General features: G+C 46.8%; 1 protein-coding gene, 1 long non-coding RNA gene and 1 pseudogene across 2 annotated transcripts; 1 reads left to right on the top strand and 2 right to left on the bottom strand.

Moving 5' to 3' along the window:
* The first annotated feature begins 22,083 nt into the window (after positions 1-22,083).
* On the top strand, positions 22,084-28,729 carry LOC123110089 (ankyrin-3). Its single transcript, XM_044530518.1, has 12 exons — positions 22,084-22,246; positions 22,331-22,402; positions 22,881-23,054; positions 23,255-23,383; positions 24,879-25,018; positions 25,690-25,773; positions 25,912-26,025; positions 26,327-26,479; positions 27,010-27,111; positions 27,922-28,092; positions 28,186-28,265; positions 28,403-28,729. Exons 1-12 carry the CDS (start codon positions 22,192-22,194, stop codon positions 28,422-28,424), a joined length of 1,296 nt encoding a protein of 431 aa, XP_044386453.1. The 5' UTR covers positions 22,084-22,191; the 3' UTR covers positions 28,425-28,729.
* A 165-nt stretch (positions 28,730-28,894) lies between these two features.
* On the bottom strand, positions 28,895-43,179 carry LOC123114535 (ankyrin-1-like; annotated as a pseudogene).
* Positions 36,830-38,786, bottom strand: LOC123115414 (uncharacterized). Its single transcript, XR_006456607.1, has 4 exons — positions 38,527-38,786; positions 38,195-38,433; positions 37,840-37,920; positions 36,830-37,440 (listed from the first exon to the last, which is right to left on the bottom strand). It is a non-coding gene; the product is annotated as an uncharacterized lncRNA (long non-coding RNA).
* Positions 43,180-72,089: the final 28,910 nt, after the last annotated feature.

Raw genomic sequence — 72,089 nt, 5'->3', positions numbered from 1 at the left:
GAAACGAGCCAGAATTGGCCGAAACTATGAGTGTTGATGACCGACACGTGAGTGCACCTTGGGGTTCAACAACCATGGAAATCGCTCTGGGACCCCAAAACGATGAGTAATAGTGCATGAAACGGACCAGAATCATCAAAAATTGTGAGTGTTGATGACCGACACATAAACGCACCACAGGGTTTGCAAATTCTGGAAATCACTCCGGGACCCCCAAAACTAAGTAATAGTCCAAGAAACGGGCCAGAATCGGCCCAAACTACGATTGTTGATGACCTACACTTAAGTGCACCTTGGGGTTCAACAACCATGGAAATCGCTTTGGGACCCCAAAACGGTGAGTAATATTTCACGAAACGGGTCAGAATCGACAAACACCACGAGCATTGATCACCGACAAGTAAGCGCACCCCGGGGTTCGTTAATCGTGAAAATCACTCTGGGGCCCCAAAACAGTGAGTAGTAGTCCATGAAACAGGAAAGAATCGGCCAAAACTGTGAGTGTTGATGACTGACACGTAAACGCACCACAGGGTTCGTAAATCATGGAAATCACTCCGGGAACCCCAAAACTAAGTAATAGTCCAAGAAATGGGCCAGAATCGGCCCAAACTGCGATTGTTGATGACCTACACGTAAGCGCACCTTGGGGTTCAACAACCATGGAAATCGCTCTGGGACCCAAAAGGTTGAGTAATAGTCCACGAAACGGGTCAGCATCGACAAAAACCGTGAGTGTTTATGACCTACACGTAAACGCACCCCCGGGTTCATTAATCGTGAAAATCACTTCGGGACCCCAAAATAGTGAGTATTAGTCCACGAAACGGGCCAGAATCGGCCGAAACTGCGAGTGCTGATGACCGAAACAAAAACGCAGCCCGCGGTTCGTTAATCGTGGATATCACTCTGGGACCCCAAAACAGTGAGTAACAATCCACGAAACGGGCCAGAATCGGCCAAAACTGTGAGTGTTCATGACCGACTCGTAAACGCACCTTGGGGTTCAAAAACTATGGAAATCGCTTCGGGACCCCAAAATGGTGAGTAATAGTCCACGAAACGCGTCAGAAATGGCCAAAAATGTGACTGTTGACAACGGATGCCAAAACGTAAACGCATCCCGGGGATTTACAGTCGTTGAAATCGCTCTGGGATGCCAAAACGGTGAGTAAAAGTGCACAAAACGGACTAGAATCGGCCAAAATTGTGAGTGTTGATGACCGACACGTAAATGCACCCCGGAGTTCATCAATCATTGAAATCACTCTGGGACCTCCAAAACTAAGTAATAGTGCAAGAAACGGGCCAAAATCGACCCAAACTGCGATTGTTGATGATCGACACGTAAGCGCACCTTGGGGTTCAACAACCATGGAAATCGCTCTGGGCCCCAAAAGGTTGAGTAATAGTCCACGAAACGGGTCAGCATCGACAAAAACCATGAGTGTTTATGACCTACACGTAAACAAACCCCAGGGTTCATTAATCGCGGAAATCACTCCGGGACCCCAAAATAGTGAGTATTAGTCCATGAAACGGGCCAGAATCGGCTGAAACTGCGAGTGCTGATGACCGAAACATAAACGCAGCCCGGGGTTCGTTAATCGTGGATATCACTCTGGGACCCCAAAACAGTGAGTAATAGTCCACGAAACGGGCGAGAATCGGCCAAAACTGTGAGTTGATGACCGGCATGTAAACGCACCTCGCGGTTCGCTAACCGTGAAAATCACTCCGGGACCCCAAAACAGTGAGTAATAGTCCACGAAACGGGTCAGAATTGGCCAAAATTATGAGTGTTGATGACCGACACGTAAGCGCACCTTGGGGTTCAACAATTATGGAAATCACTTTGGGACCCCAAAACGGTGAGTAAAAGTCCTCGAACCATGTCAGACTTGGCCAAAAATGTGAGTGTTGATGACCGACACGTAAACGCACACGAGGGTTCGTAAATCATGGAAATCACTCCGGGACCCCCAACTAAGTAATAGTCCAAGAAACAGGCCAGAATCAGCCCAAACTGTGATTGTTGATGACCTACACTTAAGCGCACCTTGGGGTTTAACAACGATGGAAATCGCTTTCGGACCCCAAAACGGTGAGTAATATTCCATGAAACGGGTCAGAATCGACAAAACCGCGAGTGTTGATAACCGACAGGTATGCGCACCCCGGGGTTCGTTAATCATGGAAATTACTACGGGGCTCCAAAATAGTGAGTAATAGTCCATGAAACGGGCCAGGATCGGCCAAAATCGTGAGTGTTGATAACCGACAGGTAAACGCACCCCGCGGTTCGTTAACCGTGGAAGTCACTCCGGGACCCCAAAACAGTGAGTTATAGTCCACGAAACGAGCCAGAATTGGCCGAAACTGTGAGTGTTGATGACCGACACGTGAGTGCACCTTGGGGTTCAACAACCATGGAAATCGCTCTGGGACCCCAAAACGATGAGTAATAGTGCATGAAACGGACCAGAATCATCCAAAATTGTGAGTGTTGATGACCGACACATAAACGCACCACAGGGTTCGCAAATTCTGGAAATCACTCCGGGACCCCCAAAACTAACTAATAGTCCAAGAAACGGGCCAGAATCGGCCCAAACTGCGATTGTTGATGACCTACACTTAAGTGCACCTTGGGGTTCAACAACCATGGAAATCGCTTTGGGACCCCAAAACGGTGAGTAATATTTCACGAAACGGGTCAGAATCGACAAAAACCGCGAGCGTTGATCACCGACAAGTAAGCGCACCCCGGGGTTCGTTAATCGTGGAAATCACTCTGGGGCCCCAAAACAGTGAGTAGTAGTCCATGAAACAGGAAAGAATCGGCCAAAACTGTGAGTGTTGATGACTGACACGTAAATGCACCACAGGGTTCGTAAATCATGGAAATCACTCCGGGAACCCCAAAACTAAGTAATAGTCCAAGAAATGGGCCAGAATCGGCCCAAACTGCGATTGTTGATGACCTACACGTAAGCGCACCTTGGGGTTCAACAACCATGGAAATCGCTCTGGGACCCAAAAGGTTGAGTAATAGTCCACGAAACGGGTCAGCATCGACAAAAACCGTGAGTGTTTATGACCTACACGTAAACGCACCCCCGGGTTCATTAATCGTGAAAATCACTTCGGGACCCCAAAATAGTGAGTATTAGTCCACGAAACGGGCCAGAATCGGCCGAAACTGCGAGTGCTGGTGACCGAAACAAAAACGCAGCCCGCGGTTCGTTAATCGTGGATATCACTCTGGGACCCCAAAACAGTGAGAAACGCGTCAGAAACGGTCCACGAAACGCGTCAGAAATGGCCAAAAATGTGACTGTTGACAACGGACACGTAAACGCATCCCGGGGATTTACAGTCGTTGAAATCGCTCTGGGATGCCAAAACGGTGAGTAAAAGTGCACAAAACGGACTAGAATCGGCCAAAATTGTGAGTGTTGATGACCGACACGTAAATGCACCCCGGAGTTCATCAATCATTGAAATCACTCTGGGACCTCCAAAACTAAGCAATAGTGCAAGAAACGGGCCAAAATCGACCCAAACTGCGATTGTTGATGATCGACACGTAAGCGCACCTTGGGGTTCAACAACCATGGAAATCGCTCTGGGCCCCAAAAGGTTGAGTAATAGTCCACGAAACGGGTCAGCATCGACAAAAACCATGAGTGTTTATGACCTACACGTAAACGCACCCCAAGGATCATTAATCGCGGAAATCACTCCGGGACCCCAAAATAGTGAGTATTAGTCCATGAAACGGGCCAGAATCGGCTGACACTGCGAGTGCTGATGACCGAAACATAAACGCAGCCCGGGGATCGTTAATCGTGGATATCACTCTGGGACCCCAAAACAGTGAGTAATATTCCACGAAACGGGCCAGAATCGGCCAAAACTGTGAGTTGATGACCGACACGTAAACGCACCTCGCGGTTCGTTAACCATGAAAATCACTCTGGGACCCCAAAATAGTGAGTAATAGTCCACGAAACGGGTCAGAATTGGCCAAAACTATGAGTGTTGATGACCGACACGTAAGCGCACCTTGGGGTTTAACAATTATGGAAATCACTTTGGGACCCCAAAACGGTGAGTAAAAGTCCTCGAAACACGTCAGAATTGGCCAAAACTGTGAGTGTTGATGACCGACACGTAAACGCACACGAGGGTTCGTAAATCATGGAAATCACTCCGGGACCCCCAAACTAAGTAATAGTCCAAGAAACAGGCCAGAATCAGCCCAAACTATGATGGTTGATGACCTACACTTAAGCGCACCTTGGGGTTTAACAACGATGGAAATCGCTTTCGGACCCCAAAACGGTGAGTAATATTCCATGAAACGGGTCAGAATCGACAAAACCGCGAGTGTTGATAACCGACAGGTATGCGCACCCCGGGGTTCGTTAATCATGGAAATTACAACGGGGCTCCAAAACAGTGAGTAATAGTCCATGAAACGGGCCAGGATCGGCCAAAATCGTGAGTGTTGATAACCGACACGTAAACGCACCCCGCGGTTCGTTAACCGTGGAAATCACTCCGGGACCCCAAAACAGTGAGTTATAGTCCACGAAACGAGCCAGAATTGGCCGAAACTATGAGTGTTGATGACCGACACGTGAGTGCACCTTGGGGTTCAACAACCATGGAAATCGCTCTGGGACCCCAAAACGATGAGTAATAGTGCATGAAACGGACCAGAATCATCCAAAATTGTGAGTGTTGATGACCGACACATAAACGCACCACAGGGTTCGCAAATTCTGGAAATCACTCCGGGACCCCCAAAACTAAGTAATAGTCCAAGAAACGGGCCAGAATCGGCCCAAACTGCGATTGTTGATGACCTACACTTAAGTGCACCTTGGGGTTCAACAACCATGGAAATCGCTTTGGGACCCCAAAACGGTGAGTAATATTTCACGAAACGGGTCAGAATCGACAAAAACCGCGAGCGTTGATCACCGACAAGTAAGCGCACCCCGGGGTTCGTTAATCGTGAAAATCACTCTGGGGCCCCAAAACAGTGAGTAGTAGTCCATGAAACAGGAAAGAATCGGCCAAAACTGTGAGTGTTGATGACTGACACGTAAACGCACCCCGCGGTTCGTTAATCGTGGAAATCTCTTCGGGACACCAAAACAGAGATTAATAGTCCACAAAACGGGCCAGAATCGGCCAAAACTATGGGGTTGATGGCCGGCACGTAAGTGCACCTTGGGGTTGAACAACCATGGAAATCGCTCTGGGAGCCCAAAACGGTGAGTAATTGTGCACGAAACGGACCAGAATCGGCCAAAATTGTGATTATTGATGACCGACACATTAACGCACCACAGGGTTCGTAAATCATGGAAATCACTCCGGGAACCCAAAAACGAAGTAATAGTCCAAGAAATGGGCCAGAATCGGCCAAACTGCGATTGTTGATGACCTACACGTAAGCGCACCTTGGGGTTCAACAACCATGGAAATCGCTCTGGGACCCAAAAGGTTGAGTAATAGTCCACGAAACGGGTCAGCATCGACAAAAACCGTGAGTGTTTATGACCTACACGTAAACGCACCCCCGGGTTGATTAATCGTGAAAATCACTTCGGGACCCCAAAATAGTGAGTATTAGTCCACGAAACGGGCCAGAATCGGCCGAAACTGCGAGTGCTGGTGACCGAAACAAAAACGCAGCCCGCGGTTCGTTAATCGTGGATATCACTCTAGGAACCCAAAACAGTGAGTAATAGTCCACGAAACGGGCCAGAATCGGCCAAAACTGTGAGTGTTCATGACCGACTCGTAAACGGACCTTGGGGTTCAAAAACTATGGAAATCGTTTCGGGACCCCAAAATGGTGAGTAATAGTCCACGAAACGCGTCAGAAATGGCCAAAAATGTGACTGTTGACAACGGACACGTAAACGCATCCCGGGGATTTACAGTCGTTGAAATCGCTCTGGGATGCCAAAACGGTGAGTAAAAGTGCACAAAACGGACTAGAATCGGCCAAAATTGTGAGTGTTGATGACCGACACGTAAATGCACCCCGGAGTTCATCAATCATTGAAATCACTCTGGGACCTCCAAAACTAAGTAATAGTGCAAGAAACGGGCCAAAATTGACCCAAACTACGATTGTTGATGATCGACACATAAGCGCACCTTGGGGTTCAACAACCATGGAAATCGCTCTGGGCCCCAAAAGGTTGAGTAATAGTCCACGAAACGGGTCAGCAACGACAAAAACCGTGAGTGTTTATGACCTACACGTAAACGCACCCCAGGGTTCATTAATCGCGGAAATCACTCCAGGACCCCAAAATAGTGAGTATTAGTCCATGAAACGGGCCAGAATCGGCTGAAACTGCGAGTGCTGATGACCGAAACATAAACGCAGCCCGGGCTTCGTTAATCGTGGATATCACTCTGGGACCCCAAAACAGTGAGTAATAGTCCACGAAACGGGCCAGAATCGGCCAAAACTGTGAGTTGATTTCCGACACGTAAACGCACCTCGCGGTTCGTTAACCGTGAAAATCACTCCGGGACCCCAAAACAGTGAGTAATAGTCCACGAAACGGGTCAGAATTGGCCAAAACTATGAGTGTTGATGACCGACACGTAAGCGCACCTTGGGGTTCAACAATTATGGAAATCACTTTGGGACCCCAAAACGGTGAGTAAAAGTCCTCGAAACACGTCAGAATTGGCCAAAACTGTGAGTCTTGATGACCGACACGTAAACGCACACGAGGGTTCGTAAATCATGGAAATCACTCCGGGACCCCCAAACTAAGTAATAGTCCAAGAAACAGGCCAGAATCAGCCCAAACTGTGATTGTTGATGACCTACACTTAAGCGCACCTTGGGGTTTAACAACGATGGAAATCGCTTTCGGACCCCAAAACGGTGAGTAATATTCCATGAAACGGGTCAGAATCAACAAAACCGCGAGTGTTGATAACCGACAGGTATGCGCACCCCGGGGTTCGTTAATCATGGAAATTACTACGGGGCTCCAAAACAGTGAGTAATAGTCCATGAAACGGGCCAGGATCGGCCAAAATCGTGAGTGTTGATAACCGACACGTAAACGCACCCCGCGGTTCGTTAACCGTGGAAATCACTCCGGGACCCCAAAACAGTGAGTTATAGTCCACGAAACGAGCCAGAATTGGCCGAAACTATGAGTGTTGATGACCTACACGTGAGTGCACCTTGGGGTTCAACAACCATGGAAATCGCTCTGGGACCCCAAAACGATGAGTAATAGTGCATGAAACGGACCAGAATCATCCAAAATTGTGAGTGTTGATGACCGACACATAAACGCACCACAAGGTTCGCAAATTCTGGAAATCACTCCGGGACCCCCAAAACTAAGTAATAGTCCAAGAAACGGGCCAGAATCCGCCCAAACTGCGATTGTTGATGACCTACACTTAAGTGCACCTTGGGGTTCAACAACCATGGAAATCGCTTTGGGACCCGAAAACGGTGAGTAATATTTCACGAAACGGGTCAGAATCGACAAAAACCGCGAGCGTTGATCACCGACAAGTAAGCGCACCCCGGGGTTCGTTAATCGTGGAAATTACTCTGGGGCTCCAAAACAGTGAGTAGTAGTCCATGAAACAGGAAAGAATCGGCCAAAACTGTGAGTGTTGATGACTGACACGTAAACGCACCCCGCGGTTCGTTAATCGTGGAAATCTCTTCGGGACACCAAAACAGAGAGTAATAGTCCACAAAACGGGCCAGAATCGGCCAAAACTATGAGTGTTGATGGCCGGCACGTAAGTGCACCTCGGGGTTGAACAACCATGGAAATCGCTCGGGGAGCCCAAAACGGTGAGTAATTGTGCACGAAACGGACCAGAATCGGCCAAAATTGTGATTATTGATGACCGACACATTAACACACCACAGGGTTCGTAAATCATGGAAATCACTCCGGGAACCCCAAAACTAAGTAATAGTCCACGAAATGGGCCAGAATCGGCCCAAACTGCGATTGTTGATGACCTACACGTAAGCGCACCTTGGGGTTCAACAACCATGGAAATCGCTCTGGGACCCAAAAGGTTGAGTAATAGTCCACGAAACGGGTCAGCATCGACAAAAACCGTGAGTGTTTATGACCTACACGTAAACGCACCCCCGGGTTGATTAATCGTGAAAATCACTTCGGGACCCCAAAATAGTGAGTATTAGTCCACGAAACGGGCCAGAATCGGCCGAAACTGCGAGTGGTGGTGACCGAAACAAAAACGCAGCCCGCGGTTCGTTAATCGTGGATATCACTCTGGGACCCCAAAACAGTGAGTAATAGTCCACGAAACGGGCCAGAATCGGCCAAAACTGTGAGTGTTCATGACCGACTCGTAAACGCACCTTGGGGTTCAAAAACTATGGAAATCGCTCCGGGACCCCAAAATGGTAGGTAATAGTCCACGAAACGCGTCAGAAATGGCCAAAAATGTGACTGTTGACAACGGACAAGTAAACGCATCCCGGGGATTTACAGTCGTTGAAATCGCTCTGGGATGCCAAAACGGTGAGTAAAAGTGCACAAAACGGACTAGAATCGGCCAAAATTGTGAGTGTTGATGACCGACACGTAAATGCACCCCGGAGTTCATCAATCATTGAAATCACTCTGGGACCTCCAAAACTAAGTAATAGTGCAAGAAACGGGCCAAAATTGACCCAAACTGCGATTGTTGATGATCGACACGTAAGCGTACCTTGGGGTTCAACAACCATGGAAATCGCTCTGGGCCCCAAAAGGTTGAGTAATAGTCCACGAAACGGGTCAGCATCGACAAAAACCGTGAGTGTTTATGACCTACACGTAAACGCACCCCAGGGTTCATTAATCGCGGAAATCACTCCAGGACCCTAAAATAGTGAGTATTAGTCCATGAAACGGGCCAGAATCGGCTGAAACTGCGAGTGCTGATGACCGAAACATAAACACAGCCCGGGGTTCGTTAATCGTGGATATCACTCTGGGACCCCAAAACAGTGATAATAGTCCACGAAACGGGCCAGAATCGGCCAAAACTGTGAGTTGATGACCGACACGTAAACGCACCTCGCGGTTCGTTAACCGTGAAAATCACTCCGGGACCCCAAAACAGTGAGTAATAGTCCACGAAACGGGTCAGAATTGGCCAAAACTATGAGTGTTGATGACCGACACGTAAGCGCACCTTGGGGTTCAACAATTATGGAAATCACTTTGGGACCCCAAAACGGTGAGTAGAAGTCCTCGAAACACGTCAGAATTGGCCAAAACTGTGAGTGTTGATGACCGACACGTAAACGCACACGAGGGTTCGTAAATCATGGAAATCACTCCGGGACCCCCAAACTAAGTAATAGTCCAAGAAACAGGCCAGAATCAGCCCAAACTGTGATTGTTGATGACCTACACTTAAGCGCACCTTGGGGTTTAACAACGATGGAAATCGCTTTCGGACCCCAAAATGGTGAGTAATATTCCATGAAACGGGTCAGAATCGACAAAACCGCGAGTGTTGATAACCGACAGGTATGCGCACCCCGGGGTTCGTTAATCATGGAAATTACTACGGGGCTCCAAAACAGTGAGTAATAGTCCATGAAACGGGCCAGGATCGGCCAAAATCATGAGTGTTGATAACCGACACGTAAACGCACCCCGCGGTTCGTTAACCGTGGAAATCACTCCGGGACCCCAAAACAGTGAGTTATAGTCCACGAAACGAGCCAGAATTGGGCCAAACTGTGAGTGTTGATGACCGACACGTGAGTGCACCTTGGGGTTCAACAACCATGGAAATCGCTCTGGGACCCCAAAACGATGAGTAATAGTGCATGAAACGGACCAGAATCATCCAAAATTGTGAGTGTTGATGACCGACACATAAACGCACCACAGGGTTCGCAAATTCTGGAAATCACTCCGGGACCCCCAAAACTAAGTAATAGTCCAAGAAACGGGCCAGAATCCGCCCAAACTGCGATTGCTGATGACCTACACTTAAGTGCACCTTGGGGTTCAACAACCATGGAAATCGCTTTGGGACCCGAAAACGGTGAGTAATATTTCACGAAACGGGTCAGAATCGACAAAAACCGCGAGAGTTGATCACCGACAAGTAAGCGCACCCCGGGGTTCGTTAATCGTGGAAATCACTCTGGGGCCCCAAAACAGTGAGTAGTAGTCCATGAAACAGGAAAGAATCGGCCAAAACTGTGAGTGTTGATGACTGACACGTAAACGCACCCCGCGGTTCGTTAATCGTGGAAATCTCTTCGGGACACCAAAACAGAGAGTAATAGTCCACAAAACGGGCCAGAATCGGCCAAAACTATGAGTGTTGATGGCCGGCACGTAAGTGCACCTTGGGGTTGAACAACCATGGAAATCGCTATGGGAGCCCAAAACGGTGAGTAATTGTGCACGAAACGGACCAGAATCGGCCAAAATTGTGATTATTGATGACCGACACATTAACGCACCACAGGGTTCGTAAATCATGGAAATCACTCCGGGAACCCCAAAACTAAGTAATAGTCCAAGAAATGGGCCAGAATCGGCCCAAACTGCGATTGTTGATGACCTACACGTAAGCGCACCTTGGGGTTCAACAACCATGGAAATCGCTCTGGGACCCAAAAGGTTGAGTAATAGTCCACGAAACGGGTCAGCATCGACAAAAACCGTGAGTGTTTATGACCTACACGTAAACGCACCCCCGGGTTCATTAATCGTGAAAATCACTTCGGGACCCCAAAATAGTGAGTATTAGTCCACGAAACGGGCCAGAATCGGCCGAAACTGCGAGTGCTGGTGACCGAAACAAAAACGCAGCCCGCGGTTCGTTAATCGTGGATATCACTCTGGGACCCCAAAACAGTGAGTAATAGTCCACGAAACGGGCCAGAATCGGCCAAAACTGTGAGTGTTCATGACCGACTCGTAAACGCACCTTGGGGTTCAAAAACTATGAAAATCGCTTTGGGACCCCAAAATGGTGAGTAATAGTCCACGAAACGCGTCAGAAATGGCCAAAAATGTGACTGTTGACAACGGACACATAAACGCATCCCGGGGATTTACAGTCGTGGAAATCGCTCTGGGATGCCAAAACGGTGAGTAAAAGTGCACAAAACGGACTAGAATCGGCCAAAATTGTGAGTGTTGATGACCGACTCGTAAATGCACCCCGGAGTTCATCAATCATTGAAATCACTCTGGGACCTCCAAAACTAAGTAATAGTGCAAGAAACAGGCCAAAATCGACCCAAACTGCGATTGTTGATGATTGACACGTAAGCGCACCTTGGGGTTCAACAACCATGGAAATCGCTCTGGGCCCCAAAAGGTTGAGTAATAGTCCACGAAACGGGTCAGCATCGACAAGAACCGTGAGTGTTTATGACCTACACGTAAACGCACCCCAGGGTTCATTAATCGCGGACATCACTCCGGGACCCCAAAATAGTGAGTATTAGTCCACGAAACGGGCCAGAATCGGCTGAAACTGCGAGTGCTGATGACCGAAACGTAAACGCAGCCCGGGGTTCGTTAATCGTGGATATCACTCTGGGACCCCAAAACAGTGAGTAATAGTCCACGAAACGGGCCAGAATCGGCCAAAACTGTGAGTTGATGACCGACACGTAAACGCGCCTCGCGGTTCGTTAACCGTGAAAATCACTTCGGGACCCCAAAACAGTGAGTAATAGTCCACGAATCGGGTCAGAATTGGCCAAAACTATGAGTGTTGATGACCGACACGTAAGCGCACCTTGGGGTTCAACAATTATGGAAATCACTTCGGGACCCCAAAACGCTGAGTAAAAGTCCACGAAACGCGTCAGAATTGGCCAAAACTATGAGTGTTGATGACCGACACGTAAACGCACACGAGTGTTCGTAAATCGTGGAACTCACTCCAGGACCCCCAAAACTAAGTAATAGTCCAAGAAACGGGCTAGAATCGGCCCAAACTGTGATTGTTAATGACCTACACTTAAGCGCACCTTGGGGTTCAACAACGATGGAAATCACTTTCGGACCCCAAAACGGTGAGTAATATTCCTCGAAACGGGTGAGAATCGACAAAAACCGCGAGGGTTGATAACCGACAGGTAAGCGCACCCCAGGGTTCGTTATTCGTGGAAATCTCTCCGAGGCTGCAAAACAGTTAGTAATAGTCCATGAAACGGGCCAGAATAGGCCAAAACCGTGAGTGTTGATGACCGACACGTAAACGCAGCCCGTGGCTCCTCAATCATGGAAATCACCCCGGGACCCCAAAGCAGTGAGTAATACTCCACAAAACGGGCCAGAATCGGCCAAAACTGTGATTGTTGATGACCGACACGTAAACAAACCCCATAGTTCGTTAACCATGAAAATCACTCCGGGACCCCAAAACAGTGAGTAATAGTCCACGAAACGGGCCAGAATCGGCCAAAACTATGAGTGTTGATGACCGACACGTGAGTGTACCTTGGGGTTCAACAACCATTGAAATCGCTCTAGGACCCCAAAACGGTGAGTAATAGTGCACGAAACGGACCAGAATCGGCCAAAATTATGAGTGTTGATGACTGACACATAAACAAACCACGGGTTTCGCAAATTGTGGAAATCACTTCGGGACCCCCAAAACTAAGTAAAAGTCCAATAAACGGGCTAGAATCGGCCCAAACTGCGATTGTTGATCTTAAGTGCACCTTGGGGTTCAACAACCATGGAAATCGCTTTGGGTCCCCAAAACGGTGAGTAATATTCCACGAAACGGGTCAGAACCGACAAAAACCGCAAGGGTTCATAACCGGCAGGTAAGCGCACCCCGGGGTTCGTTAATCGTGGAAATTACTCCGGGGCACCAAAACAGTGAGTAATAATCCACAAAACGGGAAAGAATCGGCCAAAACTGTGAGTGTTGATGACCAACACGTAAACGCACCTCGCGGTTCATTAACCGTGAAAATCACTCCGGGACCCCAAAACAGTGAGTAATAGTCATCGAAACGGGTCAGAATTGGCCAAAACTATGAGTGTTGATGGCCAAAACTATGAGTGTTGATAACCAACACGTAAGCGCACCCCGGGGTTCGCTAATCGTGGAAATCACTCCGGGGCCCCAAAACAGTGAGTAATAGTCCATGAAACGGGCCAGACTCGGCCAAAACCATGAATGTTGATGACCGACACGTAAATGCACCCTGCGGTTCGTTAATCGTGGAAATTACCCCGGGACCCCAAAACAGTGAGTAATACTCCACAAAACGGGCCAGAATCGTCCAAAACTGTGAGTGTTGACGACCGACACGTAAACGCACCCCGCGGTTCGTTAATCGTGGAAATCACTCCGGGACCCCAAAACAGTGAGTAATAGTCCATGAAACGGGCCAGAATCATCCAAAACTGTGAGTGTTGATGACCGACACGTGAGTGCACCTTGGGGTTCAACAACCATGGAAATCGCTCTGGGACCCCAAAACCGTGAGTAATAGTGCACGAAACGGACCAGAATCGGCCAAAATTATGAGTGTTGATGACCGACACATAAAAGCACCACAGGGTTCGCAAATTCTGGAAATCACTCCGGGACCCCCAAAACTAAGTAATAGTCCAGGAAACGGGCCAGAATCCGCCCAAACTGCGATTGTTGATGACCTACACTTAAGTGCACCTTGGGGTTCAACAACCATGGAAATCGCTTTGGGACCCGAAAACGGTGAGTAATATTTCACGAAACGGGTCAGAATCGACAAAAACCGCGAGCGTTGATCACCGACAAGTAAGCGCACCCCGGGGTTCGTTAATCGTGGAAATCACTCCGGGGCCCCAAAACAGTGAGTAGTAGTCCACGAAACGGGAAAGAATCGGCCAAAACTGTGAGTGTTGATGACCGACACATAAACGCACCCCACGGTTCATTAATCGTGGAAATCACTCCGGGACCCCAAATCACTCAGGGACCCCAAACTAGTGAGTAATAGTCCACAAAACGGGCCAGTATCGGCCAAAACTGTGAGTGTTGATGACCGACACGTAAATGCACCCCGCGGTTCATTAACCGTGGAAATCACTCTGGGATCCCAAAAGAGTGAGTAATTGTCCACGAAACGGGCTAGAATCGGCCAAAACTATGGGTGTTGATGGCCGACACGTGAGGGCACCTTGGGGTTTAACCACCATGGAAATCGCTCTGGGACCCCAAAACGATGAGTAATAGTGCACGAAACAGACCAGAATCGGCCAAAATTATGATTATTGATGACCGACACGTAGACGCACCACGGGGTCCGTAAATCATAGAAATCACTCCGGCACCCCCGAAACTAAGTAATAGTCCAAGAAATGGGCCAGAATCGGCCCAAACTGCGATTGTTGATGACCTACACGTAGGCGCACCTTGGGGTTCACCTTGGAGTTTGTTAATCGTGGAAATCACACCGGGATCCCAAAACAGTGAGTAATAATCCACGAAACGGGCCAGAATCGGCCAAAACTGTGAGTGTTCATGACAGACACGTAAACGCACCCCAGGGTTCGTTAATCGTGGAAATCACTCTCGGACCCCAAGACAGTGAGTAATAGTCCACGAAACGGGCCAGAATCGGCCAAAACTGTGAGTGTTGATGACCCACACGTAAACGCACCCCGCGGTTCGTTAATCGTGAAATCACTCCGGGACCCCAAAACAGTGAGTAATAGTCCACGAAACGGGTCAGAATTGGCCAAAACTATGAGTGTTGATGACCGACACGTAAGCGCACCTTGGGGTTCAACAATTATGGAAATCACTTTGGGACCCCAAAACGGTGAGTAAAAGTCCGCGAAACGCGTCAGAATTGGCCAAAACTATGAGTGTTGATGACCGACACGTAAACGCACACGAGGGTTCGTAAATCACGGAAATCACTCCGGGACCCCCAAACTAAGTAATAGTCCAAGAAACAGGCCAGAATCAGCCCAAACTGTGATTGTTGATGACCTACACTTAAGCGCACCTTGGGGTTTAACAACGATGGAAATCGCTTTCGGACCCCAAAACGGTGAGTAATATTCCATGAAACGGGTCAGAATCGAGAAAACCGCGAGTGCTGATAACCGACAGGTATGCGCACCCCGGGGTTCGTTAATCATGGAAATTACTCCGGGGCTCCAAAACAGTGAGTAATAGTCCATGAAACGGGCCAGGATCGGCCAAAATCGTGAGTGTTGATAACCGACACGTAAACGCACCCCGCGGTTCGTTGATCGTGGAAATCACCTCAGGACCCCAAAACAATGAGTAATACACCACAAAACAGGCCAGAATCGGCCAAAACTGTGAGTGTTGATGACCGAAACGTAAACGCACCCCGCGGTTCGTTAATCGTGGAAATCACTCCGGGACCCCAAAACAGTGAGTTATAGTCCACGAAACGAGCCAGAATTGGGCGAAACTGTGAGTGTTGATGACCGACACGTGAGTGCACCTTGGGGTTCAACAACCATGGAAATCGCTCTGGGACCCCACAACGGTGAGTAATAGTGCATGAAACGGACCAGAATCCGCCAAAATTGTGAGTGTTGATGACCGACACATAAACGCACCACGGGGTTCGCAAATTGTGGAAATCACTCCGGGACCCCCAAAACTAAGTAATAGTCCAAGAAACGGGCCAGAATCGGCCCAAACTGCGATTGTTGATGACCTACACTTAAGTGCACCTTGGGGTTCAACAACCATGGAAATCGCTTTGGGACCCCGAAACGGTGAGTAATATTTCACGAAACGGGTCAGAATCGACAAAAACCGCGAGTATTGATCACCGACAAGTAAGCGCACCCCGGGGTTCGTTAATCGTGGAAATCACTCCGGGGCCCCAAAACAATGAGTAGTAGTCCATGAAACAGGAAAGAATTGGCCAAAACTGCGAGTGTTGATGACTGACACGTAAATGCACCCCGCGGTTCGTTAATCGTGGAATTCTCTTCGGGACGCCAAAACACTGAGTAATAGTCCACAAAACGGGCCAGAATCGGCCAAAACTATGAGTGTTGATGGCTGGCACGTGAGTGCACCTTGGGGCTGAACAACCATGGAAATCGCTCTGGGACCCCAAAACGGTGAGTAATTGTGCACGAAATGGACCAGAATCGGCCAAAATTGTGATTATTGATGACCGACAAATTAACGCACCACGGGGTTCGTAAATCATGAAAATCACTCCGGAAACCCCAAAACTAAGTAATAGTCCAAGAAATGGGCCAGAATCGGCCCAAACTGCGATTGTTGATGACCTACACGTAAGCGCACCTTGGGGTTCGACAACCATGGAAATCACTCTGGGCCGCAAAAGGTTGAGTAATAGTGCACGAAACGGGTCAGCGTCGACAAAAACCATGAGTGTTTATGACCTACACGTAAACGCACCCCCGGGTTCATTAATCGTGGAAATCACTTCGGGACCCCAGTGAGTATTAGTCCACGAAACGGGCCAGAATCGGCCGAAACTGCGAGTGCTGGTGACCGAAACGTAAACGCAGCCCGGGGTTCGTTAATCGTGGATACCACTCTGGGACCCCAAAACAGTGAGTAATAGTCCACGAAACGGGCCAGAATCGGCCAAAACTGTGAGTGTTCATGACCGACTCGTAAACGCACCTTGGGGTTCAAAAACTATGGAAATCGCTTCGGGACCCCAAAATGGTGAGTAATAGTCCACGAAACGCGTCAGAAATGGCCAAAAATGTGACTGTTGACAACGGACACGTAAACGCACCCCGGGGATTTACAGTCGTGGAAATCGCTCTGGGACGCCAAAACGGTGAGTAAAAGTGCACGAAATGGACTAGAATCGGCCAAAATTGTGAGTGTTGATGACCAACACGTAAACGCACCCGGGAGCTCATCAATCGTTGAAATCTCTCCGGGACCTCCAAAACTAAGTAATAGTGCAAGAAACGGGCCAAAATCGACCCAAACTGCGATTGTTGATGATCAACACGTAAGCGCACCTTGGGGTTCAACAACCATGGAAATCGCTCTGGGCCCCAAAAGGTTGAGTAATAGTCCACGAAACGGGTCAGCATCGACAAAAACCGTGAGTGTTTATGACCTACACGTAAACGCACCCCGGGGTTCATTAATCGTGGAAATCACTCCGGGACCCCAAAATAGTGAGTATTAGTCCACGAAACGGGCCAGAATCGGCCGAAACTGCGAGTGCTGATGACCGAAACGTAAACGCAGCCCGTGGTTCGTTAATCAGTGATATCACTCTGGGACCCCAAAACAGTGAGTAATAGTCCACGAAACGGGCCAGAATCGGCCAAAACTGTGAGTTGATGACCGACACGTAAACGCACCTCGCGGTTCGTTAACTGTGAAAATCACTCCGGGACCCTAAAATAGTGAGTAATAGTCCACGAATCGGGTCAGAATTGTCCAAAACTGTGAGTGTTGATGACCGACACGTAAGCGCACCTTGGGGTTCAACAATTATGGAAATCACTTTGGGACCCCAAAACGGTGAGTAAAAGTCCACAAAACGCGTCAGAATTGGCCAAAACTGTGAGTGTTGATGACCGACACGTAAACGCACACGAGTGTTCGTAAATCGTGGAAGTCACTCCGGGACCCCCAAAACTAAGTAATAGTCCAAGAAACGGGCTAGAATCAGCCCAAACTGCGATTGTTAATGACCTACACTTAAGCGCACCTTGGGGTTCAACAACGATGGAAATCGCTTTCGGACCCCAAAACGGTGAGTAATATTCCTCGAAACGGGTCAGAATCGACAAAAACCACGAGGGTTGATAACCGACAGGTTAGCGCACCCCAGGGTTCGTTAATCGTGGAAATCACTCCGGGGCTCCAAAACAGTGAGTAATAGTCCATGAAACGGACCAGAATAGGCCAAAACCGTGAGTGTTGATGACCGACACGTAAACGTACCCCGCGGCTCGTCAATCGTGGAAATCAACCCGGGTCCCCAAAGCAGTGAGTAATACTCCACAAAACGGGCCAGAATCGGCCAAAACTGTGAGTGTTGATGACCGACACGTAAACGCACCCCACAGTTCGTTAACCCTGGAAATCACTCCGGGACCCCAAAACAGTGAGTAATAGTCCACGAAACAGGCCAGAATCGGCCAAAACTGTGAGTGTTGATGACCGACACGTGAGTGTACCTTGCGGTTCAACAACCATTGAAATCGCTCTGGGACCCCAAAACGGTGTGTAATAGTGCACGAAACGGACCAGAATCGGCCAAATTTATGAGTGTTGATGACCGACACATAATCGCACCACGGGTTTCACAAATTGTGGAAATCACTTGGGGACCCCCAAAACTAAGTAATAGTCCAATAAACGGGCTAGAATCGGCCCAAACTGCGATTATTGATGACCTACACTTAAGTGCACCTTGGGGTTCAACAACCATGGAAATCGCTTTGGGACCCCAAAACGGTGAGTAATATTCCACGAAACGGGTCAGAACCGACAAAAACCGCAAGGGTTGATAACCGGCAGGTAAGCGCACCCCGGGGTTCGTTAATCATGGAAATTACTCCGGGGCACCAATACAGTGAGTAATAGTCCACAAAACGGGAAAGAATCGGCCAAAACTGTGAGTGTTGATGACCGACACGTAAACGCACCTCGCGGTTCGTTAACCGTGAAAATCACTCCGGGACCCCAAAACAGTGAGTAATAGTCATCGAAACGGGTCAGAAATGGCCAAAACTGTGAGTGTTGATGACCGACACGTAAGCGCACCTTGGGGTTCAACAATTATGGAAATCACTTTGGGACCCCAAAACGGTGAGTAAAAGTCCACAAAACGCGTCAGAATTTGCCAAAACTGTGAGTGTTGATGACCGACACGTAAACGCACACGAGTGTTCGTAAATCGTGGAAGTCACTCCGGGACCCCCAAAACTAAGTAATAGTCCAAGAAACGGGCCAGAATCAGCCCAAACTGTGATTGTTGATGACCTACACTTAAGCGCTCCTTGGGGTTCAACAACGATGGAAATCGCTTTCGGACCCCAAAACGGTGAGTAATATTCCACGAAACGGGTCAGAATCGACAAAAACCGTGAGTGTTGATAACCGAGACGTAAGGGCACCCCGGGGTTCGTTAATCGTGGAAATCACTCCGTGGGCCAGACTCGGCCAAAACCATGAGTGTTGATGACCGACAAGTAAATTCACCCCGTGGTTCGTTAATCGTGGAAATTACCCCGAGACACCAAAACAGTGAGTAATCCTCCACAAAACGGGGCAGAATCGGCCAAAACTTTGAGTGTTGATGACCGACACATAAACGCAACCCGCGGTTCGTTAACCGTGGAAATCACTCCGGGACCACAAAACAGTGAATAATAGTTCACGAAACGGGCCAGAATCGGCTAAAATTGTGATTATTGATGACCGACACGTAAATGTACCACGGGGTTTGTAAATCGTGGAAATCACTCCGGGACCCCCAAAACTAAGTAATAGTACAAGAAATGGGCCAGAATCGGCCCAAATTGCGATTGTTGATGACCTACACATAAATGCAACTTGGGGTTCGACAACCATGGAAATCGCTTTGGGACTCCAAAACGGTGAGTAATAGTCCACGAAATAGGTCAGAATCGACAAAAACCGCGTGTGTTGATGACCGACACGTAAACGCACCCTAGGGTTCGTTAATCGTGGAAATCACTCCAGGACCCCAAAACAGTGAGTAATAGTCACAAAACGAGTCAGAATCGGCCGAAACTGTGAGTGTTCATGACAGACACGTAAACGCACCCCAGGGTTCGTTAATCGTGGAAATCACTCTCGGACCCCAAGACAGTGAGTAATAGTCCACGAAACGGGTCAGAATCGGCCAAAACTGCGAGTGTTGATGACCGACACGTAAACGCACCCCAGGGTTCGTTACTCGTGGAAATCACTCCGGGACCCCAAAACAGTGAGTAATAGTCCACGAAACGGATCAGAATTGACCAAAATTGTGAGTGTTGATGACCGACACGTAAGCACACCTTGGGGTTCAGCAATTATGGAAATCACTACGGGACCCCAAAACGGTGAGTAAAAGTCCACGAAACGCGTCAGAATTGGACAAAACTGTGAGTGTTGATGACCGACACGTAAACGCACACGAGGGTTCGTAAATCGTGGAAATCACTCCGGGACCCCAAAACTAAGTAATAGTCCAAGAAACGGGCCAGAATCGGCCCAAACTGCGATTGTTGATGACCTACACTTAAGCGCTCCTTGGGGTTCAACAACGATGGAAATCGCTTTCGGACACCAAAACGGTGAGTAATATTCCACGAAACGGGTCAGAATCGACAAAAACCGCGAATGTTGATGACTGACACGTAAACGCACACGAGGGTTCGTAAATCGTGGAAATCACTCCGGGACCCCCAAAACTAAGTAATAGTACAAGAAATGGGCCAGAATCAGCCCAAACTACGATTGTTGATGACCTACACGTAAACGCAACTTGGGGTTCGACAACCATGGAAATCGCTTTGGGACCCCAAAACGGTGAGTAATAGTCCACGAAACGGGTCAGAATCGACAAAAACCATGAGCGTTGATGACCGACACGTAAACGCACCCCGGGGTTCGTTAATCGTGGAAATCACCGGGATCCCAAAACAGTGAGTAATAGTCCACGAAACGGGCCAGAATCGGCCAAAGCTGTGAGTGTTTATGACCAACACGTAAACACATCTTGGGGTTCAACAACTGTGGAAATCGCTTCGGCACCCCAAAACAGTGAGTTTTAATTTGCTCAAGAAAACTTAAAAATTGTTAGTTGCCTATTCAGCCCCCCCCTCTAGTCAACCATATCGATCCTTTCATCCGAAACGAACCCCGTCTTACATTATTGGGGATACGACGATCCATAGCACAAAAGTGATCATGCAAGATCAGAAGGGAGGTCCAGCTGTCGGCCACGAAACCCTCTCAAGCAGTGGTCGAGACATGCCTAGGGCAGCTATGGCTATAGCCATGGGCCTAGTAACAACACCCCTTATAATTCCTTCTTAAAAAGTACAAAAAATCACGGAAGTTCATCGCTCAAGCTGGCTCAACCCCAGGAGTAATCCACTGCCAGCTCAGCGACTACTCCGAGACTCCAGACTATGCACACGAGAAGAAACAGGCCCTAAACTCAACTCTTTACAATTCGGAAAGAGCAAATAATGTTAATGGCATTTTAATGTTCACCTCACTGTTTCCTTGTCACAAGTTTGATATAAGAGCATTTGCAGTCGGCATCGTCAAATCCTCCCCAAACATACACAGATGCGCTCAGTCGGTGACCAGACAGGAGAAAGAAGGAAAGAAAAAGTGACCCAATTGGAACCCTCATACCATCTTTATACGTCCGGGCTCTCCGCGAACCCTCACATTGAGTACAAATGTAGGGAGGATACGAGGGCTCGCGGATGCATCTGTTCAGTCCGCCATGTAGGACCGGCCCATCCTAGACCACCTTTTCTCTTTCTTTATTCATTTTTTTTCTTTCTCTCTCTTCATCTCCATCAATCACATGCAAGTGACCGAACATATAAGGGACAAAAAAGTGAAGTGGGGATGTATGAACGAATAAATATAGGTGCTTAAAACGGACACGCCCGGCCACTGTCCGGGCGCGTCCGCGAATGTTTAGGGGGTCGGACTTGCTAAGTCCCATTGTAGATGCTCTTATATAGTATTCCTCCTTTCGTGTGGAATATATAAGACGCTTTTCGGTACAAGTATTGAACCATCAATCTCTAAAAAAAAAGTATTGAACCATCAAAGCCAACGTGTTTTCTCTCCCAACCGCCGTCCAAGAAGTAAGTGGTGGCGAGAGGGAGGTTCAAATTTCGAAATTTGAATCGAGGAGGCGGAGCAAAAGTGAGGGGTGGGCGCGCCCGTGGCTTCTGCTGTCACGAGTGTCAGATCGTGCGGTCAGCGGGAGGGCACGTGTCGACCCCCCATTGCGTCCCCCACCCACTCCCTGCCCCGTTTCCCGCCCTTTTTATCTCCCAGCCCACCCCACTCTCTCCCCGACTCCAGAAGCTTCCTCAGTTCCTCGCCTGGCTCCGCCGCCCGCCGCCATCTTCATCGCCGGCGAAGAGAGAGAGAGAGGGAGGGGGGATGGGGACCCGGGAGCTGCCGCTGCCGACGTGCTTCGAGCTCCTCCTCGGCAAAGGTGAATCCATCGCTCTGTCCATGCCTCCCTTCGCCGGCCGGCCGCACGTCTCACCGTTCGATTGATTTTCTTGTTTTTTCGCAGAGCGTGACCGGTGGCCGCTGGAGGCCAGGCTCATCTGCGCCGCCCACGACGGCAGCGTCCGCAAAATCAAGAGTAAGCCGCGTCCGTCTGCTCTAGATCTGACCGGGCCGGGCGCTTAGGGTCGATTCAGCCACCATACGTGCGCGCGCCGGCCGCTGCCTTCCGATTTCGTAGGCCGGTTTGCAGCGGCTCCGGGGTGCCTGATGCTGCTGGGGTTTTCTAGCTGCAGACAAGGGACGATTTCTTAAGTAGCACGGGACGGGACGTGATTCTTGCTACGATTTCTAATATTAGCAGCGAAGCTGGGAATTTGGGGGCTTTTCTAGTTACAGTCTTGTTGCAGATCAGTGACATTTCTTAATTAGTACTCCCTCCGTTCCATATTACTTGTCGCTTGTACTAAATGAGCGACGAGTAATATGGAACTGAGGCAGTAGCACTGTAGCAGTGATGATTTCTTTCCAATTTGATGGAATTGCAGTATGCCATGGGATTCATTCTACGATTCGTAGCTAAAAGTGTCCCCCTTTTTCATGTCTGTGAACTGCAGAGATTGCGAAGGAGCTGGATGTGCATGGGCACGGCATCCCGGCGACGGTGGCCAACACCACCTACATGGGAATGAACGTGCTGGACGCCGCCGGCGGCTGTGGCAGCCTGCCAGTCTACCGGTACCTCGTCGAGGAGGTCAAGATGGACGTCGGAAATCCCGACACTGCTCAGGGTAATCTGTGCTAATGAACACGCGCATTTCTTTCTGATCTTAGATAAAATGTACTACCTCTGTACCAAAATATAAGATCGTTTAGATCACTACTTTAGTGATCTAAATGATCTTATATTTCTTTACAGAGAGGGAGTACTTACTACTACAATGTGAGACAATGGGTTTAATTTATGAGTTAACCATCAACTCGCTGCTAGGTTTTACGCCCATGGAGTATGCTGTCCAGAATGGACACCTCCCTGCCATCAGGTACCTTCTTGACCACGGCGCCGATCTACACCAGAAACGTTCCAGCCTCACTCTTCTTCATACAGCTGCAGTTCATGGTACAGACAAGAGGATCTTTTCCCCTTTAATTTGTTGTTATGTATCTGGCCTTCCTTCAGTGCTAGGATTGGTTTCTGAGATATATGTCCCAGCTGTTTGCTTCAGGCTGTTATAAAAGCAGTTTACACCTACCTAAACGACTACCAACTTATGGTAACTGATCATATATAGTAATCCTTCGCGTTCCGTATGTTTATTTAGTAAAATGTGAACCAACAAAGCTGCTTCCCCCCCTCTAGCTACTGAAACTTTGTTGCCTCAAAACAGTCGTACAACTCCACCATGTTGGTTGAATGTGGAGACGAATGGTGTGGCGATGAAGTGAAATCATTTTACAAGGGCTAAGCTAACCTAAGATAAACAATTTTCCTACTGCTGTAAACCGAACAGTTTTTCTTTTCTTGTTGCTCTAAATTAAAACAACTCTGATCTTATTGGCTTCGCATGTTTATCAGCATCCGCATAAGGGCCGGCCAATCTTGTAAAAAAATTCTGCTGCTCTCAGATATGCAAAAATGAAAATCCATGTGCCATCATATTGCTACCAGTTTTTGAAGGCAGTATATTTACCACATTTGTCGGTATATATACTTATATGCCATACCTTATTTTGTTCTAGCGGCAACTGGAACTTGCTAATGTCTGTTTTCTTCTTATATATATATATATGTCATATTTCATTTTGTTCTAGCCATTGAAACTAGTAAATGTCTGTTTACTTATTCTGTTTCTTATCGATGTTATGAAAACCTGGTTACCCAAAAACAGTTGTAGAATTCTACCATGTACCAGCAGGCGTTATGTCGGAGAGCCTTCTGTTGAATGTGGAGATAAATGCTGCGGGGATACACTTGAATTTACTTTACCAAGAGCTAAGCTATCCTAAGATACAAAAAAAATGCTGCTGTAAAAGAATAGTTTCCTTGTTGCCATAAATTAAAACAACTCTGATCTTATTTGCTTCTCATGTTCATCAGCATCTGCATATTGAGTCTTTTTAGCCGTAAACTTTTAACATAGTTGTCACATTAATTTGGGTTTCTATCTCTCACAAATGTAAAATACTCCATTGTCATCATGGTGGTACCAATTTCTTTAGGCATTGTATATATACCTTATTTGTCTGTGGATCTTCTTGCGGAATATCTATTTCACATACTATTTTGTTCTAGCAGGTGAAACAAGTTCCCAAAAAATGTCTGTTTACTTAGTATGTTAACTGTCTATTTATGCAAGTCTTTCCAGATAACTATTTGATACAGTATCTTGTTCTAGCTGTTAGAAGTAGTTTTCCCTCAGATGACTGTTTATTTACTATGACTATGTCTTATGGTAACCGATGATGGTAATTCTTTGTTTTCCATATGCTTATTCAGGGAATTGTGCACCAGCAATATTGCTTTTCCCTTCTACATACTGAAACTTTCTTGCCCAAAAACGTTTTCATGTACTATTATTAGTGGTATAATCTTTGTTTTCCTTCTTTTTCTCCAGGGCGGTCTGAAATAGTAAAGTTTCTTCTTTCTAAAGGAGCTGATGTTGATGCACAATCAGATCTTGGGACACCACTCACTCTTGCTTCTCTTAGAGGACATGCTAGTATTCTGAAGATCCTTTTGCAGCACAATGCAGATGTACTTTTCAAATCTTTTGTTATGTCATCTTTTAACTCCTGTTCTCTTTGTTGCTGGCTTTTTGCTACGTTGTTCAATTGCACCGCCTGTATTTGAGGCCTTTTTGGGTTGGTGGCTTAGTTATTTACATGTTTGTTTGATATCTGTGCTTGCCGCAATGTTCTTTTCCTGCAACATGGGTCCCATATGTCCCCGACTCAAAAAAGTGTGGTAGGCTTCCCTTAGGCTTGGCAAAGTATGACACTCATTTTCATCCAAAGTTTTAAATAGCGCGCTAAGCATCTTAGCGGCGGACCTCTTTCAAATGCTATAGCGTGCTATAGCGGAGCTATAGCGCGCTATTTAAAATGTTTGTTCATTTGTTTGGACCAAAGTCTCTTAGCGCAAGACCTTTTGTAAACGCTATAGCGTGCTATAGCGGAGCTATAGCGGGCTATTTAAAACAGTGTTTTCATCATCGTCATGCTTAGAAAAAACTGTGGCAAATATCAGCTACCTTCGCAAACTAGTCAAGCAGGCTCTGCTCTTTGAAAAATCACTGGCGACCCACACTATATAAGCTATGCTTGTAGAAAAGAAGTATCAACTCAGCTTTTTTCCCCTTACAAGTTCCATATTTCTCTTGGGTCATATTTTGGCATGAAATTGATTTATTTAATTTATTTTTCCAGCCCAGCAAGGGTAATGGTGCGTTTGTACCTTTAGACATGGCATTACACAAATCCTTTGTGTCATGTGTGAAGCTATTGGTTCAGGTACTGTATCCCCTGTTTATTAATTAGATTTCAGTAGCAATATAGGATTTCTATAAACCGATGTTTGATTTAGTTATCTCTGTATTAGCAACTAGACAATTGTTTGATGGGCTTGTCTTCTATGTTTGCATCTGATAGGGTGGGACTAATGTGAACGGCGATAATCCTTTGGCAAAGGCTGCAGAGAAGGGCCTAACTGAAGCTATTAAGTGTTTGGTGGAAGCTGGTGCAAACCCAAATGTTATTGACAGGGTGAGAATGCTCTCTTTTTGTCACATATTCTTGTGTCTTGCTTGGCTTTGTAGTTTCAGTACACATGTCTTAAATTAATATGTAACATCCTTACCAGTTATAACGTAAGTACAGCAACATTATGCTAAGTTGCATTTTTTCTACATAAGCTTGTCGCTGTTTCGCCTTTCCCCCTCTGTGCCATGTATTTTGTTAATTTGGTCAGTTGAGTAATATGGTTTTAAGTAGTAGTGTCGACAACATTGCTTATTTCCTAAATGTTGAATATCGCTTTGCTAAAGCTTCGCTTGTCCCTCACCAGTTTGGTAGATTGCCAATAGAGTTGGCTGCTGAGTATGGTACACGAGAAGATGTCGAGATTCTCTTTCCTTTCACCTCTCCCATTTCAACTGTGGCCAATTGGACTGTTGATGGAATCATTAAGCATGTGGAGATGGAAATCAAGCAACTCGAGGTACGTAGTTGTAGAAATTTTCTTGCATGCCCATGGCAATTTTGTCCACCTTAACTCTCTGAACAATGTTGGCATCGAGTAGGGGTTTAACTAAAACTTCATAGAACAACAATCTGAATTTCCTGAAGCTGTTTCCTATTCCTGCTCGTCAAACGCACATGTATTTTCTTGCATCTGCATCACTCTTTAAGCTCTGTTCTGAAAACTTATTTTATTGGAATGATGTTTATTGGAAAGCTTGTTTTGCTCATATGTCACTGTGCTCAAATTGTAATTCATGAAATCTGTTTTTTTTTTCAAAAAATAACAAGGAGGCAGATTCATTTTCTTAAATAGTTCTCTCCATTTCCAGTCTGCTTAGCAAGTGAGAACTGATTTTTTAAACCTTGCATTGATTAGAACTATTTCTTGGATTCATTCACTTCACCTTAACATCTTAGTAGAGTAATGATTCTTCCTCACACACATCTGACCTCCCAAGTTGAATATGTATATAAGAGGTCTGACTCAAGTTATTGTGAGTTGTCCAGGATGGTAGTTTTGTGAAAAAGAAGATGTCTGACTTAAAACAACAAGGGGATGAAGCATTTAAGAAGCAGGATTATCAAAATGCATCAGTGTTGTACACACAGGTATATTGTCAGGCTATTTTTTTCTTTCTAGACTGGAGGTACAGCCATGAAACATGTTCCTCCATTACAATTTGGCTGATCCATATTATAAAAATTGATTGACCTTTGCAGTGTGTAAAAAATGACCAGTTAGCTTGTAATGCTATCACATGAACTTGTTGAGAGATTAGTCACTGGTGTGTGCATCTTGTCACAATATGGAGTATTGGCTGGACAGCATAGTCTTGATAAGTTCCATTCTAGAGCTAGTGGTAAAAAACAATGGGGACACTTTCATTGAAAATAAAACAAGAATGCATTGATGTCGGTCTTCCATTTCGTCGGGATGAATTTTGTCAGAATTAAACCTGACTCATACTATGTGTCGATTAGAACTCCTAACCGAATAGGTAAAGAGCTAGACGAGCCTGTGGCAATAAGCCAAGCCTCCGTGTGCGTGAGTACTAGTGCTACTGCTAGATCATACTTCAATCGATCAGTTAGCTATACGTACGTGAGCTTCTGCCGGACTAATCAATCTGGTGCGTTGCTTTTCCTGTTTACGTGCACGACCAGCAGCGAGGTTGATTGGTACCGGAATAAAGCTCAGCGTTCGTTGTCTTTCGTGTCGGTCGTCGCGTGTCATCGGAAAGTACTCGGTGGCATTGTCTGGGCCAATAAATTTCAGGTGGCAGATGGTCTTCTATCACTGTTTTCGTTTCTTGGTCATTGTACGGAGGACAAATGACAAATGATTGGTCGTGTAAAGTGATCCAAGCATTTCTGGAATGTGGCAACCAGAGCAAGTTTTCACCGTCTCGTCTGGTGTAGGCACTGAAGATGGATAACTTCGACGCCAAGCTGTTATCAAACAGGAGCCTCTGCTTGCTTCGCATGGGTGAAGGGCGAAGGGCTTCCGAGGATGCCGCTGAATGCACAAAGCTGCGCCCGAAGTGGGCAAAGGCGCACTATCGGAAAGGGGCAGCTCTAATGTTCATGAAGGTGCATGCAATGGGAGGGTCGAAACTGACGATTTCGTTGCTGCTTTCACATGCACCATGTCATTTGATTCCACCGTGCTCTTGCGTTGCGCAGGAGTATGATGCTGCGTATTCCTCACTCTCGTGGGCTCTGGAGTTGGACCCGGAAAGCGAAGAGATCGAGAAACTGTTCTGGTAAGGAATCCATCTTCCATCTTCCATCTTAGTGCTTTTTTGAGGTTAACATTCCTAGCTGCTGCAGATTCTTGGTGTTGCTGTAACCGGTAGAATCTGTTCCTTGCTTAAATGTTTTGGTCAACCGAATTTTGCAGGGAGGCGATGGAGCTGAAGTGATCATCGTGCATCTGCGGAGGGAAGCTCAGGCAGAATGGGAGCTCTTTCGTGTGTGTGTGTGTGTGTGTTTTCAGACAAAAAGCTGAACTTTAAATTATGGCGCCTATCTGTGCGTGATTCATGGAGGACCACTGCAGATGCTTAGAGCAAACCATGTTGCTGGTTACTTATTTTTGAGTTCTCTGAAACCTGCATCCTGTTAGTATGTGGAGGTGTGGCAGCAGCGGATGATGAAATTCCTAACTGTGCTAGAGTGAAATGTTTGGCAGAAGATGAGTATATTCAGACCTTATTGTGTTCCGTTATCTTCTGATCCATTTTGGTTCGCATGGAAAAAGTTCAGACCTTTTGCTCTAAGCTGCTGCTACGGTGCATGGATCACGCACCATATTTTGAAGTTCAATGCTTTTATCCGAGAACACGCACCCACAAAAAAAGAGCTTCTCTCCGCAATTGGCATGCAGGGTTGATCATACCATTTCCACCTCAATAGTCTCCCTGCAAGAATCAGTTGATCAAAACATGTAAAATACCGGTCAAGAATCTGAAGCACCTAACAATGTTATCGGTCAAGAAAAAAACAAGATGGAAGATGAATCTCTTACAAGAGTAATCTCGCAATCTCTTGACTTCCTGGGTCCAACTCCAAAGCACGCAAGAGTGAGTGATAAGCATCATCATAATCCTATGGAACGCAAGTGCATAGTGAAATCAAATGACATGACACATGTGAAAGGAGCAACGAAATTGTCAGTTTGAACCCTCCCACTGCACCTCCATTAAAATTTGAGCTGCTCCTAGCCGATAGTACGCCTTTGCCCACTTTGGCTGCAGCTTTCTGCATTCAGTTGCATCCTCGTAAGACCTTTCTCAATCACCCATGCGAAGCCAGCAGAGGTTATCCATCCTCGTTTGATAACCACTTTGCGTCGAAGTTATCCATCTTCAGTGCCTGCAACAGACAAAACAGAGGAAAATTGTTGTTGTTGCCACATTCGAGAAACACTGACCAGTTTACACATTCCAGACTAGACACTAGTATGTGTAACAGGATACACACACTAGTGACTAGTCTTTCAACAAGTACATGTGATAGCATTACAAAGTAATTGGTCATTTCTTACACATTGTTAAGGCCAATAAATTTAATAATAAATCAACTAATTTGTAATGGAGGAGCATGTTTCATGACTGTGCCTCCAGTCTAGAAATAAAAAATAGTTCGGCAGCGTACCTGTGTGTAGAACACTGACGCATTTAGGTAATCTTGCTTCTTAAATGCTTCTTCTGCTTGTTGCTTTAGGTCAGAAATCCTCTTCTCCACAAAATTATCATCCTGGGCAACTCACAATAACATGAGTCAGAAGCGTCTGCGGGAGAATCAGTACTCAAGCAAGATGTTAAGGTGAAGTGAATAAATACAAGAAACAAATGCTTTAATCAATGCAAGATTTGAAAATCCAGTTTTCATTTGCTACTCAAACTCCTTTTCGAAAAACTTGCTACTCAAACTGGAAAAGGTGATTGCTATTTAAGAAAATGAATGTCTCCTAGTTATTTTTAAAAGAATCAGCTTTAATGAAATATTATTCAAACAAATCTTATTTAATAAAGAGCCATCCAAATAAAAATGACTTTTCAGAGTTAATGAATTACCATTTGAGCAAAATAACCTATCCAAAAAACATCGTTCAAATAAAATGAGTTTTCAGAACAGAGCTTTAACAGGTATGCATAATTGCATATGCAAGAAAATACTTGTGCATTAGACTAGCAGGAAGAGCAAGCTAAGCTTGGGCTATTCTTGATCTATGAAGTTTAGTTAAACATCGACTTGATGCCAAAACTGCTCGGAGAATTAACATGGAATCAAAATCGACGTGGGTGTGCAAGAAAATTGCTGCAGTGACATACCTCAAGTTGCTTGATTTCCATCTGCACATGACTAATGATTCCATCAACGCTCCAATTGGCCACAGTTGAAATGGGAGAGGTGAAAGGAAAGAGAATCTCGACATCTTCCCACGTCCCATACTCAACAGCCAACTCTATTGGCAATCTACCAAACTGTTGATGTAAAAGGGAAATAAGCAATGTTGTAGACACGATTAATGCAAACCATATTATTCACCTGACCAAATTAACAAAGACACGACACCAAGGGGAAAAGGCGAAACAAGTTATGCAAAAAAAGGTACTCCCTCTGTAAACTAATATAAAAGCGTTTAGATCACTATTTTAGTATTCTAAACGCTCTTATATTAGTTTATGGAGGGAGTAACTTAGCACCGAAAGTGTTAATGTGATCTCGAGCACAGGTACGTCCGGTATCTATGCCCTTGGCTTCCCTCGAGATGTCCACCGCTGCTAGTATAGGCACAGGTATAAGTTGCGTATTTGTTTTTTTATTCTGACCGGTGGCCCACATCTGACCCGCAGCAGACGTTACCCCGTCAGTCACGCACACGCCGGCTCGGATGGAAGCAGACGATACAGTTCGTCTCACCGTAGATTGTGGACTAACGCCGTCACCCAGCAAATTTATGGCATCTAGCGTCTAGCCCCGCCATTGGAGCTACCAATCCTCCCTACAGTACACGACTCGTCTTAGACCAGCGGGCCTCGGCCTTCTAAAACCACCGCACGCTCACTACATCAACATCTCCAGCATCGATCCCCTGCAAAATTTGGCTCCTAAGTACTCCGGTGTTCATTCACGAACTGCATCAAGATTACAGACGCTTACGTCGTCAGGCACAGAAGAAAGACTAGATGATGAACTCCTCGCCACCTCAGATGGCTTCCCTTGATTCACGGACGCCTCAGAAGCTTCACCGTCCTGGACATGGTAATTGTTGGATAGATAGCAACAGTATTCTCAGGAGGGCCAAAGGCCAATACATATACACGTGTGTGGTAAAGTGCAAGAGACCCCTTATACAATGGGGATAAACCGAAAAGGGCTATACACATCTAACACCCCCCTCGAACTCATGGTGGATCGACAACACTGAGTTTGGAGAGAAGAAAACTATGCTGCGGTCGAGTCTGTGCCTTCGTGAAGAAGTCTGCCAACTGTAACTCAGAGGGCACATAGTGAAGAGCGAGAGTCTGATCCTGCACAGTAGCACGCACAAAGTGGGCATCCACACCGATGTGTTTGGTGAGCTCATGCTTCACCGGGTCACGCGCAATGCTGATAGCACCAGTACTGTCTGACAATAAAGGAGTCGATGTAGTAGCAGACACACCAAAATCCTCAAGTAGCCATCGTAACCAGATCACCTCAGCCGTCAGCATAGCCATGGCTCGCAACTCAGCCTCTGTACTCGAGCGAGAAACTGCAGTCTGTTTCTTTGTCTTCCAGGCAATAAGAGAGCCACCAAGAAAGACACAATAAGCAGACAGTGAGCGTCAATCAGAGGGATCACTAGCCAGGTAGCATCAGAATAGGCCTGGAGCGCAAGGGAGCTGGAGCAGGGAAAAAAGGCGCTGAGAGATCGTGCCACGAAGATATCATAGAACACGGAGGAGATGACTATAGTGGACAGAGGTGGGGGCTGAAACGAACTGACTCAAAATGTGGACAGGATAGGAGATGTCAGGACGCGTAACAGCAAGATAGACAAGACTGCCAACAAGGTGACGGTAGCGAGTGGGATTAGGAAGAGGGTCACCATCAGAGGCACGAAGCTGAACGTTGAGCTCCATGGGAGTGACAACAGTGTGCTCATCACCGAGAGCAGCGCGAGCAAGAAGATCCTGAATACATTTTTCTTGGGAGATGTAGAAGCCATCAGAGGTCGAGGAGATCTCAATCCCAAGAAAATAGCGAAGTGGACCAAGATCAGTCATGAGAAACTGGTCGCGAAGACGAGCCTTAACAAAGGCAATGTAATCAGAGTCGTCACCAGTGATGATCATGTCATCAACATAGAGAAGGAGAAGAGTCCGACCACGAGGATACGTGTGAACAAACAATGCTGGATCATGATTACTGGGCAAGAAACCAGCGGCAGTCACCACTGAGGCAAAGCGCTCAAACCAGGCGCGAGGGGCCTGTTTGAGACCATATAGGGAGCAGCGAAGTCGACAGACCATACCATCAGGAGCATAGTACCCCGGTGGTGGCTGCATATAAACCTCCTCACGCAATTCACCATTGAGAAAAGCGTTCTGAACATCAAGTTGAGAGATGGACCACTGACGAACAGAAGCCACAGCAAGAAGAGTGCGGACAGTGGTCATGTGGGCCACAGGAGTGAATGTCTCATCATAACCGCGCCCCTGCTCCTGCTGAAAACCACGGGCCACAAGACGAGCTTTGTAGCGCTCAAGAGAACCATCGGAGCGAGTCTTAATCTTGTAGACCCACTTGCAGGTGATGGGACGGACACCGGAAGGAAGGGGAACCAGATCCCATGTGCGAGAGCGCTCAAGAGCAGCAAGCTCTTCGGCCATCGCAAGTTGCCATTCAGGTTGAGGCATGGCAGTCTGATAGGAAGTGGGCTCAGCAATAACAGAAAGACCGTACCGAGTAGGGGAGTAGCGATCAGGTGGGGGGCGAGGCCGAGCACGGAGATTGTGAATCGGGGGAGGCGTGAGAGGTGCAGTAGAGGTGGAAGGCTCGTCAGAGGAGACATCCTCAGTACGAGATCGACGAGTATAGTGAAGAGGAAACAGGGAGAGAGGACGACGACTGGAGATGATGGTGGAGAGGTAGAGGAGGAGGATGGAGAAGACGGGGTCGATGGTGAATGAAAAGGAATGAAAGGTGTCGGAGGAAGAGGTGACACAGGAGGCACGTAGCAGGGTGTATCGGGAAGGAGAAGGAAAGAAAGGTCATCGACAGAGAAACTCGAGGAAGAAGAACGTGGGTAGTAAGAACGAGACTCGTCAAAAGTCACATCACGCGAGATGCGCAAGCGACGACCTACAGGATCCCAACATCGATAGTCCTTGTGCCCATCGCTGTAGCCAAGGAAAACACACTCAACCGACTGAGTAGTCAGTTTGGTGCGTTCTCGGGGGGCAAGAAGAACATAGCACAAACATCCAAACATACGAAGAGCTGAGTAGTCAGGAGAGAGACCAGTGAGACACTCCATAGGAATACCACCCTAGAGAGCAGTCGATGGCTGAATGTTGATGAGATAGGTGGATGCGGAAACAGCCTCAGCCCAAAAATGGGGTGGAAGGGAAGCAGCAATCATTAGCGCACGAGCCGTCTCAAGCAAATGACGATGCTTGCGTTCGGCAACGCCATTCTGAGCATGAGCCCCAGGACATGAAAACTGGGCAAGAGTACCCTGTTCCGCTAGAAAACCACGCAACAGCTGAGAGATATACTCCCCAGCAGAGTCAGCACGAAAAGTACGAATGGACGTGGCAAACTGAGTGTGAACCATGGCAGCAAAACGTTTGTATATAGAGAGAACCTCGCTACGAGATTTCATGAAGTAGAGCCAAGTGTAGCGAGAGAAATCATCAATAAACAAAACATAGTAGCGATGACCACCTTTCGAATCAAAAGGAGCAGGACCCCAGACATTAGAATGAACTAAGTCAAACGGATGCTGAGATACTGACGCACTAGTAGGATAAGGTAACTGAGTCTGTTTGCCAAGTCTGCAACCATTACAATGTAAGGAGACATCTCCAGATACAGACCCTAAGAGGCCCTGATGAACTAAAGAAGACAAGCGAGAGCCACAGATGTGACCAAGGCGATGATGCCACTGCTGGAAGGACGCAAATGAAGAGGCAGCAAGAGCATGGGAGCTGGCAGAAGTGGTGGCAGCGGAAGGAACACAAATCCAGTCAACCTCCCAAAGGCCCTCTGACTCACGGCGCCGAGGGCCAGCTGCAACCAAAGCCTTGGTGTGACGATCCTGAATGGAGCAAGAGTCGGTATCAAGAATGACACGACAACCAGAATCAGTAAGTTGGGCAGCGGAAAAAAGATTCATGGTAAGACGAGGAACATGTGAAACACTCAGAACAGAAAAAGACGGAGTGGAAAGAATACCATGACTAGCAACAGAAAGAGATGTGCCATCGGCAGTAAGAACATTAATAGGCGAATCAAGAGGTCAAAGAGAAGACAATACGGAAGAATCAGAAGACATATGGAAGGAGGCTCCAGAATCCAAAACCCACGAAGATGTACCTGACTGTGTAGATGCGTGCGGTGGTGGAGACGTGGCTGCAGTCACAGCAGCAGCTGAACCAGGCGAGGAAGAGCCTGAGGAAGCCAAGAGACGTTTGAGCCTCACAATATCCTGGTCAGTGAGTGATGGAGTCGAGGAAGATCCAGGAGTCCCACTGGAAGAGGAGCGCCGCTGGTCTCGCTTCTTCTCACGGCAATCAGACTCTGGGTGACCTGGCCGAGAGCAGTAGCCACAGAAGGTGTCACGACGCGACCGACCCCTCTCAGTGTAAGCAGGTCGACTCACCCCCCTTAAGGTGTGGGGAGGAGCGGTGGAGCGGTGAGCCGAGCAGACGACACAGGAGCATTAGCAGCCAGCACAGACAGGACCACCAGCAATCCAGCAGAGCGAAGGCGGGTCTCCTCAGCACGAAGCTCGGCAAGCACCTCTGAGATAGGAACACGACCACGAGCAAGCAGGTGAGCACGTCTGGGTTCAAACTCAGAGCGGAGACGAGATAAGAACTCGTGAACCCGCTGAAACTCCAGATCAGACCGAGTAGTCTGACAGCAACGACAGGTGCCATAAACGACGGTCCTTAGTGAGTCAAGCTGACGCCAGATGGCAGAGCACTGTGAATAGAACTCATCAACAGATGAGTCACCCTGCTGAAGAGCATGCTCCTGACGCACCACAGACAGGTAGAGAGCATCACCAGAGAGTTGATAGCGCTGACAAAGATAGGACCACATAGCTGCAACAGTGCCGAGACCCATGAACTCGGAAGCAAACTGAGGGAGCACACTCGCAGTGAGAACAACAGTAGCCCGAGCATCATCATTGCACCACTGAGTGTAAGCAGACAAGTCATCCCGGTAGACAGAGAGAGCATCAGAATATGTAGAGACCTGCTGATCATAAGCATCGACGGCAGCATCATCAAGGGCCTTAGCTGCATCCCGATCAGCCTGAGAAGCATCAGCAGCAAGTACCGGCGGAACTGGCGGCACAGGAGCAACCGGAGCAATAGGGCAGGACGGACAGGGTACCTCACCAGAGAGAACGCCCCACAGCAGAAGGCCGCGCATATGGATACGCATGAAGCCCACAAACTCAGCATAGTTGGTGCCATCAAAGATCACCGAGCAGCGAGGAACAACCACATAGCCCGAAGATGACATACTGAGGGATCTCGCTCTTTTTTCTTCTTCTTCTTTTTTTTTGGTCAACGAGTACAGGAAAGCCCGATCTGGATCGAGAGGAAACGAACCCCGCTCACGCGCCCGTACGCACGCTCGCTCAAGGAGCGCCGAGCAGAGGGGAGAAGCATCACCCTCCCAACCTCAGATCCGCCCTGGAAGAGCTGGCCTGGCCGGACAGCAGCTGGGGCGCAGGAGACGGACGGGGACTCACGGCCGTACTCGAGGAGGTTGGGGCGGAGTACAACAAGACCAGCAGCGGGGCGGCGGCCGGAGCTGAGCCAGGCCGCAACGACAACCGAGCGGGGGCGGCGGCTGGATCCGGGCCAGGCCGCAACGGCGACCGAGCAGGTCAAAGGAGGCGGCGGCCAGATAAGGTGACGACCGGGCAGGCCGAGGAGGCAGGGGAGCAGCAGAATGGGTGGGTGGCGGCTGCGGCCAGAGAGGGAGATGGCCGGAGAGAGAGCGACGGCCGGCGATGGGCAGACTAGGTTCAGGACGCACGGAGTTGCATCGTGCTGAAGGGAGGAGCTAGCTGGCATCTGATACCATGTTGGATAGATAGCAACCGTATTCTCAGGAGGGCCAAAGGCCAATACATATACACGTGTGTGGTAAAGTGCAAGAGACCCCTTATACAATGGTGATAAACCGAAAAGGGCTATACACATCTAACAGTAATCATCTCAAACTGAAGAAGATCACAGTAAGGTAAAACAGAGCCACACACAGATCGAATCAAAAGTACCTTCACTGAAAGCACACCTCCCCTAGAGCATTATTCAGTTCGCGTGACTGCCGATCCAGCGCTGGAGAGGACAGATGGAGCCATAGCGTCTCCTTGTAAACAGCTGCACAAAAACCTCGCTTCAGCTACGCGAACCATGGTACAGCCTTCACAGTCCTCCCACTCATTGAGTTCAAAATTTGAATGCATGGCTAGGGCCGTCTCCACATATACAAAAGGATGGATACAGCCGTATAAATGCAGCCCTCTTGATTGACTGCTGTATTAAATTTTTTTTTGGCTCATTCATCTAGCAAAAGTAAGCAGGACTGAATTATTATGTTGTCTTTAAGTACCAGATCAGGCAACACAGGTAAGTGTTTCTCTATACAACGACTCAAACGCCTGAGATCAGAAGTAGCCCTAAAACACCATCAGTACAGGCTCATGATGAAATGACTTAATTGAACTAAGTTTTTTACCTCATACTTTACACACCAACCAACTAATTAAAATACTAGTACAACACAACTGAAAAATTGTTCAAACATAGAGCGTTGGAATTATCTTAAACAGTTTCACTGACTACTTTGTCTGCTCATCATGCTTTATTGAGTCTAATAAGTTCCGCTGCTTTGTGGCAGTTGTTGCGACTTGCGACGGTGACCTTCAACTCCACAATTCTTGCAGCGTGCTGGTCTCCGAACTTGCTTTGGGACATCTCGGCGATCTGGGCAGGTTGCCTGCTTATGCCCCTGACGCCCACAAATGGTGCTGAATCTTGTCCTTATGCTCAAACCCTCGTACAACGCCTTCTCTCTGCTTGTAGGCCTTCCCATCTCCTTCCTCTTTGCTGGAGGCAATAATCCCACTAGGCTATTCCCTGACTCATTAGCTGAACTGTCATCATTTGTTAGCTGTGGCACCATGCACTCTGTCTCCTGCAACAACCATAGCACATCCTGGTTGAATCTGGTTGTCAATACAGAACCAGGGCGTACAAATGATTTTCAGCACAGTTTTTTCACAAATCATGCATACATAAACCCAATAAAACTACAGTGCCACTTTTACTACTGTGGCATGAACACTCTCATAATTTCCTAATTTTTCTTGGTGCGGCCTTGTGTGCTTTTATCATACATGAATAATCCCTCCTGACTAACAATTCAGCATGGCTGAAGTACCACCCAGGCACAAGCAACATACAGAAAAAATCAATTGTTTTTTCAAATCCCCATAAGCGTACTACCAGCTACACTTTCTCCTCTAAACACACATCACCAACTATGTCAAATCATTCTTCCAAACTACTCCCTCCATCTCAAAATAAGTCTCACCTTTGAACAATTTTCTCCAGCCCTGATATCCTCCTATCAGCACATGGGGCTCTACCTAGCTCAGCTGCCCCAACCCGGACCCTGCATTTGCGAGACAATATGTCAAACTAATCAGTCCCCTTATTACATCCTAATAATTCGCATACACCACGCTATACATATTGAGTAGACTTATTTATCTTTAGCCAAGGCCAAGCTTGGACATACAGTTTTATTGATCTGACAATAGTTTGATTAGCAGAATGTCTCCTAGTCACGTTACATATAAATTTTCAGAGACTTCATAACAAGAACAGACGCAGTGCAAGTCAGTCAATGCAGACAGAAAGCTAGTTTCCATCACTAATTTTCATACCTTTGCGTCCACCCAGGTGTTTTTTGGTCAACCTGCTCGATGGAGTGCTCTGAAGCTTGAGGTTGTCTGCACTGCCTGCCCTTGGAACAGCGCCCTCAGTGCAAATCTGGTCGTTGGCGCTTGATTCCGTGCTGGCCGGCAACTCCACCACCGGCGTCGTCGTCACAGACTCACAGGGTAATGAAGAGGCTCCATGTTCATCTTGTTCTCGTTGACCTCTTCTAGCAGAGTCCTGCTGCCTACAAAAGATAGGAACCAGACCAATCAGATCTCTGTCAATGACCAAAATAAAATCGGTGGCGAATGAGCAGCACTAACAAGCAGATCCGTACCTATTTACGGGCTGCATCAAGAACTCCATGCCTACCCAAGCACGCAGTCGCCTAGTCGCTGCAGGTTTTCCCCACCAGGTCGCCGCTCTCAACAATCGGGTAACCTAGGGCTAAAGGTAGGAGAAAGATGCTCCCAACGCATTTACTGCAGGCAGTGCCGCCATTACCGGAGAGCGCCGGATCTGATCCACGGATCAGGACGCCGGCAACGTGTCGAGCCACGGCTCTGCCTCGCTCCGTCCCCGGCGTCAAACGTCCGTGCATTCAAGGATCCACATGTCTGGTCACTGGTCAGTATAGCTTTATATAAGTGGATTTATCTGTTCCAGATGGGACCCTCAGCATTCAATTCTTCGAATCACGAAGCTATACTGGACGCCTGAGATTCCGAGCTCATGTGAGCTCGGGATCACATACTCCACGTCCACTTAGCACAGCCTTTTATTGTTATTTTGCAGATAGCATGATGTAGTTGTACTTGCATCATAACTCATACGGTTGTTGCACATCAGTATAAAACGTCTGCTGAAACTATAGAGCCAAGCAAGACACGAGAATATGTGACAAAAAGAAGCATTCTTACCCTGTCAACAACATTTGGGTCTGCACCAGCTTCCAACAAGCACTTAATAGCTTCAGTTAAGCCCTTCTCTGCAGCCTTTGCCAAAGGATTATCACCACTCATATTAGCTCCACCCTATCAGACCAAATATAGAAGGCAAGCCCATCATACCGTTGTCTAGTTGTTAATACAGAGATAACTAGATCGGACATAAGTTTATAGATATCATACATTCCTACTGAAGTATAATAAACAAAGGATGCCATACCTGAATCAATAGCTTCACACAGGACACAGAAGATTTGTGTAATGCCACGTCTATAATTCCAAACAGACCACCACCCTTGTTGGGCTGGAAAAATTAGACAAAGTACTTCATTTTCATGCCAAAATATGACAAAGTTTCAAGAGAAAAATGAATTTGGAAGGGAAAATGGGCGGAGCTGATTCTTCTTTTCTAGGAGTATAGCTTATATAGTTATATATCCCTTTGTTCCCAGTGATTTTTCAGAGTTGTTGTGTGGGTCACCGGTCCCACCATGCCTGGTGTGGCTCACACACCAAAAGCCACACTTTTACTAAGCATGTGTATGGTTGGATGATGAAAATGAGTGCCATACTTGCCAAGCCTAAGGAACCCTACTCAATTTTTTGAGTCAGTGACACATGGTACCCATGTTGCAGCAAAGAAACTGCCTAACTTTTGGCGTGGCATGGTTAGTTACCAACCAAAAAGGCCCTCAAATACATGTGCGTACAATTGCAGAACGTAGCAAAGACCCAGCAAAAGAGAGAACTGGACTAAAAAGACGACATATCAACAAATCATTTGAATAGTACATCTGCACCGTGCTGCAAAAGGATCTTGAGAGCACTAGGATGTCCTTTAAGAGCAGCAAGAACGAGCGGTGTCCCGAGATCTGATATTGCATCAACATCAGCTCCTTTAGAAAGGAGAAACTTTACTATTTCAGATTGCCCTGGAGAAAAAGAAGGCAAACAAAGATCATAACACTATTAATAGTACATGAGAAAGCGTTTTTGGCTTTTGGGTAACGAAGTTTCTATAGCTAGGAGGGAAAAGCAATATTGTTGGTCCACATGTCCCTGAATAAACTTATGGCAAACAAAGAATTACCATGATCAGTAACCATAAGACATAGTCATACTAAATAAACAATCATTTAAGGAGAAACTACTTCTAACAGCTAGAACAAGATAGTGTATCAAATAGCTATCCCAAGAGATTTGCATAAAAAGCCAGTTAACATACTAAGAGCATCTCCAGCGGCCGCGCCAAAAGACGCGCGCGCGCGGTAAACCCAGCTTTTAGCGCGCGCGGGACGTTTTGCCGCGCTCCAGCGGTGACGGGAAACTCGCGCGCGGGGGAAACGCTTGCGCGCACGCGCGAAAAGGCGGCATCTCGCGCACCATTTTTGCCGCACCGCTTCCGGCGCGCCTATAAAATGCGGCGCTCGCCACGCGCCTTTTCCACGCCTCCTCTTCCTCTTCCTCTGCCACGTGCGCCTCCACCGCTCCAGCGCCCCGCCACCGACGCGCCACCATGCCGCCGCACCACCGAGGAGCGTCGGGCTACCGCGGCGTCCGCCTGCGCCCCAACGGTGGCTACTACTCCGAGATACGCTCCGGCGATCTCCGGCTCGGCCTCGGCACCTACGGGAGGGCGCATGAGGCCGCCGGCGCGTACGACGCGGCGGCGTGGCGCCTAGGCAGGCCGCGCGGGCAGATGAATTTCCAAGATGTCTACACGCTCCAGCAGGCGCTGGACGTCGCCCCGTCGCCTCGGCTTAACACGACACAAGACCGTGCGGAGCACGCTGCGCGGCAGCGCCGCCTCCTCGTCGCCCAGGAGGACGAGCGGGTCATGGCGGAGTGGCGCCGGCGCCACCCGGAGGACGTCTCCTACGAGCAAGTCTACTGGGCAAGGCGCCGCGAGGAGGACACGCGAAGGCGCCGCGAGGAGCGGTTGAACAGGCGTCGGCGGAAGGCATTGGCGAATGCACAGTCAGATATATTGCAGCAGGCGGGAGGTCGTTCTTCACGGAAAACGATGATCGTTGGTTGGACATATGGCTCTCAACCTCGGACGACACCGACGAGGATGATGATGGTGATGATGGTAGTGACTTGGACTAGTTTTATCTAGTTGCATCGTAGTTTTATCTATGCTTTCGAACTATCTATCTAGTTGCATCGATGTAAAATACCTTTGTATCGTTTTTTATTTATGCAATCTATCTAGTTTATTTATCTATGCCTTCGATTGATCTAAAATAAAAAAATTGTTGTGAGCGCGCGCTGCATTTTAGCGCAGCTGCTGAAGCCAGCGCTGCGCGCCGCGCTAATCCAGGCGATGGGCGCGCGGCGAACCAGTTTTTTGCGCGCGGCGTGTTCGGGCGCCTGTTGGAGATGCTCTAAGTAAGCAGACATGTTTGGGAAATCCGTTTCAATGGCTAGAACAAAACAACATATGAAATAGATATCGTGCAAGAAGATCCATGGACTGAAAGGGTATACAGAATGCCTAAAGAAATTGGTACCAAGCTGACGGCACATGGACTAATTTCACATGTGTGAGACAGAAACCCGAATTAATGTGACAACTATGTTTAAGATTTTCTTAAGACTGAACAATATGCAGATGCTCATGAACATGAGAAACAACTAAGGTCCGTGTTGATTTAAGTAATGGCAACAAAAGAAAAACTGTTTTTTGCAGCAACAGCAAAATTGTGTATCGTAGGTTAGCTTAGTCTTGGTAAAATAAATCCACTTTTATCGCTACGGCATTCCTCTCCACATTCAACAGAAGGCTCTCGGACATAATATCTGCTGCTACCTTGTAGTGTTCTACAACTGTTTTTGGGCAAGGAGGTTTCAATAGCTAGAGGAGGAAAGCAACTCTCTTGGTTCACATTGCACTGAATATAAATATACGAAAAATAAAAATCACTATGATCTGTTAGCATAAGTTGGTAGTCATACTGAATACATACTTTAGGGGGAAACTGCTTTTAACAGCTTGAACAAGATGGTATATTAAATAGTTACAGATATTTATCAGGGCAGCAATTTCTTTTTTGTTTGTACCACGAGCTGCAGCTGAATGAAGAAGAGTGTCATCTCCGCGTTGCAGAGGCAGATCAGCACCATGGTCAAGAAGGTACTTGATGGCAGGGAGGTGGCCATGTTTGACAGCATGCTCCACGGGCGTAAAATCTAGCAGGAAGATCCACACGGCCAGGCCGAAGTGGATGGTCAAGTCATCATAAGTTAAAGCCACACAAATTGTCCAAGTGGAGAGGACAGTACATTTTCATTAGGATCAGGAAGCAAATTACCAATGAGGGTGTCAGGCTTGTGGGTGTCCATCTTGACCTCCTCGACGAGGTACCGGTAGACCGGCAGCCTGCCGAGCCCACCTGCCGCGTGGAGGGCGTTCATGCCCATGTAGGTGGTGTTGGCCACCGTCACCGGGATCCCATGCCCCTGCACGTCCAGCTCCTTTGCAATCTCTTCAGTTCAGACAGACAACAAAGGGGGAACTTTTAGTTACCAATCGGGACAAGAACTCAGTATATAAATACTGGAATCGGAATCAGAAAGAAATCGCCGCTGATTCTTTGGAAGGGGGCCAAGAATTTGGTCTGAAAAGTGAAAACCCCCATTTGTGACGAGAAAAAACCCCAAGCCCCAGCACTCCAACCTAAATCACAGGCAAAATTGAGACCCTGGAACTGTATCTCGCCCAAAATCTTCGCTAAATCGGAAGCGGAGCACACACGCAGCCAAACCCTAAGCCTCCGGCCAGATCTAGCGAGTGAACTGGGGGATTTGGTGAAATGCGGCGCTTACTCTTGATCTCGAGGACGTCGCCGTGGTGGGCGGCTTTGATGAACCTGGCCTCCGGCGGCCACCGGGCGCGCTCTGCACAGCAAGCGAAATCGAACGATGAGACGGCCGGCGGACGGAGGGCAGATCGATCGACGGTCGACTAGGTGAGGGTATCAGTTACCTTTGCCAAGGAAGAGCTCGTACAAGCAAGGCAGCGGCCACTCCCGGGTCCCCATCCTTCGCCGGCGGTGGCGGTGGCGGAGGAACTGGAAGGCAGGGAGGATGGAATCTTCTGGAGTGTGGGGGAATGAAAATGGCGGGAAAAGGGAGGGACCGGGGGTGCGCTCGAGCAATTGGACTCCCTCGCTTTGCTTTTCAACTCAAAATTTGATTTTTGAATATAAACTTGCATTACTGATTTCCTCTTCGGTGGCAATCATGTATACCCCCCCCCTTTTTTTTGAGAAGAAATGCAGCCAAAGAAGTAAATAACCCCCTCCCTCCCGGGCCGCTCGCGCGGGCGGCTCTGGAAGTGAAACCCTAGCCCACGAGCGCACCCCTCTCTTCGTGGCCCCCTGGCCGCCGCCGGCGCCGGCACTGGTGGTGGTGACGGCGCCTGGCCGACAAAGGAGGTGGGCGAGTTCCGCACGCCCTGACGGGCCTTCTTCGCGCGGAGAAGGCCATCTGGCGTTCGGCGTGGTGGCGGGGGGATTCCGGTGAGGCGACACATGGTGGAGAGCGTACTGGAGATGCGGAGCGCGGTTGCGAGGCAGTGCGGGCGGCTGTCTTCTTCGGGCGCCGTGTTGGGAGCCGGAGGTTGCGGTGCAGGGTCCTGGTGGCTGTGGATCTCGTCCAGGTGCGGCGCCTGGGAGCGGTGGCCGGGACGCCCGGAGCGCCTCCTGCTTGCGGCGGGCGTGGCTCGAGGAAGGCGCCCCCTTTTGGGGAGATGGGGGCAGCGTCGTCTGGATCCAACCGGAGGCTGGAGCGGGCCCTCACGCAGGGGTGGGTGCGCGCGGTCGCGACGAGCGGCACGGCGCGCTAGCTTCTTCCAATGCGGGCGCGGATGGCTTCCTCTTCTGCGGCCGCGTGCGCCGCCGCATCCACCGCCGCCATGTTGGCAGCGATACGGGCCTCGGTGGCCTTTATCCTCTCCTTCCCACGGCGGGAAAACCGGTCCCGTTGGGATTCATAGACCGCCCGGCCGGTGATGGGGAAGGAGAGATTTTCCGGATGCCGGGACCGTGATAGTCTAACCCCGGAGGATCCGTGCGCCCGTTGAGCCGACGCAATAGAGTCGCTCCGGACAGATCCTACCGTTGAACGGGCGCTGTCCTCCCGGGAGCGGTCGAGTGCAATGCGGACAGCCATTGCCCCCTCCAACCAGAACGGGATGACACCCCAGTCGACGGATCCGGACTGGTCGGAGTAAGATCCGCTGCCCGCCATGCCGGAGACGGCCGAAGATCGCCGGAGGTGAGCTTCGGTGGTAGAGGCTAGTGGAGTGAAGTGGCTAGAGTTTGGTCTAGCGAGCGGATGGAGAGGAATATATGGGGGGGGGGGGGGTCGGGTGAGCCAGTGTCAGGACCCCGATCCTAAGCCACATCGATCTAGCATGTAACACATCATATCACTTTGTGGCCTCACGCATGGTATTCCCACAGGTGCCACCTTACCTGGCCTGGGACCGTTTGCACCTTTCGGCTCACGTATATGATAGTGTCGCTACATCCATATGACAAAGAACCCGGGCCGACATGACTAGTCGTAAACCCAGAGTGGCACTAACTTACAGGGGCAGGCATACATGACCCAACAATGAACATGTCGTTCATCAGTGAGTGAATTTGGGCTGTAGCAACTGGGCTAGCAGGACTCTTGGAATCTGGGCTGTAGTAGGCTAACAGGACTCTGAAAGACACCGTGTGACATTTCTCCGAAGGGACAGACACAGGATCGAAGAAGGACACATGCCAGCCAATCTAAGTGTTTCGGAGCAGTAGCAACTGGGCTAATAGGAGTCCAGTAAACCGGGCTGTAGCAGACTATCATGGCTCAGTGGAAGCACTAGACTACATTTCCCCATAAGAGAGGCTACCAAGGATAAAAAACTAGGTTGTCGGATCCCACACATACCAAGCATTTCAACAACATACAGGCAATATGCTCGATATGTGCAAATACAACATGGCATCACAACATGACTCTACAACTCAAGTATTTATTCAATAGGCTCCGAGGAGCGAGATATTACAAACATGGGTCTCATGACCCAACATTCAGAGCATACAAGTCAAAGCACATGTGGAATCTTAACATGTTTGAGTACAGACATCTACAAATGAAAAAGGCTAAGAAGCCTGACTATCTACCAGATCCTGCCGAGGGCACAATATCGTGCCTAAGGTATCAAGCTAAACGTCGAAGTCCACACGGAACTACTAGCGAGACTGAAGTCTCTCTCAAAAACATAAATTAAGCAAACGTGAGCACAAATGTACCCAGCAAGACTTATATCAGAACTAACTACATATGCATCATTATCAACAAAGAGATGGTGGGGTTTAACTGCAGCAAGCCAGCTTTGACTCAGTGGCTAACCTGAACTACTACTGCAAGTAACTCTTTTGAGGTGGCGCACACGAGTCCACATATTCACCATTTCAATACACCACTATGGATCCGCTCCCGTCTCCCTACGAGAACGCCATCCATAGCACTCACGCTTATCTTGCGCATTTTAGAGTATCCACTTTCACTTGTCTATGAACTGTATAGGCAACCCAGAGGTCCTTTACCGCGGACGCGGCTATTCGAATAGATGATGTTAACCCTACAGGGGTGTACTTTTTCACACACGCTCTCACCATTTACCGTCGTTTACACGACATGTACTCGGCAACCTTCAAGCGGAAGCCCAACGAGGGTGTCGACCATGACCTACCTAAACACTCAAGTCTCTAGTCCAGGTTTATCGCCTATTCAGGTTCCATCCACAGGGAGTCCGGCCGAGGTTTCCACATACGGCCCCGAACAATGTGTATAGGGTTCCGCGACACCAAACGGGCGCCCGGTATACCCAGCCACGTGCCTACCGCATCACAGCCCACCCCTCGGGTCAGCACTGTGCACGACCTCCAGCATACTACAAACACCAGAAGCTACTTGCAACTCCTGGACAGAGGACAAGGGTGGTTAAGAAGCCGAGAGGGTCCATTGGTTTCGGGCCCAATGCATGGTAGTAGATGTTCATGGATCACAAACACAGAACTCGGTTCCTGAGGATAGCTTCAATGAGACAACTCACCATATACTCCTACATGGCCTCTCACCGCTACCTTTACCAAATCATGTTCACACACTTAGCTCACACACAGTAGGACATGTTCACAACATTCCAATTCATCCCCGATGAATCAGACCTGACTCAACTCTAAGCAGTAGTAGGCATGACAAACAAGCATGAATGAGTAGGCACATCAGGGCTCAAACAACTCCTACTCATGCTAGTGGGTTTCATCTATTTACTGTGGTAATGACATGTCATGCAGAGGAAAGGGGTTCAACTACCGCAGCATGTAACAGATGAATCGTTGTTGTCCTAATGCAGTAAAAGAGAGCAAGAGCGAGAGAGTGGGATTGTCTCGGGATGTTCAATGGGGGTTTCTTTCCTAGCACTTCTGAAGATAGTAAAGCTCTTCATCGGTGTCATCGAACTCATCGTCGGAACCTCGTCTACTAAGAGGGGACAAATACCGGCAAACAAGGAAGAACACAATCAATGCAATGCAACAATATGATGCATGATCATGACATGGCAATATGAGTGTGTTGGGCTAATGCAACTACAACCAGATGGGTTTGAGCCATTTTGAACCAAAGGTTCAACCCCAAACTCATTTGTGATCTTAAATAGTGCTTTATCATGTTTTGCACTAAACAGCAATTTAACTTTTTTAAACATGCATGAAACCAACACAGATGGATAGATTGGATTTTTCTGATCATTTTTCATATATAACTCTTTGCATTTGAAGTTACAGATTAATTTCTATGAGTTTTTGAAGTTAGCACCAATTTCTGAAATTTCCTGAATAAGAATAAATACAGAAAATGAGTTACTGCGTCAGCATTGCATCAGCAGGTCAACTGGGGCAGTCCAGGTCAAACCCGACCAGTGGGACCCACTGGTCAGTGTCACTGTTAGCTAACTAACTTAGTTAGGATTAGTTTAACACTAAGCTAGCTTTGACCAAAAGGCAGAGCCCACATGTCAGTGAGCCAGGGGGTCAAATCCCTGGTCAAACTGGGCTGACATGCCGGGATTTAGCCGCCGGCAACGTCCAGACGCGGCAGAGGGTGCGGGTTTTGCCCTCCGGCGACCAAATGGACGGCGGAGGCCACCTACGTGCAGCTGGGAGCAAGCCGCGTCGAGGGGTGGTGGTGGTTGAGCTCAAGGTCACCAAAAACGACGCCGACGACGAGCTTTGCTGCTGCCGGAGTTCGGGCGAGGCCGAACTAGTCGTTGCCGTGGTCCTGGAGGCACGAGGCCAGCTCCTACGTGGCCTATGAGGTGCGGTGAGGTCAGTGGACACGGTGGCGTGGCCGTTGGGTGGCCGGAGCTGCGTCGGCGATGAGCTCAGGAGGCGGTGTGTGCGGTGGTGCTTGTTACAATCGCTGTAGAGGACGACAATGAGAACATAGAGGATGGGGAGAGGCAAGAGCTCATGATGGTCTCAGCGAGCTAGTCGGCGAGGTCGGGGACGAGTTGGTGCAGGCGTGACGGTGAAATGGATCTACGGCGATGGCATGGTCGGGCGAGGTCATTGCGGTGGCTCTGGGGCGAACGAGCGCTCGGGGCTCGGTCTGCTCGATGAAGAGGAGGGCGGCGGAGCTTCTATACACGGCGAGACGGCATGGAGTCGACGGTGGCCGCGGCTACGACGGCGATGCGACTGCGGCTACATCGGCCATGGTGGGGGAGAGCGGGAGAGAGGCGCTGGGGGGAAAGTGAGGTGTCCACGGTGTCGGGGCAACGATGTGGAGGACATCCAGGCGTCCAGCAGCTTGAGCGGCAAGCACCTGGCGCCGTGGAGAGCTCGCGCGGGCCGGTGTCACCTCCCTGCCTGCCTGGCGGGGAAGAAGCAGCTGGCTAGCGCGGGCCAGCACAGTGTTGGGCCGCTAGGTGGGCTGGCTGGTGTGTTTGCCCAGGTAAGTTAGTTTCCCTTTTTATTTTGTTTTTCTTTTCTTTCTGTAGGTTTGTGGCTTTTCTAAAAATGCCTAAGCACTTTCAAAAATCAACAAACAACTCATGCCCGCTGTATAGAATATATCCAACAGGAAACATTTTGGTTTAAGATTATTTGGACATTTAAAATATTTTATAGCATTTAATTGTCCAAATGCAAATAGCTATTGATTTAATCCAGTGACCTTATGATGTCCTAGAAAAGTGTGCACCATTTTTTCATAGGTTCTAGACCAAGGCAAAGATGATGAACATTTTAGAAGGGCATTTTAGGTTCATTGAAAAAGATTTTAGTAAACCCTAGTTGGATTAAGGGGGGTGCTGGGGGTTCTATCATCCCCATTTCCAAATTTCTGAGCAAGATAAACATGATGCAACACCAAAGGCTAGCACTAGGCATTATCAGAACCAGGGATGTGACGACTCACCCCCACTAAACAAGAATCTCGTCCCGAGATTCAAGCGGAGGGTAAGATGGAAGGGGAACGCATAAGTAACACAACCTTCACGATCCAGGTTGTACTTCATAAGAACGTTGATACAATCACCATCTATGTCTCGATGTCTTGCTCTGAGAACTCCAACTAACATGACAACGAGAGGAAAGGGAAAACTCTAGAAGGGTCGATCTTCTCAAAGATCAAACAACTCAGAATCAACTCACGGAATGATACATAGCAACATCTCTCGAGCTGAGACACGAAGCACACATCGAAAGGAATGGAGTGAAGCAAATGATGAAGGTTCACTAGGTAGACAACAATTTCACGCTTAACAAGGTGGTGAACGGTTGTCAACGTAGCGTGGATTTGAGTTGCCATGATACCATAACGAGACACCTTAGAGGAGGTGACTCGTAGAGTTATTTCCTTAAGTGGCAAAAAGAATTACTTTTGATTCAGAGATCAACAAAATTCTCTAAACCAGACTAAGGCAGTTCACCAACAATCGTTTGGGAAAGTACGAAAGGATGGCATACCCGGACTAGAATGAATGATGTGGACTACCTTGTTGAAGACAAAACAATGGATGATTTTGCTTATCATCGAAAATGGATGGAATCTGTGGTAGGACCACTTTGAAGATGACCCTAATCAGTAATTACTGAGAAAGGTAGTCCATAGGGGATGGCACAATGGCGGTGCAAGCTGGGAACAAAATATAAATGATGGGAATGATTCTAGTAATTGGGGAGAAACTCAACAAACGAGAGTGATTCCACTGTTTGAATGGTTCTAGCACAATCGAGGAAATCGAGAGCACAAGGACCCATGAGGAACAACTTCTAGAATAAGTTGCATTGAATCCTCATGGAGAAGATGGTCAAATAGCTCAATCAAGATACTACAATGATAGATCTTCCGGCTAGGTGTGTCAGCTAGAACATCAACCTTGTCGGGACCTACATCATAGATCTTGGAAAAGTTCCAACTGTCATATCTGCCTGAGATTCAGATCTGGTTGGTAACAGGATATTCCAGACTCATCGAGTCTACAAGAAAATGAAAGTTTGCAACACAAATCGACGAGATGGCGTTGCGATATTCTCAGGAAATGGACTATGGTAGTAAGCTCCAAAACATGAGCTGGTTCTGCTAACACATGTGAACATGATGTCCCAGACAAGCATGACCACATAGTAGTCTTATAATAAAAACACTACCGAGTTCAGGTGGGGAACCATCATCGAGGATAACAAAGTCCTTGCATAAGGCATGCTCTTAAGAAGGAACTTCTTCTCCTTGAACAAGTCATTCAGTGGCTTGGTGTGCTAGGAAACACATATAGAATGGAGGCGGCCAACCTATAAAACCATAGAGTACTTCGCACATATGCGTGACTAACTTGGGATGATTCCAGAGGAAGCAAAAACAAGCTTTCTCGAATTCACGGCGGCAACTTACCACAAATGCACGTGAATTAGAGGAAGTCACTCCTTTCATCCAAACGTATACCTCATGAGCGGAACATGAAGGCAATGCTTACAAAGTTTCCAATGCTAGCTTTAATGTTCAACACGAGTCATGGAGAAGATGAGAATGTTGCCGATGGGCTCAACAACAATTTATCAAAATTCCAATGGAGATGGAATTCCACAACTATGTGAACAAGGTTATAGCATTGGTCAGACCCAAAAGATATAATGGATGAGGTGCTGGAGTTTGTTTCTCCTAGTCATTCCGGAATAGAATGGCTTGACGGACTACAAGAATAATAGGCATCGATAACATGAATGTACAACTAGTCCTGGCTATCAATTGATAGACAGAGGTCAGAATACAACTAAAGAGAGACAACTCAAAGGAACATATGGTTTTCTGAGTTGCGATGCATAGATTTAGTATGTGAAACAAGTTCAACATATTTCTTCCACATAATCCATGCAGAAAGGTAGGACTGGCAGATTCACAATGCAGAATGGAGAACTCATCAAGAGCACTCTTATTGTGATGTTTTGGTTCAACAAGGAACTTCTGCCATAAGTAGTTCATGGTATTGGAAGAAGGATTTTCCATGGACCTTGAGGACTATCGCAAATGTTACTAATATCCTAAAGGAACTAGCAAACACTATCAACATGAAGTAAGTAGGGTGAATTTTGGGCTCAAAAACCTAGGAGTAGAATACCTACTACTAAGTAGCATCACGGGATGCTTTCGAGAGTAATGGCCAGAATCATCACATTGGGGATACAAAGCATTGCTAGATTACTGAGTGGTTCTCTTAGACGACTAGGGTCATAATAATGGCTTGAACATATACGCCGAGGCAACGGAGTACCTCAACAGACCGTTTGGTGTGCTTAATCTGGCCCAAAAGGACATCGGAAACGGGAAGAGGGGATTTGCAAATGCATTAGACTATTTAGAGACCTGGGATGACTCGGACAACATAACGACTGTAAATGCTCAGCAAGATTTGAGACATCCTGCAAAATGATGGCATAACCACTCAACATCACAATATAAAGGTTCTGAGATCAATTGTCAACACACGGAAGTAGTAGGAATTGAACTGGGGCTTGAAGCTATCAATCCTATAAGTCTATGGATTAGTAACACGTGATCCTGATAGAAGAATGAGAAACCTAGTTCTTACTCCCTGTAGAAGAGAAGAGGATGACTCAGATCAGAAGGCCATAGGGTAAAGGAGTAAAAGAGCCTTACGTTCCCTTCCACAATGAATTCCCTTATATAACTAAAGCATTTCTAGACACGACTTCGACCAGTTTGGCTTGGTAATCCTACAGGCAGTCAGGCTCTGATACCAAAGCTGTCAGGACCCCGATCCTAAGCCACATCGATCTAGCATGTAACACATCATATCACTTTGCGGCCTCATGCACGGTATTCCCACGGGTGCCACCTTACCTGGCCCGGGACCGTTTGCACCTTCTAGCTCATGTATATGATAGTGTCGCTAGCATCCATATGACAACGAACCTGGGCCAACATGACTAGTCGTATACCCAGAGTGGCACTAACTTACAAGGACAGGCATACATGACCCGACAACGAACATGTCGGTCATCAGCGAGTGAATTCGGGCTGTAGCAACTGGGCTAGCAGGACTCCGGGAATCTGGGCTGTAGTAGGCTAACAGGACTCTGAAAGACACCGCGTGACATTTCCCCGAAGGGACAGACACATGATCGAAGAAGGACACATGTCGGCCAGTCTAAGTGTTCTGAAGCAGTAGCAACTGGGCTAACAGGACTCCGATAAACCGGGCTGTAGCAGACTACCATGGCTCAGTGGAAGCACTAGACTACATTTCCCCATAAGAGAGGCTACCAAGGATAGACAACTAGATTGTCGGTTCCCACACATACCAAGCATTTCAACAACATACACGCAATATGCTCGATATGTGCAAATACAACATGGCATCACTGTTGGAAATATGCCCTAGAGGCAATAATAAAAGGATTATTATTATATTTCTTTGTTCATGATAGTTGTATTTTATTCATGCTATAATTGTATTATCCGGAAATCATAATACACGTGTGAATACTTAGACCACAACATGTCCCTAGTGAGCCTCTAGTTGACTAGATTGTTGATCAACAGATAGTCATGGTTTCTTGACTATGGACATTGGATGTCGTTGATAATGGGATCACATCATTAGGAGAATGATGTGATGGACAAGACCCAAATCCTAAGCATAGCACAAGATCGTGTAGTTCATTTTGCTAGAGCTTTTCCAATGTCAAGTATCTCTTCCTTAGACCATGAGATCATGTAACTCCCGGATACCGTAGGAGTGCTTTGGGTGTACCAAACGTCATAACGTACCTGGGTGACTATAAAGGTATGCTACGGGTATCTCCGAAAGTGTCTGTTGGGTTGACACGGATCGAGACTGGGATTTGTCACTCCGTATTACGGAGAGGTATCACTGGGCCCACTCGGTAGTGCATCATCATAATGAGCTCAAAGTGACCAAGTGTCTGGTCACGGGATCATGCATTACGGTACGAGTAAAGTGACTTGCCGGTAACGAGATTGAACGAGGTATTGGGATACCCACGATCGAATCTCGGGCAAGTAACATACCGATTGACAAAGGGAATTGTATACGGGGTTGCTTGAATCCTCGACATCATGGTTCATCCGATGAGATCATCAAGGAGCATGTGGGAGCCAACATGGGTATCCAGATCCCGCTGTTGGTTATTGACCGGAGAGCCGTCTCGGTCATGTCTACGTGTCTCCCGAACCCGGATGGTCTACACACTTAAGGTTCGGTGACGCTAGGGTTGTATGAATATGAGTATGCAGCAAACCGAAAGTTGTTCGGAGTCCCGGATGAGATCCCGGACGTCTCGAGGAGTTCCGGAATGGTCCGGAGGTAAAGAATTATATATGGGAAGTCGAGTTTCGGCCACTGAGAAAGTTTCGGGGTCCACCGGTATTGTACCGGGACCACCGGAAGGGTCCCGGGGGTCCACCGGGTGGTGCCACCTATCCCGGAGAGCCCCATGGGCTGAAGTGGGAGGGGAACCAGCCCCTAGTGGGCTGGTGCGCCCCCCTGGGCCCCCCTCTGCGCCTAGGGTTGGGAACCCTAGGGGAGGGGGCGCCTCCACTTGCCTTGGGGGGCAAGTCTTCCCCCCTTGGCCGCCGCCCCCCTAGAGATCCCATCTCTAGGGCCGGTGCCCCCCTGGGCTCCCTATATAAAGAAGGGGGGGTGAGAGGGCAGTCGCACCCAACACCTGGCGCCTCCCTCCCCTCCCTGCTACACCTCTCCCTCCCGTAGTTGCTTGGCGAAGCCCTGCCGGAGCCCTGCTGCATCCACCACCACACCGTCGTGCTGCTGGATCTTCATCAACCTCTCCTTCCCCCTTGATGGATCAAGAAGGAGGAGACGTCACGCTAACCGTATGTGTGTTGAACGCGGAGGTGCCGTCCGTTCGGCGCTAGGATCTCCAGTGATTTGGATCACGATGAGGACGACTCCCTCAACCCCGTACTCTTGAACGCTTCCGCACGCGATCTACAAGGGTATGTAGATGCATCTCTCTCTCTCATTGCTATATGAACTCATAGATTGATCTTGGTGAACATAGGAATTTTTTTATTTTATGCAACGTTCCCCAACAATCACAATATGACTCTACAACTCAAGTATTTATTCAATAGGCTCCGAGGAGAGAGATATTACAAACATGGGTCTCATGACCCAACTTTCAGAGAATACAAGTCAAAGCACATGCGGAAGCTTAACATGTCTGAGTACAGACATCTACAAATGAAAAAGGCTGAGAAGCGTGACTATCTACCAGATCCTGCCGAGGGCACAAGATCGTAGCTGAGGTATCAAGCTAAACGTCGAAGTCCACACAGAACTACTAGCGAGACTTGATAACCCACAAGTATAGGGGATCGCAACAGTTTTCGAGGGTAGAGTATTCAATCCAAATTTATTGATTCGACACAAGGGGAGCCAAAGAATATTCTCAAGTATTAGTAGTTGAGTTGTCAATTCAACCACACCTGGATAAGTTAGTATCTGTAGTAAAGTATTTAGTAGAAAAGTAGTATGATAGTAATGGTAACAGTGGCAAAAGTAACGATAGCAGTTTTGTAGTAGTTGTAACAATAGCAACGGAAAAGTAAATAAGCAAAGCACAATATGTGAAAAGCTCGTAGGCATTGGATCAGTGATGGATAATTATGTCGGATGCGATTCCTCATGTAATAGTTATAACATAGGGTGACACGGAACTAGCTCCAGTTCATCGATGTAATGTAGGCATGTATTCCAAATATAGTCATAAATGCTTATGGAAAAGAACTTGCATGACATCTTTTGTCCTACCCTCCCGTGGCAGTGGGGTCCTAATCGAAACTAAGGGATATTAAGGACTCCTTTTAATAGAGTACCGGACCAAAGCATTAACACATAGTGAATACATGAACTCCTCAAACTACGGTCATCACCGAGAAGTATCTCGATTATTGTCACTTCGGGGTTGTCGGATCATAACACATAATAGGTGACTATAGACTTGCAAGATAGACGATCAAGAACTCACATACATTCATGAAAACATAATAGTTTCAGATCTGAAATCATGGCACTCGGGCCCTAGTGACAAGCATTAAGCATAGCAAAGTCATAGCAACATTAATCTCAGAACATAGTGGATACTAGAGATCAAACCCTAACAAAACTAACTTGATTACATGGTAAATATCATCCAACCCATCACCGTCCAGCAAGCCTATGATGGAATTACTCACGCACGGTGGTGAGCATCATGAAATTGGTGATGGAGGATGGTTGATGATGACGACGGTGATGAATCCCCCTCTCCGGAGCCCCGAACGGACTCTAGATCAGCCTTCCCGAGAGAGACTAGGGCTTGGCGGCGGCTCCGTATCGTAAAACGCGATGAAACTTTCTCTCTGATTTTTTTCTCTGCGAAACGGAATATATAGAGTTGGAGTTGAGGTCGGTGCAGCTCCAGGGGGCCCACAAGACAGGAGGCGCGCCCAGGGGGAGGGGGCGCGCCCCCACCCTCGTGGACAGGGTGTGGGCCCCCTGGCCTTGATTCTTTCACCAGTATTTTTCATATTTTCCAAAAGTTATCTCCGTGGATTTTTAGGTCATTCCAAGAAGTTTTGTTTTCTGCACAATAAATAACACCATGGCAGTTCTGCTGAAAACAGCGTCAGTCCAGGTTAGTTTCATTCAAATCATGCAAGTTAGAGTCCAAAACAAGGGAAAAAGTGTTTGGAAAAGTAGATATGTTGGAGACGTATCAACTCCCCCAAGCTTAAACCTTTGCTTGTCCTCAAGCAATTCAGATTACAAACTGAAAGTGATAAAGGAAAACTTTTACAAACTCTGTTTGCTCTTGTTGTTGTAAACATGTACAACCAACATTCAAGTTTTCAGCAAAGATATGAACTAACCATATTCACAATAACACTTAGGTCTCATGTTGACTCATATCAATGGCATAATCAGCTAGCGAGCAATAATAATAAAACTCGGATGACAACACTTTCTCAAAACAATCATAATATGATATAACAAGATGGTATCTCGCTAGACCTTTCTGAGACCGCAAAACATAAATGCAGAGCACCTTTAAAGATCAAGGACTGACTAAACATTCTAATTCATGGTAAAAGAGATCCAGTCATAGTCATACCCAATATAAACTAATAGTAATGCATGCAAAGGACAGCGATGCTCTCCAGCAGGTGCTTTTTAATAAGAGGGTGATGACTCAACATAAAAGTAAATAGTTAGGCCCTTCGCAGAGGGAAGCAGGGATTTGCAGAGGTGCCAGAGCTCGATTCTAAAATAGAGATGAATAAAATTTTGAGCGGTATACTTTCATTGTCAACTCAATAACTATGAGATCTCGATATCTTCCATGCTACATACATTATAGGCTGTTCCCAAATAGAATGGTAAAGTTTATACTCCCCCACCACCAACAAGCATCAATCCATGGCTTGCTCGAAACAACGAGTGCCTCCAACTAGAACAGCCCTGGGGGAGTTTTGTTTAATTATTTCGATTTGCTTTGATCTTTTTGATCATGGGACTGAGCATCCCGGTTACCAGCCATTTTCTCGTGAATGAGGAGCGGAGTCCCCTCCTCTTGAGAATAACCCACCTAGCATGGAAGATACAGACATCCCTAGTTGAAACATGAGCTGCTCGAGCATACAAAACAAAATTTTATTTGAAGGTTTGGACTTTGGCACATACAAATTTACTTGGAACGGTAGGTAAATACCGCATATAGGAAGGTATAGTGGACTCATATGGAATAACTTTGGGGTTTATGGTGTTTGGATGTGTTGGGGAATGTAGCAGAAATTCAAAATTTTCTGCGCATCACCAAGATCAATCTATGGAGAGACTAGCAACGAGAGAGAGAGGGAGTGCATCTACATACCCTTGTAGATCGCTAAGTGGAAGCGTTACAAGAACGCAGATGAAGGAGTCGTACTCATAGCGATTCAGATCGCGGTTGATTTCGATCTAAGCGCCGAACAACGGCGCCTCCGCGTTCAACACACGTACATCCCGGTGACATCTCCCATGCCTTGATCTAGCAAGGAGAGAGGGAGAGGTTGGGGAAGACTCCGTCCAGCAGCAGCATGATGGCGTGGTGGTGGTGGAGGAGCGCGATACTCTAGCAGGGCTTCGCCAAGCACTACGAGAGACGAGGAGGGAGAGAGGTAGGGCTGCGCCTTGGGAGAGAGAGACTCATGTTTTGGGCAGCCCCAAAACCTCCACTATATATAGGGGGAAGGGAGAGGGGGAGGCGCCCTAGGGTTTCCCCTAGGGCGGCGGCGGCCAGGGAAGATGGGATCTCCCCTTTGGGTGACTTGGCCCCCAAGCCAGGAGGTGGGAACCCTAGATGGGGCGCCCCAAACCCCCTGGTCACGTGGGAATAGGTGAGGGGGGCGCAAAGCCCCTTAGTGGGCTGGTTTGCCCCCTCCCCTTGGCCCATGAAGCCCCCCCAACACTTGTCGGGGCTCCCGAAACACCTTTCGGTCATGCTGGTCATCACCCGGTACCTCCGGAACACTTTCGGACTCCAAAACCCTTCATCCAATATATCAATCTTCACCTCCCGACCATTTCGGGACTCCTCGTGACGTCCGGGATCTCATCCGGAACTCCAAACAACATTCAGTAACCGCGTACATACCTTCCCTATAACCCTAGCATCATCGAACCTTAAGTGTGTAGACCCTACGGGTTCGGGAACCATGCAGACATGACCGAGACAACTCTCCGGCCAATAACCAACAGCAGGATATGGATACCCATGTTGGCTCCCACATGTTCCACGATGATCTCATCGGATGAACCACGATGTCAAGGATTCAATCAACCCCGTATACAATTCTCTTTGTCTAGCGGTATAGTACTTGCCCAAGATTCGATCATCGGTATCCCGATACCTTGTTCAATCTCGTTACCGGCAAGTCTCTTTACTCGTTTCGTAACACATCATCCCGCGATCAACTCCTTGATCACATTGTGCACATTATGATGATGTCCTATCGAGTGGGCCCAGAGATACCTCTCCGTCACACGGAGTGACAAATCCCAGTCTCGATTCGTGCCAACCCAACAGCCACTTTCGGAGATACCCGTAGTGTATCTTTATAGCCACCCAGTTATGTTGTGACGTTTGGTACACCCAAAGCATTCCTACGGTATCCGGGAGTTGCACAATCTCATGGTCTAAGGAAAAGATACTTGACATTTAGAAAAGCTTTAGCATACGAACTACACGATCTTGTGCTATGCTTAGGATTGGGTCTTGTCCATCACATCATTCTCCTAATGATGTGATCCTGTTATCAATGACATCCAATGTCCATGGTCAGGAAACCATGACCATCTGTTGATCAACGAGCTAGTCAACTAGAGGCTCACTAGGGACATGTTGTGGTTTATGTATTCACACATGTATTGCGGTTTCCGGTCAATACAATTATAGCATGAATAATAGACAATTATCATGAACAAGGAAATACAATAATAACCATTTTATTATTGCCTCTAGGGCATATTTCCAATAGTCTCCCACTTGCACTAGAGTCAATAATCTAGTTCACATCACTATGTGATTGTAATGAATCGACTCCCATGGGGTTTGATCATATCTCGCTTGTGAGAGAGGTTATTAGTCAACGGGTCTAAATCTTTCAGATCCGTGTGTGCTTTACAAATCTCTATGTCATCTCCTAGATGCAGCTACCACGCTCTATTTGGAGCTATTCCAAATAACTGTTCTACTATACGAATCCGATTTACTACTCAGAATAATCCGGATTAGTGTCAAAGTTTGCATCGGCGTAACCCTTTACGACAAACTCTTTTACCACCTCCACAATCGAGAAAATTCCTTAGTCCACTAGTTACTAAGGATAAGTTTGACCGCTGTCCTGTGATCCATTCCTGGATCACTCTTGTACCCCTTGACTAACTCATGGCAAAGCACACTTCCGGTGCGGTACACAGCATAGCATACTATAGAGCCTACGTCTGAAGCATAGGGGACGACCTTCGTCCTTTCTCTCTCTTCTGCCGTGGTCATGTCTTGAGTCTTACTCAATACTCACACCATATAACACAGCCAAGAACTCCTTCTTTGCTGCTCTATTTTGAACTCCTTCAAAATCTTGTCACGGTATGTATTCATTTGAAAGTACTATTAAGCATTTTGATCTATCCTTATAGATCTTGATACTCAATGTTCAAGTAGCTTAATCCAGGTTTTCCATTGAAAAACACTTTTCAAATAACCCTATATGCTTTCCAGAAATTCTACATCATTTCAGATCAACAATATGTCAATAACATATACTCATCAGAAATGCTACAGTGCTCCCACTCACTTCTTTGGAAATACAAGTTTCTCATAAACTTTGTATAAATCCAAAATCTTTGATCATCTCATCAAAGCATATATTCCAACTCCGAGATGCTTACTCCGGTCCTTAGAAGGATTGCTGGAGCTTTGCATACTTGTTAGCATCTTTTAAGATTGTCAAAACCTTTTGGTTGTATCAGATACAACCTTTCCTCAAGAAAATCATCGAGGAAACTATATTTTTGACATCCTATCTGCAAGATTTCATAAATAATGCAGTAGCTGCCAATCTAATTCTAACAGACTCTTAGCATCGCTACGAGTGAGAAAGTCTCATCATAGTCAACTCCTTGAACTTGTCGGAAAACATCTTAGCGACAAGTCGAGCTTTCTTAATGGTGTCAATTACCATCATTGTCCGTCTTTCTTTTAAAGTCCATCTGTACCCAACAGCCTTACGACCATCAAGTAGTTCTTCCAAAGTCCACACTTTGTTTTCATACATGGATCCTCTCTCGGATTTTATGGCCTCTAGCCATTTGTTGAAATCCGGGCCCACCATCGCTTCTGCATAGCTCGTAGGTTCATTGTTGTCTAGCAACATGACTTCCAAGATAGGATTACCGTACCACTCTGAAGTAGGACGCATCCTTGTCGACCTACGAGGTTTGGTAGTGACTTGATCCGAAGTTTCATGATCACTATCATCAGCTTCCACTTCAATTGGTGTAGATGCCACAGGAACAACTTCCTGTGCCCTTCTACACACTGGTTGAAGTGATGGTTCAATAACCTCATCAAGTCTCCACCATCCTCCCACTCAATTCTTTCAAGAGAAACCTTTCCTTGAGAAAGGACCCGTTTCTAGAAACAATCACTTTTGCTTCCGGATCTGAAATAGGAGGTATACCCAACTGTTTTGGGTGTCCTATGAAGATGTATTTATCCGCTTTGGGTTTGAGCTTATCAGAATGAAACTTTTTCACATAAGCGTCGCAGCCCCAAACTTTCAAGAATCGACAACTTAGGTTTCTCTAAACCATAGTTCATACGGTGTCATCTCAACGGAATTACGTGGTGCCCTATTTAAAGTGAATGCGGTTGTCTCTAATGCCTAACCCATGAACGATAGTGGTAATTCGGTAAGAGACATCATGGTATGCCCCATATCCAATAGGGTGCATCTATGATGTTCGGACACACCATCACACTATGGTGTTCCAGGCGGTGTTAGTTGTGAAACAATTTCCACAATGTCTCAATTTGTCATTTTATCCTCTTGTCACGACGATCTTCAACTTCACTCTGAAATTACTTGAACCATTCAATAATTCAGACTTGTATTTCATCAAGTAAATATACTCAGTATCTACTCAAATCATCTGTGAAGTAAGAACATAACAATATCCACTGCGTGCCTCGGCACTCATTGGACAGCACACATCAAAATGTATTACTTCCAACAAGTTGCTCTCTTGTTCCATCTTACTGAAAACAAGGCTTTTCAGTCATCTTGCCCATGTGGTATGATTGGCATGTCTCAAGTGATTTAGAATCAAGTGAGTCCAAACGATCCATCTGCATGGAGTTTCTTCATGCGCACATACCAATAGACATGGTTCACACGTCTCAAACTTTTTAAAAACGAGTGAGTCCAAAGATCCATCAACATGGAGCTTCTTCATGCGTTTTATACCAATATGACTCAAATGGCAGTGCCACAAGTATGTGGTACTATCATCACTATCTTATATCTTTTGGCATGAACATGTGTATCACTACGATCGAGATTCAATAAAACATTCATTTTAGGTGTAAGACCATTGAAGGTATTATTCAAATAAACAGAGTAACTATTATTCTCCTTAAATGAATGACCGTATTGCGATAGACATAATCCAATCATGTCTATGCTCAACGCAAACACCAAATAACAATTATTTAGTGTTATCACCAATCTCGATGGTAGAGGGAGTATGCGATGCTTGATCTCATCAAGCTTGGAAACACTTCCAACACATATCGCCATCTCACCTTTAGCTAATCTCTGTTTATTCTGCAGCTTTTATTTCGAGTTACCAACACTTAGCAACCGAACCGGTATCTAATACCCTAGTGCTACTAGGAGTACAAGTAAAGTACACATTTAATATAATGTATATCCAATATGCTTCTGTCAACCCTGCCACCCTTCTCATCTACCAAGTATCTAGGGTAGTTATGCTTCAGTGACCGTTCCCTCATTACAGAAGCACTTAGTCTCGGGTTTGGGTTCAACCTTGTGTTTCTTCACTAGAGCAGCAACTGATTTGCCATTTCATGAAGTATCCCTCCTTGCCCTTCTGGAAACTAGTGGTTTCAGTAACCATCAACAATTGATGCTCCTTCTTGATTTCTACTTTCGCGGCATTAAAAATCACTAATATTTCAAGGATCATCATATCTATCCCTGATATGTTATAGTTCATCATGAAGCTCTAGTATCTTGGTGGCAATGACTTTGGAGAAACATCACTATCTCATCTGGAAGATTAACTCCCACTCAATTCAAGTGATTGTTGTACCCAGACAATCTGAGCACAAGCTCAACGATTGAGCTTCTCTCCCTTAGTTTGCAGGCTAAGAAACTCGTCGGAGATCTTATACCTCTTGACGTGGGCACAAGCCTGAAATCCCAATTTCAGCCCTCGAAACATCTCAGATGTTTCGCGGCATTTAGAAATCGTCTTCGGTGCCTCAATTCTAAACCATTTAACATTACTGAACTATCACGTAGTTATCAAAACGTGTATGTCAGATGTTCGCAACATCCACAGACGATGTTCGAGGTTCAGCACACCGAGTGGTGCATTAAGGACATAAGCCTTCTATGCAGCAATGAGGACAATCCTCAGTTTACGGATCCAGTCCGCATAATTGCTACTATCAACTTTCAACTAAATTTTCTCTAGGAACATATCTAAACAGTAGAACTAAAATGTGAGCTACGACATAATTTGCAAAGACCTTTTGACTATGTTCAGGATAATTAAGTTCATCTTATGAACTCCCACTCAGATAGACATCCCTCTAGTCATCTAAGTGATACATGATCCGAGTCAACTAGGCCGTGTCCGATCATCACGTGAGACGGACTAGTCATCATCGGTGAACATCTTCATGTTGATCGTATCCACTATATGAGTCATGTTCGACCTTTCGGTCTCTTGTGTTCCAAGGCCATGTCTGTACATGCTAGGCTCGTCAAGTCAACCTAAGTGTTTCGCGTGTGTAAATCTGGCTTACACCCGTTGTATGTGAACGTTAGAATCTATCACACCCGATCATCACGTGGTGCTTCGAAACTACGAACTTTCGCAACGGTGCACAGTTAGGGGGAACACTTTCTTGAAATTATTATGAGGGATCATCTTATTTACTACCGTCGTTCTAAGCAAATAAGATGCATAAACATGATAAACATCACATACAATCAAAAAATGACATGATATGGCCAATATAATTTTGCTCCTTCTGATCTCCATCTTCGGGGCTCCATGATCATCATCGTCACCGGCATGACACCATGATCTCCATCATCATGATCTCCATCATAGTGTCTCCATGAAGTTGTCTCGCCAACTATTACTTCTACTACTATGGCTAACAGTTTAGCAATGAAGTAAAGTAATTACATGGCGTTATTCAGTGACACGCAGGTCATACAATAAATAAAGACAACTCCTATGGCTCCTGCCGGTTATCATACTCATCGACATGCAAGTCATGATTCCTATTATAAGAACGTGATCAATCTCATACATCACATATCATTCATCACATTCTTCTTGCCATATCACATCACATAGCATACCCTGCAAAAACAAGTTAGACGTCCTCTAATTGTTGTTTGCATGTTTTCCGTGGCTGCTATTGGTTTCTAGCAAGAACGTTTCTTACCTACGCAAAACCACAACGTGATATGCCAATTGCTATTTACCCTTCATAAGGACCCTTTTCATCGAATCCGATCCGACTAAAGTGGGAGAGACTGGCACCCGCTAGCCACCTTATGCAACAAGTGCATGTCAGTCGGTGGAACCTGTCTCACGTAAGTGTACGTGTAAGGTCAGTCCGGGCCGCTTCATCCCACAATACCGTCGAAACAAGATTGGACTAGTAACGGTAAGCATATTGAACAAAATCAATGCCCACAACAACTTGTGTTCTACTCGTGCATAGAAACTACGCATAGACCTAGCTCATGATGCCACTGTTGGGAAACATAGCAGAAATTCAAAATTTTCTACGCATCACCAAGATCAATCTATGGAGAGACTAGCAACGAGAGAGAGAGAGGGAGTGCATCTACATACCCTTGTAGATCACTAAGCGGAATCGTTACAATAACGCGGATGAAGGAGTCGTACTCGTAGCGATTCAGATCGCGGTTGATTCTGATCTAAGCACCGAACAACGGCGCCTCCGCGTTCAACACACGTACAACCCGGTGACGTCTCCTGATACGCCTCCGTTGTATCTACTTTTCCAAACACTTTTGCCCTTGTTTTGGACTCTAACTTGTGTGATTTGAATGGAACTAACCCAGACTGATGCTGTTTTCAACAGAATTGCCATGGTGTTGTTTTTGTGCAGAAAATAAAAGTTCTCAGAATGATTTGAAACTCCACGGAATACCTTAGGATAATTAATAAAAAATCCTCGCCAAAGAAGAAGATCAGGGGGCCCACACCCTGTCCACGAGGGTGGGGCCCCCCCTGGGCGCGCCCCCCTACCTCGTGGGCCCCCTGGTGACCCTCCGACGCCAACTCCAACTCCATATATTGGCCTTCGGGGAGAAAAAAACCAGAGGGAAGAAATCATTGCGTTTTATGATACGGAGCCGCCGCCAAGCCCTAATCTCTCTCGGGAGGGCTGATCTGGAGTCCGTTCGGGGCTCCGGAGAGCGGGATTCGTCACCGTCGTCATCATCAACCATCCTCCATCACCAATTTCATGATGCTCACCGCCGTGCGTGAGTAATTCCATTGTAGGCTTGCTGGACGGTGATGGGTTGGATGAGATTTATCATGTAATCGAGTTAGTTTTGTTAGGGTGTGATCCCTAGTATCCACTATGTTCTGAGATTGATGTTGCTATGACTTTGCTATGCTTAATGCTTGTCACTAGGGCCCGAGTGCCATGATTTCAGATCTGAACCTATTATGTTTTCATGAATATATGTGAGTTCTTGATCCTATCTTGCAAGTCTATAGTCACCTACTATGTGTTATGATCCGGCAACCCCGAAGTGACAATAATCGGGACCACTCCTGGTGATGACCATAGTTTGAGGAGTTCATGTATTCACTATGTGCTAATGCTTTGTTCCGGTTCTCTATTAAAAGGAGGCCTTAATATCCCTTAGTTTCCAATAGGACCCCGCTGCCACGGGAGGGTAGGACAAAAGATAAAAGATGTCATGCAAGTTCTTTTCCATAAGCACGTATGACTATATTCGGAATACATGCCTACATTACATTGATGAACTGGAGCTAGTTCTGTGTCACCCTATGTTATGACTGTTACATGACGAACCACATCCGGCATAATTATCCATCACTGATCTGGTGCCTACGAGTTTTCCATATACTGGTTCTCGCTTATTTACTTTTCCGTTGTTACTGTTACAATCACTACAAAATACCAAAAACATTACTTTTGCTGTCTTTACATTTGTTACCGTTACCACCACTATCATATTACTTTGCTACTAAACACCTTGCTGCAGATACTAAGTTTCCAGGTGTGGTTGAATTGACAACTCAGCTGCTAATACTTGAGAATATTCTTTGGCTCCCCTTGTGTCGAATCAACAAATTTGGGTTGAATACTCTACCCTCGAAAACTGTTGCTATCCCCTATACTTGTGCGTTGTCAAGACCTTTTTCTGGTACCGTTGCCGGGGAGCATAACTCTATTCTTTGAGTCACTTGGGATTTATATCTGCTGGACACTATGAAGAGACTTTTGAGAAGCTCGTCGAGCCGGAGTTCGAAGGAAAAACAAAAGGAAAAAGAACAGAAGCCCAAATTTAATTTGCCTCGCACCGCGGAGGTCTGGCCGTGTGAATGGCCTTCCGATGACTTCTTGAGGAGAGCTGGGATTTATGAAGATTTCTATTTATTAATTGAGAATGCTGGCCTCACCGACTTCCGCCGCGACCAACGTCATCTGTATCTCTTACTCACAAATACTTTTGTGCAAAATTTCTACTTTTCCCTAAGAATTCACCTCCATCGGTAGAGTTCCATTTATATGACGTTGTTAAGAGGATGCCACTAGCTGAATTCTGCAAGGTTTGGAAAATACCTTTTGAGGGCATCTTGGATGAACCACATCGTAACGAGGTAGAAGCTTTTATTAACACTATCACGGTGGGAGAAACCAGGAAGGTTTCTGATGCAAGAATTACTAGCATAGATTTTCCTGTTTTACGCTACTTTTCCTTATTTGCTAGTCGTTGCTTGATAGGTCGTGGAAACTATGGAAACCTCAGTATTCCTGATGTTATGATTTTGTTCCATGGTTTATACCGCAATAACTCTGTTAGTATGGGTGGAATTGTTGCTAGACAGTTAAGTCTGAACCGTACTAAGGGCCCCATCTTTGGAGGCATTTATGCCTCACGCCTAGCTGAACATTTTGAAATACCTATTAGGCATGAGGAGAAAGAGGAAACATTGCTGCCCTGTGCTTATTGAGATTAGAGGAGTATGCTAGCGCATGAATTTCTTGTTAAGAGTCGTGAAGGGGAACTCAAATATAAATTATACTTTGATAAACATCACCCTGAGATTATTACTTTGCCTGCTCCCTCTTTGTTTAACTTGTCTGTAGGTCCTCACATAGTTCCGTGGGCGGCCATTCAAGCCTATCGAAATCCTGCACCCGCCCCGGAACCGGAGCCACAAGATGAGCCTCCACGGCTATCTGTTTATTCTTGGGATCTAGAGGAGGCTGCCAGCCAGTGGCAGTCGGAGCCTTCTTCGTCATAGTATGACCCCAGCTTCACTTACGGGTATCCGCCAGGCCATCCCTGGCAATAAACCAACTTAGGCCAAAAGCCTAAGCTTGGGGGAGTACGTATTTCCCACGGACAATACATTGATGCACACACACACTCATTGCCAGATGTCGGTGTTCATACTCTTTCATTGTAATATCCATGCTAGATTATTTTCCTTTTCCTGCTTTCTTCTTGTGTGTTTAGTAAACCTTTAGAAAAAAAATTAGTAGTAGAATTATTTCTTTGCTGTAGTAATTAAAAAGGAAAACCCAAAAATATTTCCTGTTCTTCTTTTGCTTATTGGGAGCTTTCCAGTGTAAATAGTTTTTCTTTTCCTTTCTTTGGGGGTCAAGAGAACCATATTGAAAATGCTTAGTGGCTCTTATATGCATGATTGTTTATTTAACTTAGAGCCCATATTACTTGTCTTCTCTCTTGAGTTGAATGCTTGCAGATTCCAGCTTAGTCCAACGCACGTGCACTCTTACTATTATACACTTCCTTCGGTCGTGCAAGTGAAAGGCAATAATGATGATATATGATGGACTCATTGTGATGCAACATACCCTACCACAAACATGCCCAGTATACAAGTCATTGTGAATACACCGGTCAATGACAAGGGGCTACATGCGACTGCTGCAGTCATCGACAAAGGGATGCAAACGGAGGATATTATGAATGAGACGACTAGAGTGCAAGTCGACGAGGCGGATGTGAGAAAGTTAGTTAACCAAGACAAGGATCATAAGATTATAGAGGAAATGACACATCTTAGCAAAGGAAGAGATGGGAACTTGCGTATATTATGTGGTCCTGGCTTTCTGCCCATAATACACAAAGGAGGAGTTAATGTTAATTATGAGAGAATTGCTAGAGTTAATGAGTCCATACAAGTGCATGCACGTACAAAACCTGGAAGGAATTTGTTTCCTAACCGAATTGTAAAACAGTACCATGCATGCGTTTGGAGAGATAAGAGGACGTGGAGAACCTGTAGAATTAAAAGGAAAGAGAGTACATGCGGCAGATTTGTTAGTGCTACTTCACGGAATATACAAACCACCAACCTGCATGTCCTGAAAAATAGGAAGGGAAGGAGTCTGCGCGTACATGCAAATATCAATTGGCCAGCTGTGTACGTTTGGAAAAGGAAAACAGAAGTAGAAGATCAAAGCAATTACGGCAACGAAATCGGTTGCACCACAAGTCACGCAGGGGTTGGTTAATCCTGCACGTAGTATGGCCTGCGTGCCTTGTTTAGGCCGAACTCATCTGAGTCGGTTTGTATCTAGGCTATATATAGTATTGGCCAGAAAGCTTTATTTTTTTTGAGGTTATTTGCTAGCGTTTACGGACAAACTATGAAGCGGCCCTCTGGGCGTGCGTCTTGTTTTTCTATGTGAGATTTTCTATTAAGAAGATTACACCTTGGCCAGAGGATTCTTGTGATTGAGAATTTGCTAGCTATTGGTTAGAGGTCCGTCCGCGGCGACGAATTACTTGCCGGTTACTTCTACTCCGACGGGAGGTGCCTTGTTTGCTGAGGTATTACTTGTCAGTTGTGGTTACCACAGTTTCAGGTCGCGTGTATCGTTCACGAAATTGGGAACTTTTATCAGTGAAATTTAGTTGCAGTTGTTGCATCGTGAAAGATCGGGCCAAATCAGGGGCGCGTTCGAGGTCGTGCTCTCATCACATTGGGATGAGAAAAGCTGGTATGGACTCGACCTCTCTTGTTTTTTGTAAATATGATGATTCATCGTTCCTGAGTTAGCTATTATGAAATAAGCATATTTGCAATGACATCTAGAGATTATAGTTGCTTGTGCCATGCTTGATTAGCTATGAGTTATAATGGTTTACCTTGCATGCCAACATGCTATTAGAATGATTATGATGTGGTATGATGGGATGGTATCCTCCTTTAAATGAATTGAGTGACTACACTTGGCACATGTTCACGCATGTACTTGAATCAAATCAACATAGCCTTCATGATATTTATGTTCATGGTGGATTATATCCTACTCATGCTTGTATTCGGTGTGAATTAATTTTAATGCATGTTTATGACTGTTGTCGCTCTCTCAATTGGTCGCTTCCCAGTCTTTTGCTAGCCTTCACCTGCACTAAGCGGGAATACTGCTTGTGCATCTGACCTCCTTAAACCCCAAAGTTGTTCCATATGAGTCCACTTTACCTTCCTATATGCGGTATTAACCTTCCGTTCCAAGTAAATTTGTATGTGCCAAACTCCAAACCTTCAAATGAAATTCTGTTTTGTATACTCGAGCAGCTCATGTTTCAACTAGGGCTGTCCTTATCTTCCATGTTAGGTGGTTATTCTCAAGAGGAGTGGACTCCGCTCCTCATTCATGAGAAAATGGCTGGTCACCGGGATGCCCAGTCCCATGCTTTATGCAAACTAAATCAAAATAATTGCAAACAAAACTCCCCTTGGGACCCGTTGAATGTTGGAGGCACTCGTTGTTTTGAGCAAGCCATGGATTGATGCTTGTGGAGGAGGGGGAGTATAAACTTTACCATTCTATTTGGGAACCGCCTATAATTTGTTTAGCATGGAAGATATCGTCATCTCATAGTAGTTGCGTTGACAACAAAAGTATGCCGCTCAAAATGTTATTCAATCTCTATTTTAAAAACCGAGCTCTGGCACCTCTACAAATCCCTGCTTCCCTCTGCGAAGGGCCTATCTATTTACTTTTATGTTGAGTCATCACCCTTCTTATTAAAAAGCACCCACTGGAGAGCACACTGTCGTTTGCATTCATTATTATTGGTTTATATTGGGTATGACTTGACTGGATCTTTTTTTACCATGAATTACAATGTTTAGTCAATCCTTGATCTTTGAAGGTGCTCTGCATTTATGTTTTGCGGTCTCAGAAAGGGCTAGCGAGATACCATTCTGTTATATCATGTTATGATTATTTTGAGAAAGTGTTGTCATCCAAGTTTTGTTATTATAGCTCGCTAGCTGATTATGCTATTGATATGAGTAATTGTGAGACCTTTGTGTTATTGTGAGTATGGTTAGTTCATAATATTTGCTGAAACTTGAATGCTGGCTTTTCATGTTTACAACAACAAGAGCAAACAGAGTTTGTAAAAGTTTTTCTTTTTCTATTTCAGTTTGTCAACTGAATTGCTTGAGGACAAGCAAGGGTTTAAGCTTGGGGGAGTTGATACGTCTCCGTCGTATCTACTTTTCCAAACACTTTTGCCCTTGTTTTGGACTCTAACTTGTGTGATTTGAATGGAACTAACCCGGACTGACGCTGTTTTCAGCAGAATTGCCGTGTTGTTTTTGTGCAGAAAATAGAAGTTCTCGGAACGACCTGAAACTCCACGGAATATCTTAGCATAATTAATAAAAAATCCTCACCAAAGAAGAAGACCAGGGGCCCCACACCCTGTCCACGAGGGTGGGGGCGTGCCCCCCCTGGGCGCACCCCCTACATCGTGGGCCCCCTGGTGACCCTCCGACGTCAACTCCAACTCCATATATTGGCCTTCGGGGAGAAAAAAATCAGAGAGAAGAAATCATTGCGTTTTACGATACGGAGCCGCCGCCAAGCCCTAATCTCTCTCGGGAGGGCTGATCTGGAGTCCATTCGGGGCTCCGGAGAGGGGGATTCGTCGCCGTCGTCATCATCAAGCATCCTCCATCACCAATTTCATGATGCTCACTGCCATGCGTGAGTAATTCCATCATAGGCTTGCTGGACGGTGATGGGTTGGATGAGATTTATCATGTAATCGAGTTAGTTTTGTTAGGGTTTGATCCCTAGTATCCACTATGTTCTGAGATTGATGTTGCTATGACTTTGCTATGCTTAATGCTTGTCACTAGGGCCCGAGTACCATGATTTCAGATCTGAACCTATTATGTTTTCATGAATATATGTGATTTCTTGATCCTATCTTGCAAGTCTATAGTCACCTACTATGTGTTATGATCCGGCAACCCCGAAGTGACAATAATCGGGACCACTCCCGGTGATGAAAATAGTTTGAGGAGTTCATGTATTCACTATGTGCTAATGCTTTGTTCTGGTTCTCTATTAAAAGGAGGCCTTAATATCCCTTAGTTTCCAATAGGACCCCGCCGCCACGGGAGGGTAGGGCAAAAGATGTCATGCAAGTTCTTTTCCATAAGCACGTATGACTATATTCGGAATACATGCCTACATTACATTGATGAACTGGAGCTAGTTCTGTGTCATCCTATGTTAGGACTGTTACATGATGAACCACATCCGACATAATTATCCATCACTGATCCGGTGCCTACGAGTTTTCCATATACTGGTTCTCGCTTTTTTACTTTTCCGTTGTTACTGTTACAATCACTACAAAATACCAAAAACATTACTTTTGCTGTCTTTACTTTTGTTACCGTTACCACCACTATCATATTACTTTGCTACTAAACACCTTGCTGCAGATACTAAGTTTCCAGGTGTGGTTGAATTGACAACTCAGCTGCTAATACTTGAGAATATTCTTTGGCTCCCCTTGTGTCGAATCAACAAATTTGGGTTGAATACTCTACCCTCGAAAACTGTTGCGATCCCCTATACTTGTGGGTTATCAAGATCTCCCATGCCTTGATCCAGCAAGGAGAGAAGGAGAGGTTGGGGAAGACTCCATCGAGCAGCAATACGACGACGTGGTGGTGGTGGAGGAGCGCGGTACTCCAGCAGGGCTTCACCAAGCACTACGAGAGACGAGGAGGGAGAGAGGTAGGGCTGCACCTTGGGAGAGAGAGACTCATGTTTTGGGCAGCCCCAAAACCTCCACTATATATAGGGGGAAGGGAGAGGGGGAGGCGCCCTATGGTTTCCCCTTGGGGGGCGGCGGCCAGGGCAGATGGGATCTCCCCTTTGGGTGACTTGGCCCCCAAGCCAGGAGGTGGGAACCCTAGATGGGGCGCCCAAACCCCCTGGTCACGTGGGAATAGGTGAGGGGGTGCACAGCCCCTTAGTGGGATGGTTTGCCCCCTCCCCTTGGCCCATGAAGCCCCCCAACACTTGCTGCGGCTCCCGAAACACCTTTCGGTCATGCTGGTCATCACCCGGTACCTCCGGAACACTTCCGGACTCCAAAACCCTTCGTCCAATATATCAATCTTGACCTCCGGACCATTCCGGGACTCCTCGTGATGTCCGGCATCTCATCCGGGACTCCGAACAACATTCGGTAACCGCGTACATACCTTCCCTATAACCCTAGCGTCATTGAACCTTAAGTGTGTAGACCCTACGGGTTCGGGGACCATGCAGACATGACCGAGACAACTCTCCGGCCAATAACCAACAACTGGATCTGGATACCCATGTTGGCTCCCACATGTCCCACGATGATCTCATCGGATGAACCACGATATCAAGGATTCAATCAACCCCGTATACAATTCCCTTTGTCTAGCGGTATAGTACTTGCCCGAGATTCGATCGTCGGTATCCCAATACCTTGTTCAATCTCGTTACCGGCAAGTCTCTTTACTCGTTCCGTATCACATCATCCCGCGATCAACTCCTTGATCACATTGTGCACATTATGATGATGTCCTACCGAATGGGCCCAGGGATACCTCTCCGTCACACGGAGAGACAAATCCCAGTCTCGATTCGTGCCAACCCAACAGACACTTTCGGAGATACCTGTAGTGTACCTTTATAGCCACCCAGTTACTTTGTGACGTTTGGTACACCCAAAGCATTCCTACGGTATCCGGGAGTTGCACAATCTCATGGTCTAAGGAAAAGATACTTGACATTTAGAAAAGCTTTAGCATATGAACTACACGGTCTTGTGCTATGCTTAGGATTGGGTCTTGTCCATCACATCATTCTCCTAATGATGTGATCCCGTTATCAATGACATCCAATGTCCATGGTCAGGAAACCATGACCATCTGTTGATCAACGAGCTAGTCAAGTAGAGGCTCACTAGGGACATG

This window comes from Triticum aestivum, chromosome 5B, assembly GCF_018294505.1.
Source record: "Triticum aestivum cultivar Chinese Spring chromosome 5B, IWGSC CS RefSeq v2.1, whole genome shotgun sequence".
Lineage (NCBI taxonomy): Eukaryota > Viridiplantae > Streptophyta > Magnoliopsida > Poales > Poaceae > Triticum > Triticum aestivum.
Note: the sequence above shows the minus strand (reverse complement) of the source record. Positions and strands in the feature narration are given on the sequence as shown.

What these genes read in the sequence shown, in the direction of transcription:
- LOC123110089 (XM_044530518.1), top strand. Translation starts at nt 22,192, where the DNA reads ATGGGGACCCGGGAGCTGCCGCTGCCGACGTGCTTCGAGCTCCTCCTC. An exon ending in AAATCCCGACACTGCTCAGG is followed by an intron (nt 23,055 to 23,254) that starts GTAATCTGTGCT and finishes ACTCGCTGCTAG; the next exon opens with GTTTTACGCCCATGGAGTAT. An exon ending in CAGCTCTAATGTTCATGAAG is followed by an intron (nt 28,093 to 28,185) that starts GTGCATGCAATG and finishes TGCGTTGCGCAG; the next exon opens with GAGTATGATGCTGCGTATTC.